Below are 72089 nucleotides of genomic sequence, written 5' to 3'. Positions count from 1 at the left end.
AGATTTTAGCCCCTGCTGTGGGTTGGGGCAGGGAGGGGATGAAATAAATTTAGTTATAATTTCAAGTATATTTATATTAATGAAACAAATTTTATTAAAAAAAAATGTAATAGTTTTGAAGCAAATTTAATATAAAATAGTATTTTATGGGACAGGGTGGGGATGGGGCAAAAAAGTTTTCCTCGTCATACGGGGCGGGGCTGGGATGAGGCAGGACAAAGTTATGCGAGGTGGGGGTGAAGATTCCAACTCGCCCCTCCCCATTACCATCCCTAGTTGCATGTACGCCTTTTCAGTCATCGCACTATTAAAAATGAATTTTTTACATCCATTTAATAAAAATAAAAAAATACAAGAGAGGCAACAAATACAACAAGAGGGCAAACAAATGAAAGGTGAGCAACTAGTGAAAATATGTCTTCATAATCAATGCCATACTTTTGAGTAAAGTCCTTTAACATAAATCGAGCTTTATAGTGTTTAATTGAACTATCAAATTGAGTCTTGATCTCATAAATCTGCTTGCACCCAACTGCAAACTTTCCTAAAGGAAAGTAAAAAAGTCCATATGTAAACACCCTATGTCGTAACCCCTACAACTTAAGTTCTCATTCTCCAATGGCAACAACATAAGAGACCTAATGTAAGAGTCTAGCAAAATGTGACATGTAACCCAAATGATGTCCAAAAATAACCTAACCATGTGTATGTAAGGATTAAATCATGCTTACACTGTCACATCCCAAATTCATAAAATATGAATTTAGATGCATGATTAAATTATCACTCTAGATATCAATTAAAGTAACTATTTCAAAATATAATAAAACTACAAATAATAAAGTTCTTAAATAAACCATTACAATGGCTAAACATCTACAATTGCAAATAAAACCCAAATATCATAAAATCTAAAAAAAAAAAAAAAAAAGATAACTAAAATCATATAAATAATGCCATTCACTATTGAAATTGCCTAGGTACTCTAGAGTTATATTCTTGCACTTTTTCTTTTTTTGGTTAAAAGGATAATTATATTAACAAAACATTAGCCTGTTGGAACACGGGCATCAGTTACAAAAGGGTTGCTACTAGCAGTTACATGAGCATTGTCAAATCTTAAAGCCTTCATAACGGATAGGGGAGGGGTTACAAAGGAAACAAAACACTTTGCCTGAGCACATCCAATAGTTGCTCTATTGGCTTCCCTGTAGTAGTGATTGAGCTAGACCTGATTGAAAACTTGGAGAGTGTCCCTGCAATCATTGACCAAAAGTTAGGTTTGCCTATTAGAGTTGGATGAGGAAGAGAGGAGCTTAATAGCTTCAACAGAATTGGTAATAAGATTGTGGAGATGAAGATTCTTTGCCATGTGGATGCCATCTCGGAGTGCCCAAAACTCAGCCATAAGGGCAAAGGCAGAGGCAATGTGCCTAGTGAAGCCTTGAACCCATTGCCCCTCGGAGTCACGTATGACGCCCCCACCGCCGACTTTGTGATCAATAACAGATGCATCAGTGTTAAGTTTGAACCAACCTGTAGGGGGTTTGCTCCAAAAACCTCTGACCCGAGCTCTAGGCATATGAGAAGATGGATTGGAAGTAAGGAAATGGTACTCAAGAGCTTTGGCAATACAATCCTTCAGCAGGTGGGGGTCAGACTAATTGAATTGTAGGGCCATCTTATTTCTTTTGAGCCAAATGGACCAAATACCAAAAAGGAAGAGAAGGTGCCAAGGGACATAATGGTGCCGAGAAGCAAGTTTGGAGGTGTAGTTGGCGTGAAGCCAATCTGTAATAGGCAGACCAAACGTATGGATGAGGCCAGAAGGAGGGCTGAGTCGATTCCAAAAACTAACTGAGTGAGGGCATTCATGGAGCAAGTGGTTGATGGATTCCGAGCCAGAATTGCAAATAGGACATCTTTGATCAAGGTTTAACACCCTTGAACGCAAAACTTCCCTGACAGGAATGCTGTAGTATGGACATAGCCATATAAAAATAAGGAATTTTGGAGGCGCTTTTACCTTCCAAATCCAAGATAAATGAGAAGTAGGGTAGTTCAAGGCATTTAAGCCTTTTGTAGCAATGTAGGCTGACCAAAGTGTGAAGTTTCCATCATTGGAGAAAGCCCATGCTGTTCAGTCCCTATCCGAGGCTCCCATATTGATAGGAACATCGTGTAAGATGTTAAGGGTGTGGGCAGGGAGGTCAAAGGAAGGTTGAAAGTGCTAGTTGCCATTGTTATCTATCATGTGGTTGACTAGCTAATGCTCTTCACCCAAATTCAGAGGCCCGTGGGGGTGGGATCTTAAGGTGCCAATTGAGGACCATTTATCAAACCAAAATGATGTGTTGGTGCCAGAGGTAATGACCTTTCTTAGTCTAGCATCAAGGAGAGGCTTAGCTGCTTTACAGGCAGCCCAAGTGCGATAGCAGGTACCTTTGGATGACCAAGGGTTGCTGTTTGGGTTGTTGGTGAGGTATTTTGCTTCAGATAGGAGCCTCCAATTGAGCTTTGTGAGAAGGGTGAGGTTTCTGGGCCTTGATTCATGTAGATCGAGCCTACCATGCTCCTTAGGGAAAGTGACTGCATTCCAATTAACCAGATGTAACCTCCTTTCCTTGGGGGTGGAGCCCCACAAAAAGTTCCTATTAGCTCTATTGATCTTAGAGCAAACCTTAGCAGGAAGGAGAGCTCCTTGCATTACATAATTTGGTATGGGGTTTGATGAAGATTGAATAGGTACTCGTCTTCCTACAAGGGAAATGAGGCTTGCTTGCCAACCAGAGAGCTTTTGTTGAACTTTATGAATAATAAAATTAAAGTCTCTGGTGCCCTGGCCAGCAACCTTGAGGGGGAATCCAAGGTATTGATCAAACTTATTAGTTTCTAGGATGCCAAGAGAGTGGCCGACCAGCTCGCGGTTCTCTACAGAAGTGTTCTTGGTAAAGAGAATGCGAGACTTATCCTTGCTTACTTTCTGCCCAGATAAAGTGCAAAAGGCGGGTAAAGCTTCCTTAATGGCCTGAGCATTCTTATGAGTGGCCTGACCAAAGAGAATCAAGTCGTTTGTTAAGAATAAGTGAGAAAAGGAAGGGCCGAACATCGAAGCTTTGACAGGTTTCCAAGTATTGTCAGCAATTTTGTCCAGAATGAGTAGGCCAAGATATTCAAGACAAAGGATAAAGATATAGGGCAACAATGGATCCCCTTGGCAGATACCCTAAATGGGGGTGACTTCAAGTTTCCCACCATTGAAAAGAATAGAGACCGAGGTAGACGATATGCAAGCCATGATGATGTCAATTATATTTTTGGAAAAGTTGAAATGAACAAGGATTTCATGAATAAAGCTCCACTTGAGTTTGTCAAAGGCTTTCTTGAGATCAATCTTAAGTGCCATGGTCCCAGTCCTCCCTTTCTTTTTTTCCATAGTGTGAAGAATCTCTTGGGCAATGATCATGTTATCAAGGCCTTTCCTACCCGAAATAAAAGCTACCTGCAGCGGAGAGATGAGATGATGCATGTGAGGCCGAATTCTATTGATAATAATTTTTTAGTTGACCTTATAGATAGTGGTGCATAGACTTATGAGTCGAAAGTGACTTAGAGTTTCCGGACCCTCCCTCTTTGGAATGAGCACCACCAAAGTTTGTTTAAGGTAATTGGGAATGCGTTTGGAGTGAAAAACTATTAGTATCTCTTTAATGACAGATTGCCCCAAGACATTCCAAAATTGTTGGAAGAACCCAGCATGCAACCCGTCCATACCAAGGGCTTTGTAGGGCTTAAGAGAGAACATGGCGTTATGAATTTCTTGCTCCGAGAGATTGGCTAATAGTCTTAAGGAGTCCTCGGCAATGAGAGATATAGCCCAGTTTAATTCAAAGTCTGAAGGAGTCACTGAGGAGGTATGGTCTGTGAGGTAGAGCTTTTTGAAGCCATTTAGGATGATATCTATAACTTGATCCTTAGAGTCAACCCAGTTACCAAGATTGTCCTTAAGGCATCTTATCTTGTTGTGCTTCCTGCGGGTGATTGTTTTAATGTGATAGAAAGCAGTGTTTCATCTCCAAGAATTTGCTAGTCAATTTTAGACTTGAGGGCCCAAAATTCTTCTTCTTGGTTAAGGATGGCAGTGTATTCTAGAGATAACTCTTTTTCTAGGGAAATCAAGAAAGCTGAAGGTCTGAATGCCAATTCTTTTTGAAGGCCACCAATTCTAGCAAGAATTTTTCTTTTCTTATCGAATAAGTTCCCAAAGACCTCTTTATTCCAACTGGAAGCTAAAGTTTTGAAGAATGAAGTGGCATGGTTTAGGTTTAGAAAGAAATCCCAAACATCCTCAACAACTAGACAGAACCTCAGATGGTTGTGCCAAGTTTTTTCAAAGTGAAAGGGCCTATCTAGTCGAGAATGAGAGCTGCCTGAAAGCTTAAGGAGCAGGGGGTAATGATCCAAGCTGATCCTAGGAGGGTGGGTGACACTAGCCTTAGGGAAAAGAAGATTCTAAGCTGGGTTGGCCCAACATCGGTCCAATCATTGTTGAATTAAGTCAGAAACATCTCTGTGGTTTGTCCAGGTAAAAATAGGGCTAGAGAATCCCAAGTCAATCATATTACAGAAGTTCATACAATTACCATATGTTGAGGTACGCCTTAAGCTAACACAGTTGCCCCTTTTTTTTTTTTGAACTATTCAAGATGTCATTAAAATCCCCAACAATGGACCAGGGAAGATTATGAAGAAGAGAGATTGAGCAAAGATTATCCCAAAGGACTTGCCTTTCCTCAAACTGAGGACTACCACAGATAGATGAGAGGAGCCAGGGGGTGGGAGAGTAAGTACCTTTACAATAGCGTGGATTTCTTGTTCAGTGGTTGCAAGAACATCTAGGTCCACCATATAAGTATGCCAAAGGAGCCAAATCTCCCTAGCATAGCCAATGGGGTTGGTTGTATGGATACCATCATAAGGTAGAGTACAGATTATATCACCAACTTTAGAGTCGCTTATGCGGGTCTCAGTAACCACCATAATGCCAAGAGAGTGGAAATTAGTTAGGTCACGAATTGTACTATGAAAGGAGGGCTTCATTGCACCTCGAAAATTCCAAACTAGTATATTCATTTTGGGAGATAAGGAGTTGCAGAATGACCCACATTCTTGGGTGAATGCCCTCTTAGATGTCATCCAATTCCATCTGACCTGCTTCAGGTCCATCCTGTATATCGTTGGATCTCGTGCTAGAGTAATGGCATGCTCTAGGAGATTCATTTGGGTGTGATACGTGACTGTCTCGAGGGTGAAGCTCTCGGTTTCCATAAGAGTTTGGATGAGCTTGAGTTGGGGAAAAATGCCTTGAATAAGGACGCCTATTGTTTCCCCTGTCAAGAACATCCTTTGAAAAATTTCCACTGGTGCCGGTTTATTTTCTATGAGGTCCAGCGATGTTTTGGAGAGGCTAGATTGCAAGCGACTCCTTAAGGTGTGAGATGTCCTTTGTTCTGGAGGAGGGAGTAGCGGAGGTCGATCTAATGTGAATCTCCACCACAGGTTTGGTGTGTTGTGCCAAGCCGGGTGGGTTAGAGGAAGGCAACCGTCCCTCTTGCTTACCTCCATCAATGGGAATATGAAGCTCCATGAATTCATTAGAGCCTTGTTTTTCCACTCGTAGATCATTAACGGATCCCATCTAATATTGTTGATTGCAGTGTCGCTTAGCTCCACTGCCTTGTTGTCGATCCATATTGCCCACGACATGGTGAGATAAGGTAGAAAGGTGGGGTGGTGTCGTGACTTTAGAGGTGTTGAGGAATGGCAACCCAGCTGAGAAACAAAATGGAGCAGAAGATTGTGGAGGCTTCAATGGCTTAGAAATATCTAGTTTACTTGCATGGCTATTTTTGGGCTTGCTACTGGGCTCATAACTAGTTGTTCCTTTGGTGGCCACACTTTTTAAGAGAGTGGGCTGGTTTTTCCTTTGAGAAGCTAAGTGATTGGGCTTGGTAGGATAAGAGGCCTTAGAGTGAGGTGGCATGGGAGTTTGAGTGTTATTAGAGGGGATAAGGAGTTTATGTTTCCCTTTGCCTAGAGTTGAGTTGGGGTCAGTACTCGTGACTACATCAGATGGGACGTGAGGTGTGCCCTTGTCGTGTTTAACAGAAGAAGCCCAGGGTTGAAAGGGCAGCTGATGGGACACGCTTGGTGAGTGAGGCTATTTTTTTCCGCTCTGCTTTTTCCAAGAAACCAACAGCCATAGGCCAAATGACTCAGAAGGGTCAGAGTTCTTGGAAGGTGTATCATCGAGAGGTTCCTATTTCGAAGAGCTACGATCAACAAAATCATTTAGGGGCGGAGTGGTTTGAGCTAGTGTCTGAGTGGTCGGGGCCGTCGACGGAGATTTGATGGTATAGTGGCACGACTCCTTTTTATGCCCCATTCTACCACAAACAAAACACAAGGACTGGATTCCTTCATACATGAATTTTTGCGTGAATTTACCGATGAGGACCGTTGTTATAAGGGGCTTATCAATTCGGACTTGAACGCACAGCCTAGCATAACGACCTCTGGCGTTGGCCATTATGTGACTATTAATGCGTAAAATTGGGCCTTTAGCTGATCCTATCTTTTTTAGGACCTCCAGTTCATAGAACTCTATTGGCAATCTCGGAAGGTGAACTCAGACTGCCACTTGAGAGAGGTCAGCTTCAGACGCTGAGAACTCCGGTTCCCATGGTTTAATGGCGAGAAAGTGCTGACCAATGAACCACGGTCCTCCTTTCAAAACGTTATCCAGGTCCGCTTTTATCCAGAATCGGGCCAGGAAATAGTCATGACCCAAGTCAACTAAATCCATGTTTCCAGAAGGCTTCCAAAGTTCTCGTACACATTGAGATAGATATTGGTAACCTACTGCTCGACCAAAAGTTTTTATGATGAGAGCATGGGACTATTGGGCACGAATGCGTACCTTCTCATCTTTAGAAAGAGAAACAGAAGCAACACCCTCACAGAGGTCCTCTTCTTCCACATCAGAGTCAGCATCTTCTTGCATGTGGTCGAGGAGGTTAAAGGCCGTTTCATATGCACCTGGGAGTTGCCCAATTAGCTTTCCTTTGTAACTAATGTTCAGGGGGGCTAAGGGGGTGGGGGAGGATGGGTTCGGGGTGTGCCCATCTTTGATCTTTTTGGTGCTTCATTGTAGGGTGTCTTCTTCTTCGCGAGAGTGACAGGCTTGAAAGCTCATGACCTTCCTAAACTCTAGTGGCAAATCCTCTACAGAGCATCAATATTGGTAGTGTAAAAAATTTAGCAATTTGATAACATAAAAAATTTAGCAATTTGGCACCAACACTAAGACGATAAAATAATATAACTGTTAATAAATTTTTTTTTTTTTTTTTACTATCTTTGACTATGCATTGTAGCTCAACAGCCAAATTTTTTGGCTTTTCCTCCACTATTGCATCATGCTTTTTAGTATTAGTGGTGCTAAAAATAGCAATATGACTTTTTAGCACCAACAATGCTAATGGGCAAAGAAGGAAAAGCAAAAGCCAAACAAACAATTACTCAAAATTGAAATTAAAAAAAAAAAAAAAACCAAAAACAAGTCCATTGCCCATTATGTGACTTTCCCAAATTCTTCAACACTTCATGTTCTCTCCCAAATAGCAAATAGAGACCCCAAATTTGAGCTTTGACAGTTCTTTGGTGCTTTAAATTCCATGCAGATTAAAAGTTCCTTGCCCTCGGTAGTGGCACTGTGGCAGTGGCATCAATGCTGAATCTAGATTTTGTCTTCAAATCAGACAATGGGTTCCTCAAGTGATGACATCTTTGGATTTGATTTTCTTGTTGATATTCCAAATATGTCATGGTCTTCCCATCTCGACTGAATTAGACTTTAAATTGAAGGTCATACACATGGTTTGTGAACTAGATACTAAAGCCCTAACAACACCATAAGACACTGTTGGCCTTGGGATTCATACCATCAAAAGGTGTACAAACCCTCGTGCTCGTGATATTGCTGGTATTGTACATTGCTACCTAGAGAAGCTAGTTGCAAAAGATGGTAGAAGTGGCGATGTTGCTTTGGGTAGTGGCAAAGGTTCGTGAGAGTGCTAGATCTGGCAAGCACAATGGAAAATATGATGAAGACAACATAGTTCAATGAAACCACCATTGTGTTACTATGGATCCAAAGATGGTGATATCGCAGAAGTCTGAAGAAAGCACACAAGATGCTTTCTTAGATAAAACGGAAACTAAATTATTAGTTTCTGGTAGTTAACCTTGAATCCATGAATAGGTTTCCTTGAATCCACAATGTGATATTATTCTAGAATTCACTAGAGAGAAGTAATAGACAAAAAATTGAATTTTATGAATATGAAAAACTGAATTGTCTTGGAGGTTATAATGAGTATAAATAGTAAAAGAAAACCTAGGATGACTAAGAAAATGCTCAGAAATCTTAATTCAAGCTAATCACAAGATTAGGTGGCAAAATACTGATTTTTGCCCCCAAAAAAATGGAAAAATTGAGTTAAATGGAAAATCATAAACTATGGATCTTAAGGGTTGTCTGAAAACAAGCGGGGAACTTATTCTAGCTTTTGAGCAAAAAATTATTAAGAAAAGAAAATTTACTAAAAAGGGCAAAATCACTGTTTCCAGGGGCCTTAACAGAGGATTTTGCCAAAATTAAGGTGCGCCTCTTGGCAAAGCAACGACTTTTGATCAAAATACTCCCTTCAAGCAACAAAATTTTATGCAATTTAGTCACCATCGCCCCGATGATTTCTATAAGTGCTTTTTGGTCTTGCGTCATGACTTTAGCCTCCCCCCACTATTCCAAGAAGGCCTATGCTGTCTGTTCTATATCAAATGATGATAGAAGGTGGTGGTTGCCAATGTTAGAGTTGGGAAAGGTAATGTTTGGTATTGCCTAGATTTGTTTTTTTTTTTTTTTTTGTTTTTGTTTTCCAAATTATTTGAATGGTTTGGTGATTAAGAATCTGACTCGAACACATGATGTTAAATTACAGTGTGGGAGGACCACTATACATTCCTAATGTGGTCCATTGGGGTTACTAAATATATATATATATATATATATATATATATTTTGAAGATAGTTTCAACATGTGGTTTTTTTTTTTTTTTTTTGGTAATTAAGGATTGAAACCTATAATAATTTGTCTTTGACTGCTCAACATTTTGCTTTCTTGCCAAGTTTCCAACCATATGATATGATGTTGTCCTCAACTTTATGTACCCGAATATAATCAAATGCTTTTAACTTAATAGAAAAGGAAAGGTTGCTATTATTATAGAAATCTCATAAGTAAATTTCATTATTTGTATCTATGGATCATGGATGATGCATGGCTTTCTTCCTACTTTTATCAAAAGAATTATTAAAAGGTCCTTTCCCTGAATCCTTAGTTGTCAAAGCTTTTATTGTTAATTGGCTTTGATAAAGCCAATAATGTGGGACACCTTTTGCGATCTAGATGTATGTGACCCATTCTACTGTCTAAAAATATTTGTTGAGAAAATCCACAAAATTGAAACGGAATGTTATGTTATAAATGTTGTACATTAGCAATTGGCAAAGTCGACGTATTCTGTTTGAAGAGCCGGTTTGATGGCCTAGGATACCATAAAAGTGTAACTTTTTTTTAGTTTACTTTGTTTTTGTTGGATTTGTGCCGAAAGAAGGGAGAAATTGGTGAACTGAGCATCCCACAACCACAAAATGTAGGGAATATATATGAAATTCCTAGATTTGTGAGCTGGGACGGATCCAAAACTTAGAGTTAGGGAAGGCGACTTTGTTGTTGGTTGTATGCAGTAACTTCGGCCTTCAACTTTGTTGCTACTTAGTTGCTTAGCTGCTAGTTGTTTAAAATTTTTTAAAGGGTCAAATTGTTTGTTTTAAGTAAAATTGGTTGACTAGACTTAAATTTTTTATTTTTTTTAGTTTAATGTTGATAATTTTTGTTGTTGTACTAATTTTTAAAGGGTTAAATTGTTCATTTTAAGTAAAATTGGTTGACTAGGCTTAATTTTTTTTTTTAGTTTACTGTTGATAATTTTTGTTGTTGTACTAATTTTTTTGGGCTTGTATATTTCTTTTTTAGATTTTAGACTTATAAACATTTTTTAATGGTATTTAAAATGTGGAAAATATTTGAACTACAAACTTTTTTACAAATTGCTAATAATGTAAGTGGTGAGCCCAAATGCAAACCAATAAGAATTTGCTACCTTAACCGTTTGTAAAAATGTTATAAAAAAATTTGTGACTATAACAATACTCTTAAAAGAATCAATAATATTTTTAAGGGATCAAAAGTGTAATTTTCTAAAACAAAATTGCTAAAATTAGTACCCATATATATAATAATATTTTTTTTTAAAAAAATTGGGTGGTGGGGGGCGCCATTGCCCCCCAAGTCCAACCATGGCTCCGTCCATGTTTGTGAGATATGTAAAATTAGAGAAAAATATGCTAGAAAGAAAACAATTACACAAGACAATATTTACGTGATTCGATAATTAACTTATATCCACAGAGTTGTAGTGATTTCACTATTTATAGAGAAAAGAAAAAAATATACAAGGCGTGGTAGTACAGTTTTTCTTTCTCAAAACTACGTACCAAATTCTAATTTGAAACAACGGTATTTCTATCATGCACAAAGAATTCACAATGGGATAAAAAAGAGAAACAAATATTCTCGGGGGCAAGCCTTTGCTTCATGGAATAAATTTAAGAAAATCTCCTGTTACAAACCATAACACTTTTATATTTGGTCTGATTATAATTTAGATTAAACATAATTAGGCTCCATGTAGCCCAACACAACAAGTGTAGTTGTAACTTGTATGTATTTGTAGCAATATTATATCAATGAATAGATATATGCAAATTATAGAATTGGATTTAGAAATATACTCATAAATAAAAAAGACAAAATAACAGATCCTAGATGACCAAGACAATGACACCAAAGATGAGAGGGAGTTGCTTTCGTCGCAAGAGATGAACGCATGCAAGCCGACTTGGATAACAGTATTACAAGAGTGAATGCCCACTGCTGTCACAAAAAGATAATTGCATTGCGTTACAAAATTGCTACAATCAAATACACAATGCCAGCATTAGAATATATAGAAGTGGGTTGTGTGCTTTTCCCCTATATCCTTAAGAACACCTCAATATTGTGAAGCAATAGAAATTTTGACCTAATTAAAATCCTAAACTGTTTAACAAAGAAAAAAAAAGTTGTGAATATGTCGAATCATCATTGATGATTGATTTCTCTTAACAATTTGAGACTTCAATATTTTTAAGTCAGTCTCCCACAGAATATATTGTCAACATTAACCACCAAATTTCTCATAAAGTCATATACTAAACATTCTCTTTACTCTTCTGCTCAACACCAAAATCAAAACTGCAAATTGAAATTTAAGTTTTCTTTCACTGTGAATTGTTTTATATATGGTAAAGTAAAATTTTTTTGCCAAAACATCCACCTCTTTTTGTTAAATTTTTTACGTCTTAATCATGATATTTAAGTGTCCATATGATATTAATCCAAGTTTGGTTAATTCAAAATCATCGAGTTTTGGGTGAAATCTGCCTTTAATTGGACATGTTAAAGTTATTGGGCTACTCTCTATTGTAAGTATTTTATTTATTTTTTATTTTTTTTTTTGAGGAAACTCTATTGTAAGTAAAGTACATTATAATTTTATACACTTTAAAATTTATTCTATACTTGTCGGTTGTCATATTATAATTATGTATAAAGTGTTTTTTTTTTTTTGTATATATTTTTTATTAGAATTTTTTACTATAAAATATCAATTTGAATATAATTAAAAAAAAAAGAGATAGAAATAGAGACAAATGTTAAAATCAATTGAACATCAAATAAGATTTCTTGGTGAATTTGTTACGGGAAATGTAAGAAAAAAAAAAAACATAACTAGAAATTTTGATGAAAAATTTATAAATGAGCAAAATATTCATCATTAAAATTGAGAAGATGATGAAGTAAGAAAATAGAAAAATAACAATGAAAATAATCATAATGATGTTCAAACATTTAATATATTAATTCTTGATTATAAAAAGATTAGATTTTGTTCTAAATACATGTATCATTTATAGAATTTTATTGATAATATTTGTTATAATTATTTTTATAAAAAATTATTTTTTGAAACAAGATCATTCGATAAGTATAACTCAAGATAATAGACACTAAGTGAGCGTTTGGATTCGGCGGATTTGTTTTCCTCTTTTGCGTTTTCCCTTTTTTTTTTTTTTTGCACGCGTAATGGGAGACAAAGGCTACTGTTCATGTACTGTGCATAAACAGTAGCCGAAAATTTTGACTTTTCAGCCATTTTCAGCACATCAGTGGGTCCCACGGGACCCACAAACTTGACTTTTCAGCAATTTTTTCATTAAAAATGGGTCCCATAACACTATTCACACATTTAAAAATTATTTCGCTACAGTGTTTTCAATTTCAACAAAAATAAGCTCATTCTAAATGGACCCTGAAAGGAAGAATGAGGAGTAAATCAGTAAAGGACGAAGCTGTTGAAGAGTACAATAAGATTCCTAAGGTCCACGTAAAATTCCGATATCATAAACATTGTGAAACTTACAATAGGATTTTAATTTATGATGCTTGATCTTAATTTGGTGATTCCTCTTAGTTAGTATAATTTTTTTTTCCCAGATAATTTGATAGTTATAATGGGAGGAGGAATTTGACCCTTGAATGTTTTTATAGGAAACATCAAAAAGTTATAGTTGAGTTACAAGACTTTTGACTTTACTTAATATCAAATAACCTTTAGTGTAGTTGAATTTGGAATCAAAATCTTTTATTCAAACACACACACACAAAAACCAGTCAAACTAACACATAATATGTGACTTTCAGGAAAAATAAAAAAGTTAACTGATGAGTGAGAATATAGTAGGTTGATAAGTACAAATGTACAATCCAAAAATTTAATGGTAAGAGATTGTACGTAGTAAGTTGAGTTGGGTTTAGGGAAATGACATGCAACATTTGGTAATAGTGGCTTATATAAGCTCATATTTAAGGGTGGTAATTTGTGTTAATAGGTCTTGTAAGGATATTCAAATATATAGTTAAATCCTCACTCGACCAATTTAATATAATCTTGTAAAAATCCCTTGACCCTAACAAAACTTATTTATTAAGCGTGTTCACGTAATACAACTCATTTTAACTTGTTTAATATACAATCTAAGAAAAATTAAGCAAAAATAGAATTTTTCTTCTTCTTCTTCTTCTTTATTTTGGGTAAAAGGATTATGACTTTTGGTTCTAGTTATTTTTAAAATTCAAATTTACGTTTAGATAAATATGTTTATATGAATTAGGCCATTTTGACTTATTTATTGTGTTAATGCATGTCGACTTACTTTTAACACGAATCTATTTACACTAGAGTACAAAACACTAATGACTAATCCGCAAACAAATGTGTGGTGTTGTATTCACATGATGCAGCAAACATGGCCACCCTTACTCATATCTTCACAGTAATTGCACTTATTAAAAATAGGACGGATTGATCAGACGTACGATACATGGAAGCAGAACCGACATCCATCACATGATGATGATGGCTCCATTTTTTTTTTGTTGTTGTTGATGTTGTTGTTGGCTAATCCATGGTGGGTTGGCTCCACTTGTAGACATTAGAATGTTTCACGATCAGATTTCGTCACCCACCTTCCATAGCCTACAAGCCCTACAGTACATGACACAATTGCCCTCGTTCCCCAACGAGTCACACTACACTTCTCCACTCCGTTGCAAAGTACACACATGCATATATCTTCTAGGTATATATGGCCTAGAGGACCCCAACCCTTATAACCGTTACCTTTTATTTTTAGATTTAAATAAGTCCATCCTAATCTCACATCAACGGCCCACATTCACTCCCTTCTTTTCATGCCATCCCACTTCACAAATTGCATATCTCAATATCCTTTAAGTACAAGCTTCTCACCTCACTCTTCACTCCTCACTCCTCAGTAGTCAGTCCCCACTTCCCTCGCCACGCTGTCTTTTTCCACCCAATGGATTCTGTTTTATCAAAATGGCTTCTCTTATTCTTCTTCTTCTTCTTCACCATTACGCTTACAACGACCACTAAGCTCGCACGTGCTCAACTCCCCGGCACGTGGGAACTTGTGGTCGAGAACGCTGGCATAGCTTCCATGCACACGGCTGTCACACGCTTCAACACCGTGATCCTTCTAGACCGAACCAACATCGGCCCCTCCCGCAAAATGCTCCCCAAGGGCCACTGCCGTTTCGACCGCAACGACGCCGTTTTGAAGCGAGACTGTTACGCCCACTCCGTCGTCCTCGACCTCCAAACCAAACTAATCCGACCGTTAATGATTTTGACCGACACGTGGTGCTCATCGGGCCAGTTTCTCCCAGATGGTACTCTGTTACAGACGGGTGGGGATTTAGACGGGTTGAGGAAGATCCGAAAGTTCGAACCGTGTGAACGCGATGGGCACTGCAACTGGGTTGAGCTTGATGACGTGGAACTAAAGGATGGTCGGTGGTACGCTACGAATCAAATATTACCAGACGGGTCGGTGATTATTGTCGGTGGGAGAGCAACGAATACAGTTGAGTACTATCCGCCGAGAAAAAACGGTGCCGTTGCGCTCCCATTCCTTGCTGACGTGGAAGATAGTCAGATGGACAATCTGTACCCTTACGTTCATCTCCTCCCCAACGGTCACCTTTTCATCTTCGCTAACAACAAAGCAGTGTTGTATGACCACGAGGCTAACAAGGTCGTGAAGAATTATCCACCGTTAGATGGGGGCCCACGTAACTATCCATCGGCTGGATCATCCGCCATGCTGGCACTTGATGGCGACTACTCAACGGCTGTGATTGTGGTCTGCGGTGGCGCACAATACGGTGCGTTTATTGAGAGGAGCACGGACACACCGGCGCACGGTAGCTGTGGGCGTATTGTAGCGACAGGACCCGACCCGGTTTGGGAAATGGAGGATATGGCATTCGGGCGGATTATGGGGGATATGGTTATGTTACCCACGGGGGAGGTGTTGATTATCAATGGAGCTCAAGCGGGTACTCAAGGGTTTGAGATGGGTTCTAACCCGTGTTTGTACCCGCTTCTTTATCGACCCGACCAACCAGTCGGGTTACGGTTTATGACTTTGACTCCAGGTACTGTTCCCAGAATGTACCACTCAACTGCCAACCTGTTACCGGATGGACGGGTTTTGATCGCCGGAAGCAATCCGCATGTTCTTTACAGATTCAATGCTGAGTTCCCGACCGAATTGCGAATTGAAGCGTTCTCGCCCGAGTACTTGTCGGCGGATCGGGCGAATATCCGACCCGTGATTGAGGGAATTCCTGAAACGGTGCGTTACGGTGATGTGTTTGAAGTGTCTCTATCTGTTACATTACCTGTTGTGGGGATTGTGGAAATGAATTTTGGAAGTGCGCCTTTTGCAACGCATTCATTTTCGCAAGGACAAAGGTTGGTTAAATTAGCCGTTAAAAGTGCCGTACCAGACGGTGATGGCCGTTATAAAGTGGGGTGTACGGCGCCGCCAAATGGGATGGTTGCTCCGCCGGGTTATTACATGGCATTTGCTGTCAATCAGGGCGTGCCAAGTGTTGCACGTTGGGTACAGCTGGTAGCAAAATGATATAGTTCCTTTAAAAAAACAAATTATTTTATATATATATATATATATATATATTTAGTTTCATTTTTTTGTTCAATTGAAAATATTTTCTTTTTATGAAAGTGCAATTGTAGTTTTCATTACAATTGTACACTGGGAAATTGCAAATTTGTAACTGGTGATAAAAGAAAATGTTGATGAAGAAAACATCTAATGGCTGATGGGTTTTAGACCACTTTTTTGTTTTGTTTTGTTTTATTTATTTATTTTTGTTTTATTTTTTTTTTTTTTTGTTGTAATAGCTTAAAGTGTGCGTTGCTTTTTTACTTGACTGATTGGTAATAAGGTTGTTAAAGTATGATTTTATGTTGAAAAAAACATGGTTTTTAAAAGCTGTAGCAACTGAGTTAAGGATGATATCGAAGTGATGGATTCAACTGACTTTGATTCAAGGTGATGATGGCATATAAGCTTGTTGCGTCGGTTTTACAATCCTGAGGACATGGATAATAATTTGAAAATCTTTATTGAGATATCCCTTGAAAAAAATCATTTGGATAGGAACAAAGCTTGGTGAATCTACTGTCTGTAGTGCGTACAATATGGATGTTCGACATTGACAAAGTGCAACACTGGTTGAATCAATCAGTTGCTTCTTCTAGAAGTCTAGGAGTTTTTAATTTGGAGAATTCATTGGTCCGTGAAAATCCCTCAGAAAATGAATATTTTCTTTGAAGAGTTCTCAAATATTCCATTCCCACTATGTCTAACATGTGAAATAAGAAAATCCCAGTAGACTGAATAAGCCGGATTTTGTAAACAAAGTGAGGAAACTGTTGTTCATGCTTAGACATGGCAAAATGGGTCAGAATTTTCTGACCTGACCCAATTGACCCGCAACCCAATTGACCTGACTCACCCATTTTGCCACATCTACTAATGTTGAGTAGATTGAGATTGAAGTGTAATTCTTATAAAATATTTACTTGCCATTCTTTACTTGTCACCTTCATTTTCTCTTCCTACTTTAAAAAGATCGAAGATTATACTAAGGTTAGATTCTAAAAAGCTGGAACAAGAGTTAAATTTGGGTATCAAGTGTTTAGTGGTAATTCGTAATAGTATCACTAGTGAGAATCTAATCACAGTTAAAGAACTCATAAACAATTGACAGATTGCATCTATTTCAAAAAAAAAAAAAAAACTTGTTTGAAAAATACGGGTCAACTCAACCCGACTTGCGACCCTACTCAACCCGCGACCCGATTGACCCGCAAACTCGATTGATCCGACCCGAATAGCCTGTTTTGCCACATCTCATGCTCTATGGTTTTGTGATGCGGCAAATTTGGGGCTTGTTTTGTTATGTTCTCTAAATTATAATTTTCGTTGTTTAAACAACATAACATGTATTTTCACAATATATTTTCTTCTACACATATTTTTACAGCACTTAAACGTTGCTAGAACAATATGAGCCCTAACCACATAAATGCTCAACAACTTTGACATGACTACTACCAGATTTGTGAGTTAGAGAGATAATTCATAATTGCCCATCCCTGATGTGTTGTAGTTTGTATGGAGGAGTTTAACCTCCTCTTTTTTTTTTTTTTTTTTTTTTTTTTTTTTTTTTTTTTGGTTAAAGGGAAAACAATTACAAGAGAGTTATCTCACACAAGCAGTGAGACCAGTTCCAGTACTTCTAATTACAAACATGCCAGCTATATCCATATTTACTAAATACAAAACATCAAGGCTTGGTGGAGAACTAAAAACAACAAAATCTTCCTCCATGGTATGCCCCCGCCTTGCAAGCGCATCCGCACATCGATTGCCTTCTCTATACACATGCACCACTTAACCTCCTCATTTTAGTGAAGCTGTTGCAGCTGATGTACCTTAACGAATTTTTTCAATACAATTTAGTAATCTTTTACTAAAAAAAAAAAAAAAAATGTAGCAAATTAGCAAAAGAAACTTTCAAAAAAGAAAAGAAAGAACATGATGGCAAAACATCCTCTAAATAATTCCTTATTACCTTCACTTGAGTGTTACTTGCTAAGTTGGTAGCCTATATGGCTATACATTCTAGAGCCTTTAGTTTATGTGGAAAGTTGCAATAGTTTTAGTAAGAAGAAAAGGTGGGGCATCTAATCCTAGTGGGGGCAGTAATGATATGAGAGAAGAAAACATAATGGTCCATCAGGTTAAGTAATAAAGGAAAAGAATACAGTTTTGGTAGTGGTTTAAGTTCACTTTTTCTCTTTTCTCCCAAAAAAAAAAAAAAAAGTTCACTTTTTCTGTGAAAGGCAAAATGCAAGTAGCGGTTTCGTTAAGCAAAGGAAGCTGGAAAGACACTAATCAAAGACTCAAGAAAAGGGGCATAAAATTTTGTCACTATTAAATACTAAAGAATCCTTTGGACCTTTTGGAGGTACCAAATTAATTTTGTCGAAAGCTTGTGAATGTAATGGGACAACCATAAAGTCATGATAGGGAATTTACAAATTAAAAGTTTGATGTCACTTTAGAGCCCCACTTTGTGGGCATTGAAAACAAGCCCTCCATGCCTTACCAAAAGCGTGTGCCCTATGCTGGGATGCTCTATGTCTAGGCCCTCGGGGATGTGCATGGTTGGATTGAGGGACACATGTTTTTTCAATCCAATTTACTGTGGTTAGGTTGAAAAAAATCAAACCCAATCCAACCTATCATAAGAGTTCAACTCAACCCACGTGAATTGAGTTGGGCAAAATTATTATTATTATTACTTTTTTAACCAAGCATTAGAACAACACATTTATAAGATTATCAACACAGATAACAATAGATATATATTCTTATTTGTAATATTTTAATACACTAATCAAACTTAAACATAACACCAAACTAGCACAAACTATTTCATTAGTGTATCAAACTGAAAGTTCAATACGTGTATAAAACACTTTGAACGTTTAGACCCCCAATTTACAAATTACTAATTCAAACTTATTATCAAACAATTAATATGCAGAATATGAACATAAACATATAACAGAATTGATAAACAATCTTAGACCAAATAAAATCACATTCACAGTAGAAATTAAATGGCAAAGATTAAGGGAAGAGAGATGCAAATATGAGGACAACACACGATGTGTTATCGAAAAGGAAACCGAAGCCCTCGGCGTAAAATCTCTCCGCCGCCCTCCAAACGGTAAATAATACACTAAAGAATGTAGTTGGGATACATGAACAGCAAAAGACCAAATAAGGGAAGAGAGATGCAAATACGAGGACAACACACGATGTGTTATCGAAAAGGAAACCGAAGCCCTCGGCGTAAAACCTCTCCGCCGCCCTCCAAACTTTAAATAATCCACTAAAGAATGTAGTTGGGATACATGAACAGCAAAAGATCCTCCAAGCCTAATCTACCCAGTGTACTTAAGCCCTCCAAGCTCCTACTCCAACGAGATTACGCCGAATCTATTTCTTCTTTAGCTTATCGGATTCCGTTATAAACCATAACATCAACCAATATGAAATTGGTCCCTTCTTAACTGCTTCCCAAAACACCAAATAGCCTTCTCACAGATATGTGTATGATGAGAAAAGGTTTTGGTAATGTACCTCTCAAGGATGTAATAATAGAGAGGAAGAGAGTAGAGGAATTTGAAGAGTCTCTATGAGAAGATTGGGGATGAGTTAATCTTGTTTTTCTCTAGGGTTTCTCTCCCAAAATTCTCTCTGGAAGCTCTTTACATTTCGTGGGTATAAGAGTTATATATACGAGGGTGAGAAAGGAATGCGAAGAGTCAGGTTTTTCAAAACAGAGCTGGCTGGCAGTTTGGCCTCGCGACTTGACTGAGTCGTGAGTTCCAGCCGCGAGGTAATTGAATGGCCAGTCTGTACTTTTTGTCATGTAGTGCTTCAGCTGGCATGACGCTTCAACTTCTGGCATGCTTGGCACCTATGCAATTTCTAGCGGTTTGCAAGCCGCGAGCCACCCGCAAGATCTAGTCGCGAGTCCCTGCTTCTTTGCACAATCTTGAGCATTTCTTCACACTCTCTCACACACTACCTTTACATGATTCTCACCTAAATACAAGGTTACTAATTGCTAAAATACAAGCAAATTTGGCACAGAATAAAGCCAACAAGATGGTTGATAAAATTTCAACCTTACAATCTCCCCCTTTGGCTATTCCATGACAAAACCCTAAAACAAACTCTAGACTTAACATGTGAGTTGGGAATAGTTAAACAAAACTCACTCACACCTAACTCTAGAATCTGTGTAGCTCTTGAATTATATGTACAAGAATCTCCTGAAACACAATAACACAATATGATCATTGTATGTAGAAAAACTTGTAATGCATATGAGGTAAGCACAATGCGATCAAGCAAAATGGAATTAAGTAATAAACTATGGTTTGACCATACAAGCAATCACTATAAAATAGTGACCATAATACTCATTCACACTTGGAATGAACATCTGAACATACAAACTAATAAGCTCAATGCAAATCACTTGCATGTCCAACACTCAACCAATGCACAATACAAAAAGTATATGCATCTAGGAACAAGATTCTACTAGGGCACAAGAGTGAGAGTACTAAAAGGAAATGCATAACATTTAGTTAGAAGTACTAGGCAACAAAACATAAAGACTACATTAGCATGGTACAAACCATAAAAGCCTACAAAACACATGGAAACAAACCCTAAAAGTTTACAAAAGCAACATGGGTACAAATGTACCATAAATAAGTTCCATAAAACACAGAAATAACATATGCTAATATGAAGCAAAATATTAAACATAAATATTGAATCATAGGCCAGCTTGCTTATATCTCCCCCTTTTATAATCTTCTCCCCCTTTGATCAAGCTATTTCTCCCCCTTTCATTGTATTCCCCCAATGAACGTCATCTCCCCCTTTTTGTCATGGAATAGCTAGTCTATATCTTCTTCTAGCTTCCTTTGAATCTGATCCAATCGAGTTTGGAGAGATGTGAACTTCAGATCCCACCGAATGTTGTGATGGTGTAAGATAGATGTGAGTCCGGACATCTTGGTGCTCAACTCGTTGACAGAGGTCACAATGTTGTCGAGTTTTTCGTCAAAGGAGAGTGAGCTAGAGCACGAACCACTGTGAGATGTGGAAGTTTCCGTTTTGATTTTCTTCCGACTATGACTAATGCAAGTGTTGAGTGTTCGCACGTTGATTGGACTCGGTTTTGTGTAGGGAGACTCATCTTTTGTTGGGTGAATCCCTTTGAGCTTCAAAATCCTAGAAATGAGACAGCAAAAAGGAACGTATATTCCTGACTCAGTTCTACAAACTGTTTTGCACAGAACATGAAAGATATGAGCACAGATGTCAATCTCGACATTAGAGATTAGATCATGTAGAAACAAGGCACGTCTGAGGTTCATATACCCAGTGCTGGATAAGGGGTACAGGTTGTGAAACATGACGATTGTGAGCACTCTTAGTTTTGGAGGAAGAGAGGAAACGCTGACTGAGTTTCCATTTGATGATAATTCCAAGTCTTTGCCAAGACCATCCTGAAGTAGTACCTCATCTGGAAATAGATCATTATAAACCGATGAGTTTTTAAGCATCGGCCGGTTGATGTGAAGGATCTCTGCCAAATATGCAGGAGAGACTGAGAAACCTTTTCTTCTAACCCAGCACTTGAGTTCTTCTCCTTCCACAATTGCATTGGCATAAAATTCTTTTACCAAATTCTCTTAAGCTTCATTAACGTCGGAGAGAAGGTAATTCAAATCCTTGTGCGCAAACCATTTTGGGATGTCAGTGTCAAGAAGTGACGATTGATCAACAACCCTTACAAGTAACGGTGTAGAATCTCTAAAGTAATTCTCATGAGTTTGAAAGGCAGCATAGGATCTGAATTTGTTGGGATCGAACACTCCTGATGGTGAATGTGTCCTTTTTGTTCTAGATGAGAGGTCATCAACTTTAATGACAGGCTCCTTCCCTTTGCTACTACCTCCTTTCATAGCTGCTCTCTTGAATGGAGACATTTTCACCCTGATCATGTTTCAAAAAAAAAAAAAACAAAAGAAACCCCACAATACCACAGACATTATTAGCAATGGGTTAGTTCCAAAACATGGATAATGAAGAAAACCCTAAAAACTTGAGATAAAGGTCCAAAACATGACAATGAGTGTGTGTGTGTTAGTAATGACCCAATATTGACTCAGTATATAAACACCACAAATCACACAATGATTTCACCAGAATATCACACAATGATTTCACCAGAATATCAGATACCCATATACAATCAAGAGAGATACATATATCATTAGAAACACACAATCCAAGAGGAATAGGCAGTACATGAGAAAAATAAAGAGTAAGAGGCAAAACCCAAACCTTTCCTTGAAGATTGAGAAAGTGGTGACAAAGAAGTTGAAGATTTTGTGTGTGAACACGGTGGTGTTGAAAGAGTGAAATTCAGACCAGAAGATGAACATTCACTGGATGTGAGGGAAAAATGAAGACCCTTTTTGAAATCAGTATTGAAAAAGAACTTCTTTGTGCAAAACACGCGATTTTCGCGACTGAGTCAAGTCGCCAGGGTAAGCCGCGAAACACTTCGAAAACAAGATGCTTGAAAATTTTTCTAAGTGTTTTTCGCGACTGGAAGGTCTACCCGCAGGGAAGTCGCGAGCTGAACCGCAAAAATCTCTGTATAACTCTCGCGACTGGACCTTCCACCCGCGAACAAGTCACCACCATGAGTCGCGAAACACATGAAAATCCAGATTTTTGAAAAATATTCTAAATATTTTTCGCGACTGGGTCATTTACCTGCTAGTGAGTCACCAGTGAGTCGCGAAAAATCTCTGTATGGGCTCATGACTGGAGCATGCGATTGGGCCAACCCGCGACTGAGTCGCAAAAAAAGGGCAACACTGGTTTTGAAAATTTTGAGAATTTTTGTAAAAACAAAGTACTTTCCTAAAAGAACTAAAACACTTAAAAATCTTTTTGTTTGAGCAACAAAGATTGAGCATGTGAAAACACATTTAATCTAGTACAATCACACGAATGAATATGACATTCATTGAACATAGACATGTGTGTTGTGTGTGAATATAAAAAATGAGATAGTCCTTAGTCTAATATGAAGTTTCAATGATCAATTCAATCAAGGCATACACAACTAGCACTAGATTATGTGATCCACCTCAATTATAGAAATATGCATATATGACCTCCCACATAAACTTGAGTACAATATCTTTGAAACTTTTCATTTGACTCCATATTCAACATATCATTTGGTCTTTTTGAATCAACACATCTCATTGTGAGATTGAAGCCTGAAATTTTTGATATTTCACTTCGATGAGGTAGCCTTTGGCTTTTTGGACATCATACAATTGTATTTTTAGTTGTTTTCCCTTTTTCCTAGTCAAATACTAGTATGTGCGACAGGCTTTTGTAGCTCATTATCTCTTTTCATTTGGAGATTTACATTTGAGAGCTCTTTTAAGCAAAAATAATAAAATAAATGAGTGGGAAGATATATAGGCACAAGTCTATGCATGTCTCTAAATCAACAAAACCATTCACTAATCATTCATGACAAGTTTGAAGATCTATTTACTACAGTCACATAGATGTCAAGAGTTCTCCCACATTGATATAAGTGCATAGGAAACAAGCTATGCTCGTAGATGCATAAAGCAATTTGCACAAAGGTACAAGGTAAAACATATTATGAGACAAAACTCAACAAAGTTGATCAAACCTTTTGATTTTCTACTTTTTATGTGTTTTTGGATTTTGACACAAAAAAAAATTGATAAAAAAAAAAATTAAGTAAAGACAACTAATGCAGATAAAGCAATTAACAACTAAAAAGATCATGCTATATAGATAGCCAACAAAGTAGTGTGTGCCCTACAAACAAATTAACTCAATATAAAGAGGTGAAGCACATAGCACACAAGAGATTCAAGGAATTGTACGAACACCAATGGTCTTACGGAGGGATTCAAACCGTGGACCATCTAGAGGCTTAGTGAAGATGTCCGCCTTTTGATTGTCTGTGTGTATGAATTCAAGACACATAACTTTTTCTTCCACCAAATCTCGTATGAAATGGTAACGTATCTCTATGTGTTTAGACTTTGAATGCTGAATAGGCTTCTTAGAGAGATTTATGGCACTGGTGTTATCACAGAAAACACACATTGTATCTTGAGGAATCCCATAGTCATGAAGTAGCTTCTTCATCCAAAGGAGTTATATGCAGCAACTTCCAGCTGCTATGTACTCTGCTTCAGTTGTAGAGAGAGACACGAAATTTTGTTTCTTGCTCATCCAAAGGATAAGATTGTTACCAAGTTAGAAGCAGCCTCCTGAAGTACTTTTTAGATCATTCACACTTCCAGCCCAGTTTGCATCTAAATAACCGACAAGGCAAGCATTCGAGTCCTTTGAGTAACACAATCCATAATCTGGAGTTCCATTGATATATTGTATAATTCGCTTCACCACAGTCAGGTGTGATTCCTTTGGAGCAGCTTGATATCTAGCACAAACACCAACGCTGAACGCAATATCTGGTCTGCTAGCTGTAAGATAGAGTAAACTCCTAATGATACTCTTATACAAGGTTGGACTCACTTCTACCTCGGAAGAATCAACATTCAGTTTTGTAGACGAACTCATAGGAGTAGAGGCATACTTTTTGAAGTCTAGTCCAAACTTCTTGACAATGTTTCTAGCATACTTTTCTTGTGAAACGAATATGCCTTCCTTCTTTTGTTTGACTTGAAAGTCTAAGAAAAATGTAAGCTCCCCCACCATACTCATCTAAAATTCTTTCTTTATCTCCTTAGAGAATTCTATAGCTCGATCATCAATGGTAGCTCCAAATACTATGTCATCGACATATACTTGAGCTACGAGAAAGTAATTTTCATCATTCTTGAAAATCATAGTCCGGTCGGCATATCCCCTTTTGAATCCTTTATCTAAGAGGTAATGGGTAAGCCGATCATACCAAGCTCTAGGAGCTTGTTTTAAGCTATAAATGGCTTTCTTCAATCTTAACACATGATCAGGGAAGTGAGGATCCTCAAAGCCTTTGGGTTGTTCAACAAACACTTCTTCGTTCAGATATCCATTCAGAAATGTACATTTTACATCCATTTGGTAGAGTTTGAAGTTCATAGTGCATGCAATGGACATAAGAATTCGAATAGACTCAAGTCTTGCCATAGGAGCGAAGGATTAATCAAAATCTACTCCTTCTACTTGAGTGTATCCTTAAGCTACTAACTGAGATTTATTTCGAATTATCTCTCCATCTTCATCGGTCTTGTTTTTGAATATCCATTTAGTGTCGATGACATGAACATTTTCAGGTCTTGGAGCAAGTTCTTACATATCATTTCTCACGAATTGATTCAGCTCTTCATGCATTGACTCAACCCAATTTTCATCTTGGAGAGCTTCTTCTACCATTTTTGGCTTAAATTGAGTAAGGTAGCAATGGTATGTTACATAATTGGCCAAAAGAATGTTTCATTTTCTAAGGCGAAGACCTTCATCTAAAGACCCTATAATGTTGCAATCCGGATGGTTCTTAATCACTCTTGATGATGGCTTTTTTGATGTGGAGACTTCATTATTTCGAGAGATAGGAGGATGAACTTCCGGAGGAGTGAGAGGACTTGATATTCTAGATATTGATCTTGTTTCCATTCTTGGGGTTCATAGGAGTTGATTCCTCTTCTGATGTAGGTCCTTCAACTTCTATATCAAGAGTTTTGACCTCAACAGTGTGTTCTTTGGTGCTCGGTTTTTCTCCATCATCAACCATCTCTATCCTTGTTATGACATCATCAATTTTTACATTGATGGAGTCCATTACTGTCTTAGTTCTCTTGTTGAAAATCCTATATGCCTGTTGACACCCTATTTTGCAACCCGTATTTAACCTCACATGGAGAGTAAAAGGGTAATTTCACCTTGAAAATATGCATCTTGATTCTGGTCATTATATCCTTAATCTTATTTCACCAAAATGATCTTGATGTTGTAACGATCTAATCGATCGGTCATGAGCCCTAATCGGACCATTAGATTGAAAGTTATCATCAAATTAAGTTTTAATGGCTGAGATGCACTATCATAAATTGAGTCCGACTATATGTGATTATGGTCAATTGATTTCAATTGGTATAAGTATAATCAATTTGAGATCGATGATGTGTCATAATTTGATTAATTAGGACTACATTTTATGGTAGGGTTGCACATACCTAATTAACTAGATAGTTAAATATTAATTATTCAATGAGTAATTTGTGCAATTATCTTTTAATTAGAGTAAATTTGGAACCAATTAGATCTGAAATAGGAGTGATTGGAGTCATTTAATGTTAATTGGGAGCTAATTTGGGACCTATTAATATTAATTGTGCTAAAACCATTTTCTAACAAATGACCTCTACTCACCATTTCATAGATATCTCCCAGAATATTTTGAATCTGTGAATGAGATTAATTTTCCCAGAAACTAGACATTCGGGGCTTCAATTTGAGCACAAGAATGAGACAATTCCGATCAGAATTGAGGCAGATATGATTTTTCGAAATTGGCTCTACAGGCTGTTACAGTAGCTACGGAAAAACCGAATTTTGCTTGCTCTTCACTCTCATCAATCTCCACATTTAATGCACCAGATTTCCCTATAGGTTGAAATGAGGTCTAAGTTCATGATTCTTTGTCAACCCTCATTAATTGGCATTCCATTCATATTTCCTCCACCACTACTATATAAATTTCCCCTTTCCTTCATTCCAAAGTACACAAAAAAAACCCCTCTCTCTTTTCTTCTCTTCTCTTGAGTTCTAGTGAAGTTGAGTAGTCTTGTCATATCTTGGTCTTCCTGAGACTTAAGGTATTGAGTGAGACTCACTCTCCCTCTCCTAGCTCTTCTTTTCCTCCACCTTTAGGACTTCTATCAAGAGTCCTCTCCTCCACCATATGGATTTTGCATGAAGGTATAATCCTCTTCCCTAACTGTTTGTTTATGTTACCGTGATGAAAATTTAAGATTAAAGCTTGATAATCCCCTTGAATATGTTTGAATGTTCTTATGTGTTCTTCACATGTTCTTGATTGTTCATCACATATTCATGCATATCACTAGATTTAATCTTAAATCCACATCAAAAATATGAAAAACATGTTTGTTTAATGATTCTTTCAAATCTTTGAATCTAGGATATCACGATCCACACACATTCACTAGAATTTATTTGTCAATTCAAATGAAATGCTTAATAAATTGAATTAGGGTTTATCACATGCACAAACTTTAAATTCAACATACAAATTAATTGATAACATATTGAATAATGTGATATAAATGTTGGCCAACATAGTCTAGAAGACCGGTTTCATAGGGCAAGGTGGGTGCCTAACACCTTCCTACCTTGTAACGTGGCCTCCGAACTTAGATCAAGGGTTAGTAGATCAAATGCTTATCCATGTAATTTTCAATTTTTAAATTGTAACTAGGAAACAAAGCCATATACTTTATCTTATATTGTATCTAGGGCCAAAGTTATGTAATTTTCCTATGATCAATGTAAATTTAATTATAGATTAATAAAATGAGGAATTTTTCAATTTTTGGTTTTCTTATTTATTCCAATAATTAAATAAGTGGCGACTCCATTATAAAACCCTTAATCTAAAGGGAAAAAATATAACTAGTCGAACCTCCATTTTGAGAGCAATAACATGATTCCACCCATTCACGTGGGTTTGGCCCAACATCCTATAAAAACGGGTTGGGGGCGCGGTTTCTCACAATGCCCGGCTAGTAGTAGAATACCCAAGAAAAATTCCTTCATCACTTTTTGCATCAAATTTCCCAAGGTTCTCTCGATCATTTAGAATGTAGCACTTGCTTCCAAACATTTGGAAGTACTTTAGTCTTGGCTTCTTTCCATTCCAAATCTCATAAGCGGTCTTCTTTGTTCCCGTTCGGAAGAATATTCTATTACCAATGTGACATGAAGTGTTCACGGCTTCTCCCCAAAACTTTTGAGGAATTTACTTATTTTGTAGCATAACTCTTGCCATTTCTTGAATCACCCGATTTTTTCTCTCTACCACTCCATTTTGCTGAGGAGTTTTGGGGGCTGAAAATTCCCTTTCGATTCCATTCTTTTTACAAAATGACTCAAATCTTGCATTCTTAAACTCCTTGCCATGATCACTCCTTATCTTGACAATAGGAGCCCCTTTCTCGTTTTGTAGTCTTTTGCAAAGAATTTCCAATTTCTCACATGCTCCTGATTTTTCTCTAAGAAATTCAATCCAAGTGTATCTTGAGAAATCATCAATAATGACCATAATGTACCTCTTTCCTCCTAGACTTTCAGTCTTGTAGGCCCTATTAGATCAACGTGAAGAAGCTCTAAACATCGTGAAGTAGCAATCACATTCACCTTGTGATGACTTGCCTTTGTTTGCTTTCCCATTTGGCATGCACCACAAATAGTCTCCTTCACCTTTCCAAACTTTGGAAGTCCCTCAACTGCTTCAAGTTTAGATATTTTAGCTACTTGTTTGAAATTTGTATGCCCAAATTTGTGATGCCAAAGTTCCAATATGTCAACACGAGCACTTCTACATGAAATGGATGCCGTAGGAACTACTCCATAGCAATTTTCAGTAGTCCTATTTCCTTCCAAGACTTGAATCCCTTCTTCATTAATGATTATGCATCCCTTCTTTGAGAATTGGACATGGAAATCCTCATCACATATTTGAGTGATGCTTAAGAGATTCGCCTTCAGCCCTTTGATGTATAAGACATCTTTCAATAGAGGTAATCCTGGTATCTCAATAGTCCCTTTGTCGAGAACTTGAGCATGACTCCCATCACCAAATGTTACATAATCACCAACCTTCTCTTTGAGTGTCTTAAACAGTGATTTATCTCCTGTCATATGACGAGAACAACCGCTATCAAGATACCATAAGCATGAATTAAGTACCTTCAATGAGGTATGCACAAATAGACAAGCATGAGACAAACATTCTTGACCTTCAAACAGAAATTTATTTTCAATTTCCATGCTTCTGTTAGATTGAATTTTCTTTTTTAGATTATCAACCTTCTCACACAATATTCTATTTTTTCTTTTGTACTTCTTAATCGAGGAGTTAGATTCACATAAGCTATTATGTAAGATGTGATTCTTATTTTCAAAATATTTCAGCATGTGAACAAATATCCTAGCATGTTTCTTTGTTTTTAATAACTCTAAGAGTTCATTGTTAGGACACCCTTCAAACACACTCATAGAGTCATTATCACAAACATTGAAACCACAATTCAGTATGGCCTTTTCCATAGCTGCATCCATAGCACAGGGGTCTAGGATCACACTTAGGTAATTAAACCACAGCAAGTGCACCTGCTTTGATACCAAATGAAAGTTCAATATGTGTATAAAACACCTTAAACGTTTAAATCCCCAATTTACAAATTACCAATTCAAGCTTATTATCAAACAATTAATGTGCGGAATATGAATATAAGCATATATCAGAATCGATAAACAATTTTAGACCAAATAAAACCACATTCACAGTAGAAATTAAATGCCAAAGATTAGGGGAAGAGAGATGCAAACACAAGGACAACACACGATGTGTTATCGAAGAGGAAACCAAAGCCCTCGGCGTAAAACCTCTTCGCCGCCCTCCAAGCGGTAAATAATCCATTAAAGAATGTAGTTGGGATACATGAACAGCAGAAGACCTTTCAAGCCTAATATACCCAGTGTACCTCAGCCTTCCAAGCTCCTACTCCAATGAGGTTACGCCGAACCTATTTCTTCTTTAGCTTACTGGATTCCGCTATAAATCATAGCATCAACTAATATGAAATTGGTCCCTTCTTAATTGCTTCCCAAAGCACAAAACAACCTTCTCACAGATATGGGTATAGTGAGAAAAGGTTTTGGTAATATACTTCTCAAGGATGTAACAATGGAGAGGAAGAGAGTAGAGGAATTAGAAGAGTCTCCTCTATGTGAATATTGGGGATGAGTCAATTTTGTTTTTCTCTAGGATTTCTCTCTCAAAATTCTCTCTGGAAGCACTTTACATTTCGTGGGTATAAGGAGTATATATACTAGGGTGAGAAAGGAATGCGAAGAGTTAGGTTTTTCAAAACAGAGTTGGCTAGCGGCTTAGCTTCGCAACTTGACTGAGCCATGAGTTCCAGCCGCGAGGTAATTGAATGGCCAGTCTGTACTTTTTGTCCTGTAGTGCTCCAACTGGTATGACGCTTCAACTTCTGGCATGCTTGGCACGTGTGCAACTTTTGGCAACTTGCAAGCCGCAAGCCACCAGCGAGATCTAGTCGCAAGTCCCTATTTCTTTGCATAATCTTGAGCATTTTTTCACACTCTCTCACACACTACCCTTACATGATTTCCACCTAAATACAGGGTTACTAATTGCTAAAATACAAGTAAATTTGGCACAGAATAAAGCCAACAAGATGGTTGATAAAATTTCAACCTTACACAAGCCAACAAAAATAAGTCAAATAACAACAATTATAAATTTGTTGGCAGTGCATCAAACCAATACAAATGTAATGAGAAAATAGGTTAGAATTTATTTTTAGTATCAGCGAGAGGGGAAAAAGACCACATAATATATTTTAAAAATATATATTAAATATAAGTGGGTTGGGTTGGATTGGGTTAGGCAGATTTGTGAATTATATGATCCACACCTGACCCAACTAGTTGGGTTGGGTTGGTTTTGGCAAATTGGTAGGTTGCCTACACACCTCTACCTATGTTTGTTACCTAGCATAGTAGTATCCTGTCCTTTTGTTAGCTTGTGACAATATTTTTTTTTTCTTCTACTTTTCCGTTCAAATCACTTTTTAAGCTAAGCTAAATTTACGAGAAAATTCAATTAACCAAAAATCTTTATTCACAAAGTGAGCCTACTAAGTTACGAATTAGAGCATTCTTGCCCGAATACTTGTCAATGGACTAGACGGATATCTGACCAATAATTGAGGGATTTTTTGAAACAGTATGTTATGGTAAGGTGTTTGAATTGTCTGTATTAGCTACGTTGCTTGTGGTTGGGATAAACCTGAAAAAATTGGACTGGACCTAGTAACTCGACTCGAACTTGAGAATTCTTGACCAAGAGTAAAAATTGGTTGACCCATACTAGACCTTTTTTTTGTGGTCAGGTCTGGTCAACTTATTTCACCCACGAGCCAACCCGTCTTTTAACATTAACATTTAAAAAAAAAAAAAAAAAAAAAAAAATCAAATAAGCTGGTAAATCACTTCAATATACTAAACCATGTAAATGTAAAATGATGTCAACCATCCAAAGGTAATGACTACATTGAATCAAATGGTAGCCAACATAAAATTTTCTTTCTAGTTTGATCATGTGACAATAAGCTTTAGAGAATTTGAGCTTACAGTATAAATTTTGAGAGTATCAACTAGCTTAGATTGAAGAATTTTTTTTTAAAAAAGGCAGTTTCATTACAGTGGTATGCTAGTTGCCTTCTTGGAACCAACCACGCTCTACCGACCAAATCCATAGTCTCACAGGGATTTTGAAGAAAGCCCCATGCCATTATATGTGGTGAATCATTGTGGTAGTCACCCTTATAGGAGGAGGGAAAAGGGGGGGGGGGGGGGGGGTGTCTTGTCTTCTTCTCCAAAATATTGAAACATCTCTACATCATTTGGTGTGATAAAATATTCAGATTATTGGTTTAAACCCGAAATTTATGCAATAAAACTCATAAGATCCTTGTCATTGTCTGTCTCATCTACTGCAAATGAACCATTATCCCTTTCATTGTCTCCAAGTGGAACAAAGTCGGTATCTAAGAGGATGAGAGTAGAATTAATGTGTTATTATTGCCCAAGGATGCCACCAGAGTTATGGGCATTTAATGTTCTTTTTTTTAAAAAAAAGAGTTTATTTATTTATTTAATTTTATGGATTTTTTAAGGTAAGAATTAAAAATAAATAAATAAATAAAACTATGTTGTTTTTGGGCACTTAATAGAAAATCACCTAACTTTTATGGTGATGATGTCATTAGAAAACTTGGAATTGTGTATACTAAAATTTATGTATTATTTTAACATTTTTTTTGGAGTTTTTTTTTTTTTTTTGACATTTAATGTGTCTATATATGTATATAATTTTTTTTTTTACATGTGAAAAAATTAAAATTAAGAGTTGAATGTAACTCGATTAACCCGATTCGTTTGTAACCCATTTTTGACATGAAGTCAATTAATTCAACCCGACCCATTTGTCAGGTCTGTACGGTTGGGATTGTGGAAGTGAATTTGGGAAGTGCGCCTTTTGCAATGCGTTCATTCTCGCAAGGCCAAAAGTTAGTGAAATTAGATGTTAAAAACATTGTCCCAAACGGTGACGACCATTATAAAGTTGGGCATATGGCACCGCCAAATGGGATGGTTGCTCCAGTGGGTTATTACATGGCATTTGCTGTCAATCAGGGCGTGCCAAGTTTTGCACATTGGGTACAGTTAATGGTGTAATGTTTACTTCTTCTTTTTTGGGTAAAATATTATTTTTGTCCCTAAATTATCACAAAAGTTTTTTTTCCCGGAACTTTCAGAAATTCTTTTTTTGACCCTAAACTTTGCAAAAGATTCTTATTTTCATCCTTTTGTCTATTTCCATTAGTTTATCTCTTATGTGGGCTGACAGAGTGCTTATGTGATATTTGACTTGAGCTACATTATTTTTATTTTTTTAAAATATTGACACGTGGAAATAATTATTGGGATACGTGGGAACCATTTTCAAAAGCCCAAAATTACCCCCTCATTCCCTTACTTGACCCACAGTCCCTCCATTCATAAAAACCTCACTCCCTCCATTTGTGAAACCCCACCCCACAACAATAGTCCAATCGGCGACCAAAATCAAGAGTACAAACCAGAGGTGCAAGCAGGGCTGGCCCTATGCCTTGGCCATGGCCAAAGGCCCCCGAAATTAAAATGGGGCCAATAAGTGTTTTTTTTTATTTTTTTTAATTAAAAAAAAAAGTGTAACTTGCACTTTTTTTTTTACCACATAAGTCTTATAAATTGATATATTTGATCACAATAAGTAATTCAATATTCATTTATTCTTTTTTTGAAATGTCTCATCAGTTTGTAAGTTTTTTATAGTAAAATTTCTTTAGTATCTTCTTCACACAAAAAAAAAAAAAAAAAAAAAAAAAAGAATTTATAGAAATACAACAAAATCACCAATTCACCATTAAGTGAATAAAAAATGCTAAAACTAATACAAATTTTATGACAAAACACATACAAATTGATCAAACAATATAATAAATGAATGTTTTGAATAACTTTTATTTATTGATCAGTTTGTAAAGCTTCCATAGTATCACTAGCTCACTTTGGATGAATTAGTCTTATTAATTAGTAAGGACTAATAATAGATTTGAAATAAATAAATTATGATATAAAAAATAAAATAAATATCAATTTAAGTGATATTTAGATATAAAAATATCCATTTAAAATTTTCATCTTAGGGCTTAAACTATCTTGGGCCGGCCCTGCGTGCAAGTCACTTCAACCTCATTCGCCAGCGTTGAGGAGATGAAAATAAGGTTCAGAACCCTGCCGTGAAGTTGAAGTCGCTATTGAAATCGAAGCCTACTGACTAACATAAAACCCAACAAAATAAGACTGCCATAATCCATGGCAGCAACAAGAAACTAAGATCCTAAATCGGTTTTTCTTTCGTCAAATATAGTTGGTAGATTCCTAGTGCTACATAGAATATAAGCTATTTACTAAAGCAACCACAAATGGTCCCAACTATTCAATTCCAAATACAAAGGAAACCCATAGTAAAGTATGAGCAAAAAATTAATAACAACCCAGAATAGTACCTTCCACGCTATTGATAACCCAGAATTGAGAACTGAATTTGAAAATACAGGACGAAGTTTTGATCGACCCTTTGTAAATAACAGAGAAACAAAGGATATATGAACCTATTAAATGAAAAGAACCAAAAAAAAAAAGAAAAGAAAAAAAAAAAGAATAGATCAGAGCTAATAAGAACCTAAGAACAGACTCGAGCTTCACGGTGGAGCAACCTTCAATTTCATATCTCAACGCAGTGGAGCTTTACGGCAGAGCAACCTCCAATTTCATATCTCAACGTAGTAGAACTTCACGGTAGAGACTAACGGCCAATTGGGGTTGCCGGTTTGATTTGAAAAGGAACTATTCCGCCGATTGGCTTTTCTCAGTTTAGGGGTTTAGGGATTTTGGCTTAATGCACGCACACTTGGATTTGAGAGATTTTGGTCTGAGGGGTAATTTTGGGCTTTTCCCTGTATCGTTCCAATTTTCCCTGTAATTTTGGGCTTTTAAAAATGGTTCTAAGTGTCCCTATAATTATTTTTCATGTGTCCATATTTTTAAAAAATAAAATAGTCAGTCTGGTACCACATCAGCAATCTCTCATGTAGACATAGCAAAACAGGTCAGAATTTTTTGACCCGACCCGACCTAAAAATACTTAATCCGAACCCCTTTTTTTTTTACCTGAAGTAAAAACAGGTTGACCCGTGACTCGACCCGTGGTTTTTTGCGGGTCAACCCGACTCGACCTGTGATCTGACCCGAACCTGAACCATTTTTTAAAACTTTTTTTATTTTTGTAAAAAAATAATAAAATTATGACAATATTGGTTTAATTGTTTGTTGTGAGTTTTAAGGAAATAATTGAGACATTTACATAATTGCATGCAAATTAATTGAAAGATGAATGGTTGAGCATTCTGTAATGAGTAAAGATTTTTAGATATCAAATAGCTAAGTACATGCTAAGATAATCTTTTTACAATAAAGTTAAAAATATAGATTTAAAATTGTAAACATGTGTGAAAAATATTCACAAGTGTGAAAACAGTGAAGTCAAAGTATCAAATTAACATAAATTATGAATGCTTAGTCCTATTTTTTTTAACAATTTATGTCCAAAATAAACGGCTTTCAAAATAAATTATGATATTTCCTAGAGTGTGTTACTTAATAATGATATGATTTTCATAAAAGAGACCATGTATAAGCAAGTAAACAATCAAACTTTAATGTATATCTCAAATTGAAATAGAGTGCTAACCACAATTGATAATAGATTATAAAATTAATTTTCAAGATTGTAAATTTCTTATATGTTTTTATTTTTTGTCAAATGAGTTATCCAATAAGTCATTTGTAATTTTGTTTTATAATTTGAGATGTTGATATTGTGTAGAAATAAAACTTGTGCATTTGTTTTACTTATCTTTGTGTTATTTTGTTTTAGATAGCAATGTTAGGATTTGTCTAATTTAAAAATTATTGAATAAGTATTAATAAGTTTAACTGAGTTCATTTTTGATATAAGTGGTGAATTCAAAATAATACATTTTACATCAAGTAATTTGTTGCATGACTTTTCAAATGGCATATACAAGTTGTTTTCTTTATAAAAAAAAAAAAAAAAAATCATGTGAAAATATGGGACAACCCGACCTGACCTGCAACCCGATTGACCCGAACTCATTTTTAACTCGCTTAAAATGACTTGTTTTTTACCTGCAACTCGTTTGATCCGCAACCCGATTGAGCCGACCCGACCCGACTATTTTGTCATGTTTACTCTCAGGTCATATAAGACATAAACTTACAAAAATAGATAGAGGGATGAAAATTAGAATGTTTTGCAAAGTTTAGGAACGAAAATAGAATTTTCAAAAGTTTAAGAACGAAAAACAAACTTTTGTGATAGTTTAATAAAAATGATATTTTTCCTTTTTTTTTTTTTAATAGAAAAAGCTAATGGCGTAATGTTTTTTTTTTTTTTTTTTTTTTTTTTTGAGAAACAATGGCGTAATGTTGGTTCCTCTTTTTAATTATTTTTAAATCTTGTTTTTCTTTTTTCGTTTTGTTTCTAAAACTTAAAAGTTTCTTTTTAGAAAAGTGCAATTGTAGTTTTCATTAATGGGCAGAATAGCCCTAGGAATTGCAAATTTGTAACTGTTGATAAAAGAAAATGTAATTATGGTGATGATGAAAAGTGAAACTTGTTATTCGTTTACAAGTTTGTAACAAATTTGTAAAGTGAAAATGAAAAGTGAAAGGTGAAAATGAATGATTGGGTCTTTTGAGTGCTTTCATTTATTAAAAAAATAAAATCATTCTCAATAGCTTTAAATGCATTCCTTATTCCTTATTCCCTTTAAATGCATTTTATATACATCTAATATATTATATCTTTTTTATTTTTATCACATCAAGTTATTTCATTGAGTTCCTTCTGAAAAAAAAAAAAAGTTATTTCATTGAGTTACAAAATTTTTAGCCCCTTTAAATAAGTTCTAATTGCATAAATGTGAAAATGGTGCGAGGATTTTATAAATAAAAGTCACTTTTATGTAAGAGAAATGCTTAATACAGACAGCGATAAATCGAATAATTTCACATGTTTTGAGAACCTTGAGCTGAGATATTGTGGAAAGTTATCATACCGGTAATAGTGAGAACAAAGGGCGGGGCATCAAATCCTAAATTTCTAATGGTGGTAGTAAACTAGTAATGATACCAAATAGAAGTCAGTGGGAAGAGAAGAAAACATACTGGTCCATTAGGTTAAGCAAAAAGAAAAAAAGTAAACAGTTTTGTTAGTGGTTGCTAGGTACTTGAAAGTTGGAAGAAGCCAATCAAGACTCAAAGATAGGGGCATAAAATTTTGTCACTATTAAATGCTAAAGAATCCTTTAGGACCCTTTGAGGTACCTGATTAATTTTATTATATAAGCTTTTGAATGTAATGAGACAACCATAAATGATAAAGGGTGAAAATAGCCAAATACCACGTTTTGGTAAAATTTGTGGCAAACTTGCACTGTTTCGAAAATATTTAGCAATTTATCACTTTTTTAGTACTCGAGTTCCACAAAATCGAGTTCTAACTAGTACTCGAGTTCTTAGTGAGTCACTAGCGTGCCATTGCTGACTTAGAATTTGTGTAATTAAAAAAAATAATGTGGTATTCGATATTACTGAAATCAAGTAATATCTTTATAGTACTTGAGCTTAGTGCAGTCGAATAACTTTTTTTTTTTTTTTTTCTATTGGAATGACTTGAATAGTCAAACTTAGTGGCTTGGCATTAGCCAACAAACCATTAAATGGCTTGCATGCCCATGTCAGGAAGATGCATGATATTCAAGAAGTTTCATGCGTGAAGAAATGCAAGAACTTGCATTAAATGTTTTTCATGAATTGTCCAAGAAGATGGCCAGGAACAACACTTGACATGCAAACCAAATTCATTCTTCTTTTCTTTGGCCATAAATGCTTGCCATTTTCTTTGACTTGACAAGTTTCTTTGACTTGAGTGAGTTCCTACGGGAGATAAAAAAAAAAAAAAAAAAAAAAAAAAAAAAAAAAAAAAAAAAAAAAAAAAAAAGAAGAAGAAAGAGTACCCCTACATCAGACAGAGAGATAGAAAATAACTTGATTGAAAATAAATAAATAAATAAATAAAGGTACTCGACTGTATGAAGCTCGAATACTATAAAGAAATACTAGATTTCAGTAATATCGAGTACCACATTATTTTTTTAATTACACAAATTCTAGGTCAGCAGTGTCACATTATTTTTTAATTGCTAAATATTTCCGAAACAGTGCTAGTTTGTCACAAATTTTGCCAAAACGTAATATTTGGCTATTTTCGCCAATGATAAAGTCTTGATCGCGAATTTTTAAATTACAAGTTTGAGCTCACTTTAGAGCCCCACTTTGTGGGCATTGAAAGTTTTTTTTTTTTTGGGTAATCGGAGAATATATATTAAGCAAAGGTAGGAACTACATAGCCCAAAGGCCAGCATTAGTACAAATCCTATTACATCCTAGACTGGAAAGGTCATAAAGTAAAAGCGAAGACACCTCCATGGGCGGAGTGTCTAAGAGAACAAAAGGCTGCTGGAGGTGAAGTGCCATTCTTGGAAGTTGGTCGGCAAATGTATTTGCTTCTTTAAAGCAGTGTTTCAGCTTCCACCTGGGGATCTGATTCGTTAAGTTCTTGCAGTCATCAACCAAAGGGGCATAGTCAGCAATGGAGACACTGCTACTGTTTAGGAGGTCCACTACTGATTTAGCATCAAGTTCTATCTCTACATCGGGCAATTGGAGTTGAATACATAGGGACAACCCATCCCTTATTGCCCACAGCTCAGCATGTAGACTGTTTAATGTGTGCCCTATGTCCCTATGTCAACTGTCTAGCATATTATCTTGTTCTTTTGATATGCATGTGGCTGTTAATAAACTTTCTTTTTTTTTAATAATTCGAACCTGATTTTGAGAAAAAAACTTATTTATGTTTATTTATTTTAATAAATAAGTCAAACTCAAACCCAAATTCAGGTTAAACTATTAAACGAATAGAATTTAAAAATAATAATGTGTTTATGAACAAGAGTGTAAACGTGAGACTTGGGGTCTGTTTGGATACCACTTATTGCTGAAAACACTGTAATAAAATAATTTTTAAATGTGTAAATAGTATCGTGTGACCTAGTTTTAAAGTTTCTTTTGGAAAAAAAATACTTGTGGGTATACTTTTTAAATGTGTAAATAGTACCGTGTGACCTAGTTTTAAAGTTTCTTTTGGAAAAAAAATACTTGTGGGTTCCGTGCACTGGACGTGCAAAACATTGACCATGCGCAAAACGCTATCCAAACGTACACTTGATTTAACTATATATAATATTATATATATTTTTATATATATACTTATCTTAAAATATAAATATATAGACTTGAAATTGAATTAAATAAATTTGTAAGTAAGTTTATTTGATATCAAATTATTATTTATATTTTATTGATATTATAAAAAAATCCATTTGTTGTGAAAATTCATAGATTTGTAAAGGGGTGATTTTACCATATATAGGAAAAGAAAGAGTTAATCAAATAGCTTACGAACAAGCTCGAGCTTGTTTGACAAAAAAATAAAAAACCAAGTTTAAACATGTAATCTTCTTTGGTGATAAGCTCAAATTCGGCTTATGCTCAAAATACAATTAAATAAATAAGCTTAATTTTTAATATTCCCTTCAACTTGGCTCGTTTATTGCCCTACTTATGCATGTCTTTGTTATTGTATCTTTCAATTTAAAAATGCAAAGAAAATTGACAAGATAATTTTTTACTAGTTCATTCAAATCACTTTTTAACCTAAGCTAAATTTATGAGAAAATTTAGTTAACAAAAAATCTTTATTTACAAATGTTAGGACATATGTGTTTCACATGTTAGAAACATATGTCACTATTTTATATAATTAGCTAATCCTTTGACAAAACGCATTTTACTTATATTTGGGTAGATCTACGATGTGTTTAATACTTCAAGAAACTTTGTTTCAAGATCAAGTGTTAAAGTCATGCAAGTCTGTCCAAGATTCAAGTTAAAGGGCCTGTCATTAAAGCTTGACAGCTAGCTTGACAGTTAGCATCTATCGAGCTTTAAGAGCTGTTCCAGCCCCGTGGCTCGATAGCAGCTCAACAAATAGCTATCTGTCGAGGTTTAAGAAAAATAGATTTTTCTGTTTTTTTTTCTTCCAATCCATGATTATGTGTTTAGACTTTCTTTTCTCACAACCCTAAACATATAAAAAGATTGTTTTAAGGGCCGTTAAAGGTGACACAAGTTGCATAAATGTTAAGCAAAGTTTGTTCATGCAAATTGTGACCGGAGACAGAATTTGTCCTAGTTAATCTCTTTTGTGAAGAAGCTGCTGTGTTTGTGCACCGTAGGGTTTTGTAACCAAGCATCTTTTTGATCTTCATTGTCTGGATGAACTGAAGAACTTTGTAGCCAACAACTTTCTCTAGTTGGTGATTGAAGTCGCATACTGGAATTTGGGTAATTGGTTAGTCACGTATTGGGAGCTGTGCATTACAAGGAGAGATTGTCACTATAGAATAAATCCAATTATGTATTGGGGTAAGGGTTCAACTATAGGTTGGTAGAAGGTATTGTGATTCCTTTATTTGTAACCACTTGTTTTGATAATAGTGGATTATTGGGAGTGGCGATCTTAAAATCGCCCGGTGGGGTTTTTGCCGTATAGATTTTCCCCAATCGTAAACAAATCACTGTGTTAATTTAATTTTCGCTGCATACTTAGTTTAATTGGTGATTTGTTTGTGCTACCACGCATCTTGCATGTTAATTTGATTAATCAATAAACTTGGCTAATTAATCAATTAATTAATTCATTACAAGGGGTCAATACATTTTTGGCCTATCAACAAAACATGGGTTTGGTTAGGTTTTGGCTTTCGCATTTGATATTGTGGTTCCATCCTTTTCAATATGCCCTAAATTTTTCAAGAGCTTTCACATTGATCTCCATAACTTTTTCTCCCAATTTTAGGATAAGAACATACTTTCTTATTTTAGCTTACCACTTTTAATAATCTATATCAGATTTCATATTCGAGCCTAATGCGAGGCTTTTTTTTGGACTTCTCTCCCTAAGTTGGGGGTCTTACCCTATTTTAAGAAATTCAATGTGATTGCCCGAGATTTACGGCTTGTTTGGATTTGGTATTTTCACTCACCCATGTCTCAAAATTAGTAGGTCCCACACATGAGACATTTGTTTGGATATGTTTTCATTTTCTGTTTCCATCACTCAAAACTCACCAATTTGAGTTATTAGTTAGTGAGAATGAAAAAAAGAAGAAGAAGAAGGTGTTTTTGAGTTATGGAAACAGAGTTATGATAGAAAATTCGTAAATTCCCTCACATACTGGGCCCTACGGACAGAGTCTTGTCACTTCACACATCAGCCTTTACTCCCCCCACCAACGACTCTATTCACTTTTCAAACCAAACCCATTTCCTACAATACTTTTTCCTTTACTTTTTTTTTCTTAAGCTCCCAAGCAAACCCTCTCCATACCATACCCATCGATTTGCTCTCTCCCATTCCGGTTTACCACTCTAGCTGACCGAGAAGCACAGTGTGGTTTGGTTCTCCATCTAAACATGGTGCTTCTACTTAAAGCTCAAAACCAAAGTCCTTGCCGTCAGTGGCGGATCCAGGAATTTTTCTTAGGGGGGGCTAAGTTAAATATAACCATATTCTTAAGTAAAACGAAATTTTTATTTTTTTTATTTTTATATAAGTAAACTTTAACTCACTAAGGTTTTGTCATAGGATCGTTCATGGTACTAAAACTATTTATGATTGATCTTGAAGTAATTTTTTAATCTTTATTTATTTTATTTTTGTATATACCGTTAAACAATCACTCAAAAACTCATTCCAATATCACATTCAAAAGAAAGCAATATTCCTTAAATTCATATCTTTGAGCTAGTATAGGGGTTTAACATTAGTATTCTTATTATAGATAGAGAATTGTGTAGTATTCTCCAAGTCTTACACATTTTTTCTCTTAAGGTTGGTTTGGATAGAATGTTCACGTCCACGTTTGTTCTCCTTGCGTGTTTTCAGTTTTTTTTTTTTTTAAGACTAGCGCTTGGTGCACTGTTCATGGGACATGAATAGTGCACCAAGGCATATGAACAGTAAAAAAAGAGTGAACAATAATTTTTCATATATTTAAAAATTATTTTACTACAGTGTTTTCAGTTTTTAGCAAAATAAGTTGTATTCAAACGCACACTTAAAATATGTATCAATTATAGATAAGTTTCTCATTAAAATACCTATATATATATATATATTAGAACCTGAATATTAAAATTTAAATACTAATTATAAAGTCACTTTTTTCACTTTTTTTTCACTTAAAAAATGTAAAATATTATTTATGCTAAAAAAATAAAAGAAACAACCTATGTATGTTTGTTTTTATATTAATGCTTCAATAGTCTATAATTACACATTCTACAAACAATATTATTTTTAGAGGATCAAACACAAATATATAAACAAACGTATAACAAATAGCAATAACACTAATCATGGTAAAATAAGCAAACAAATAAGTTAGTAACCTTTGTTGAAAAGTAAAAAATAATATAAGGTGCCAGCAACAAGCCACTAAACTGGTACTGTGTGGCGTCATATACAAGCTAAATAAACACTTTTTTTTTTTTTTTTTTTTAATATTAAAACAGAGATACTTTTTAGTCTTTTTCCTCCAAACAGATAGAAATCTCGGCAAAAGATAAAACTAAATATAGAGAAACAGAAATATACCGCATTTCCATTGGTCTACTGGCCACTAATTTGGAGGTCGCCAGTCGTTGATTCACTTGAACGGAGGCTGGAGCGTAGCATCGACAAGAACCAAAGAAAACTGTTGAGTTTGTTGCAGTGCTGAGATTGCAGTGGTACAAGGAATTTTTTGTTTTATTCATATTTATTTTAAGTAAATAACCTTTATATGTCAAAGATTTTTATTTTTGGTATTTGGAGGAGCTAATGGGCCAAGGAATGGACTAGATTTTTTAAAAATCTTTTTTTTTTTTTTTTGGGTTTTCCTTAATGAATCTTAAGATATGTGAGAGACAAGTGAATTTTAACTAAATATCGAATCCATAATATTTTTTTTCCTCAAATTCAGGGAGGGCCAATAATTTGATTTACAAACAATATATATATAATTTTTTTCAATTTATTAAGGCAGTAAATGAAAATTTAAAAAAATTAGGGGGGCATCAACATGGCTCCGCCAGTAAATGGTATGATATGTTTCTTATGGCAAATACGAACCAAATTTGTTTGTCCAATTAGTTTTCTTAATTGATATCTCCTCATGCCTGCATCAAGAAATTATTTGGATCATAATGGTCTGTCCAAGTTAATAAATGGATTGCACAAGATTTGCTTAATCGATTGGTTTGACCTTTCTATTATCCTTGGTTGCCCAAAAATTTGATGTGTTTTTTAAAATATCCTACAAAATCGATCAATTAGAATATAAGTTATGGTAAGATATCAAAGCACTACCTACTCTTACATTACGAGAATAAAAATTGTTGCAGTATCCCAAACCAGGGAAAGGTTGTTGTAAGATCATCAAACATAAGGGAGGATCCTGTAATTTTCTTTGGTCAGGCACTAGATGCTTAAAATACTTCTATGATAAAAATTAAAATTTACAAGTGATTGAAAGTTATATATATATACACACACTTCAAAATTGATTTTGGTAGAGTAATATTGGCTATGCTGGTATTTATTAGGTTAGGTCTCATTTTGAATCCGTTTAATGAGAAATATTAAATTATAGTATTTAGTTAGATTTATACGCAACAAAAAATCCTTAGTCTCAAAATTCTGGGGTCAATTATGGATTCTCAATAGGCTAATCGAGGTCAACAAAAAACCCTTAGTCTCATTTTTAAGCCTAATTTGCATCCAAACTTCAAAAATAAGCCACCCAAAAGCTAAACTAACACCAATCCTATGCATGCATCCAAGCCCGCTTACTTTTTTTCACACTTAGCTTATTTCTATACCATCCTCAAAAAAAAAAAAAAAAAAAAAAAAAAAAAAAAACTTATTTCTATACCACTTTCAATCAATAAACCAATCTAATCGCACTCTAAATTTTCTGTTTGTTGATTGTGATAATCTTACTGTAAATTTTCCTTAAAAATCGTTATAGCATGGGTAGCACAACTCTACTTTTTAGGACTTTAAATTTGTTTCTTAGGAAAAATTCTCAAATCTACATTTAAGAAATATTATTCGAGGCCCCAAAGTTTTTAAGTTCTGTGAATTCCAAGATTTCTAAGTGATGAATTTTTGGGCTTTCTTTGGTCTAGGCCCACAAGTGCTTTTTCACTTATTTTTTGCCCAAATGCTCCGCTTTCGTAAAAGTGGTTGAAACTCGAGCATACAGTAGTACAGAGAGAGACACACACACAACTAAGAACACAAGTGTGGAAGATTAGGATTTGGGTCTGAGTTCTTTTCTTCCTCCTTTGTCTTGATTGACACTTACTTAAGCATGTGTCTCAAAAGTGTTTGTTTGTTTGTTTGTTTTTTTTTTTTTTTTTTTTTTTTTTTTTTTTTTTTTTTAAATTGATTGGAATATTTCATTTAGGTGAAGTTGGGTTTTGTTACTTTTGTAAAGCTCTTTTGAGGTAACCTTTATTTCCCCAAATTTGTTGCGTAAGCTCAAATTGTGTAAAACTTTAGTACAGGACCATTGTAACTTTTTAATTATAGTGGGTTGTTTGGAGCTTGACCCATGAATGTAGACTTAGTGCCATGTAAATCTTGTGTGTATTGTATATGCTTATGTGTTTGATAATTTGTCTCTTAGATTCTATATTACATACCTTGCTAACTTAGCCTTGGAATATGTTGTGGCTAACTTCCATTACCTTACTTCCTCCCAAAAAAAAAAAAAAAAAAAAAAAAAAAAAACTTCCATTACCTTATAGTTAATAAATTAACACTTGATTAACAATAAATACATATTTATTTATTTATTGATGGAACTTGATTAACAATATTGATTGATTCTCACCAAGAAGTTGGTGATATTTTCCCACAAATTTAGGATTCGAAATTTTTGCATCCATTGATTAAGTACATAGAGAAATATGGACAACTGCAACACATGCTTAGACAAACTTCGATTAGAATTGCATGTCCTAGAATGCTTCAAATTTCTTAATTAGCTATTTAGACAAGATACTAAATTAGAACCACTATCCCTTCCGTAATGACATCAACCAACGAAATATATGCATCTATGAAGCCATTGAAGCTACACCTTAACATCCTCATCATCTCCTTCATTAAATTCAACCACAGCCACCCTCTGCACATTTTTGTAAGAATACCTTCGAGCCAAGAACACATAGAAGATCATGTTCACCGCAGTTATGCCCGCTAACAGCCAGTAAAATTTGTCTAAGCGGCTAGTATTCAAATCTTTACCAAACCAACCATGTCCGCCCTTCTTGGTTACGCGGGCAACAATTGTTATCAACCAGCTACTGACGAAATTTGCGGCTCCTATCACACTAAGGTAAAATGCAATACCTAAGCTTCTCATGGAATCAGGAACTTGGTCGTAAAAGTACTCCTGCAAGCCCACCAGAGTAAATCCATCTCCAAAACCAATGATGAGATATTGTGGAGCCAACCAGAAAATACTCATTGAAAGTGAACTCTTTTTTGGATCATTCTCTACTACATTTAGTCTTTTCTTTTCAACAAGTGCTGCAACCACCATTGTAACAATTGAGAATAGCATCCCAATACCAATCCTCTGGAGGATATTGATGCCTCGCTCATTTCCTGTTGCTTTTCGTAACTTAGGGACGAGGATTTTCTCATAGATGGTAACAGAGACTATCATTCCTATGGCAGCCAGGCCGTAAACTGAGGCTGGGGGAATCTCAAAACCATTTGCAATTTTTCGATCCAGAGTAACACCTTGTTTGATGAAGAAAGTAGTGCCTTGTGCTACACAAATTCCAAATGGTAGAGTAGCAATCCATATGGGAATCATATTCAGAATAAGCTTCAACTCCTCGACCTTGGTTATGGTTGCCAGTCTCCAAGGGCTTTGTTTCTCAGCCGGACTATCATTGTCTTCAAGAATAGCTGCTTTGTCGAGAAACCTGCAATGCATTAGCAATAAATTATTCATGTAGTACTTTTAACATACTGCTTGACAAGAAGTTGCATTTAATTAAAACTGAAAAATGAGGGATCCACATGCATACTTGAGCTTGCTTGTGTGGCACAGAAACCTCCCAATGTTTTTCTCTGACTTGGGAATTTCATACAATTGAGAAGGATCGGAAGGGTAAGGGAGATTTCTCTTTCTAATGGCTGCAACAAGAACTTTGAACAATGGTGTCAAGGGACTCCCTGTTGCTGCCCTATAACGGTAAAACGGCCTTCCCATGAAGAAAATGACAAGTGACACTGCCATGACTACTGCGAGAACAATATATGAAACACCCCAGTTGACATGGTCTTGCACATACACAATCACAGTGACCCCAAGAATGAGTCCAGAACAAAGGGCAAAGTTCCACCAGTTGAAGTAGGTCATCTTCTGTTTTCTTTCTTCAGTGTGATCATCATCAAACTGGTCAGCTCCAAAACTCTCCAATGCAGGTTTATGCCCTCCAGTTCCTATAGAAATTAGGTATATGGCAAGGAAAAAGAACACCTCGTGAATCTTCCTAGGTTCGGTGCACAATTTAGATTCACAAGCCCTCAAGCCTGGTAGGAACCAGGCCAAAGTTAGGAGAATCAAACCCTGTTTTCCAACATCAAGCACAAATTTTTGTTAATTTATTATCTTAAATTCAGAATATGCAGTTACTTAAATTTGTTTTAAAATGAAGGACATGATCTTAACCAGACAATTCTAATGAAATTACCATGAGGTAGATGATGGTTGAAACGAGAACTGTTCTGAATCGGCCCAGATAAGCATCAGCTACAAAACCTCCCAACAGTGGCATCAATGTGGTAACACCAGACCAGTGGTTCACGCTCTTCGCTGCTGTCTCAAGGTCTTCATGAATTACCTTTGTAAGGTAAATGATTAAGCTAGTTGCAATTCCAAAGTAACTCAACCTCTCACTGAACTCAATTGCTGCTCAATGAAACACAAGACAATCACAAAATTTAGTCAAGAGTACTTTCTTTGTCCTCTTCTTCACCTGGTTAGTTAAGATGTAAATTGACTATGAAATTGTACTGCCTCTAGTTCCAAATAAGTGAAGCATTGAAATGAAACAATTATTTATGAAAATATAAAGATAGATGTAGTCATTTAAAAAATATATTATTTGCTTTATATTAGAGGTCGTGCAATTTTAAATAAGGATCTTCAAAAGAAATTGAGTGGTGTACAAATTGAGCAGCTACTTTTGAAAAGTTCATTTATTTTGAGTCAACTCAAATGGCAAATCATATTATTTATTGTGGGACTAAGGGAATAGTAAATTGAGGAATATAACTATGGGAACACATTACCAATTTACGCATAGAAAATGGAAAATAAGTGCACACGTCTCGAAATTTATGCAAAACACAAAAAAATTTAAATAATGTTATAGACACAAATTATTTTATAATATTTTTACAAAATATTAATATGGTCAACTTTTTATTGGTTTTCATTTTAGTACATTATTAATATCACTTTTCATTTACTTATAATCACTCACTACATCAGCAGTTTGTAAATTTTTTTGCAAAATAATTTGTATCTTTTGTATTATTCAAAAGATTTAACATAGTATGATTTTTTTTATCAAATTTTTTTCCTAAATGAGAACTTTGATATTTATAATAATTATTAATAGGCATTTGTTATGAGTGTATTTGTATATAGAATTATATATTCTGGTATTATGTATTTATTATAATTGTGTTGGTATATATATTCTACTACTTAAAAAAATATAATGTGCCGAAATTTTAATGGAGGATTTAAATATGGAATATAATTTAAGAATAATTAATTATATATATAAAATTATATGTAAAATTATGAGATTTCAAAAGTTTATATGGCATAATATTATGAGGCTAACCAAAAGTTAAAGATATTTGGTTTTAATATATCATAGATAGTAGAATATATAATTTTATATACAAATATAATCATAATAAATGCCTAATCTTAGAATATATAGTTACCTAAACAAAACAATCATAATAAATGTCTATTAATAACTACCCCAACTACCAAATTTCAAATGCAGACTATATGTACTAAAAGAGAAGAAAAAAAAAAATGTTAAACCTTTACATGCATTGCACAAGTTATTGACTAGTATTAGTATGTGTGTGAGAGTGTATATATATACCTATGGATTGATATATAAAACTGAGTGACCTATGGATTGATATATAAAACTGAGTCCATCGACAAAAAGAAGAAGAATGGATTGATATATTTTATGTGGAAAGTTGATTTGAGTTGAGGCAAAGATTATGGAAAGGGGAAAATATAAAATAATATTAATAAAAATAGGAAAAAATTATGTTAATTGACAAGGTGAGAAAGAGTATGACTTTGAACAGATAGAATGTAAAATAAAATACTCAACCCACCATGCTTAGCATATTAATATTTATAATTAATTTCAAAATTTTTAGATTAAAGCTTCGTCGTTGTTGTAACATCTTTTATGATTTTCAAGCCAGAATAATTTTAATTGGCTATGTAAAGTTGTACAGTTGTAGGCCTTATTGACCACAAAAAGTGGTAGGGCCTGTTTATTCCATGGGCATATCCACTTTATTCCAACTCTGAGGAGATGAAGAAGATCATAAGCTAGAAAGAGTTTGTCATACATGTTTCTGCACTGGATGTACATGTGATGATGAAGGAATGATAAGGGTGTACTCAGATGTAGAATAACATCTAAATCTGAAGAAGTACGAAGTGAATTGTCTTAATGATTTACAAAAGCCATTTTTCCATTTTTTTTATTAAAACAAAAAACAGAATGGAAACAGAAAAGAAGAAGAAAAATCCAATAAGAAATTTTGGAAAAGGCCAAAAGTCCAGAATATTTTACTCTTTGATTTGAACTCAATATGATTACTTCTGTAGAAAAGCAGCACAGGCCAGCAAAAATTTCTTACGCCCACACTTGTGAGTCCTATAGCAACAATCTTTGACAAAAAATACAGCATGCATTGGCGTGGGATTCATATTCACATGAGAAGGATTTATGCATCCGATGCATGGTATACTTAGCACCTTCGACACATTTAAAGTGCCGAAAAGGTCCCACCATGTTGCAACACAGGCTTTCCAACCTTAAAAAAGACCTACCACTAACATGTGAAAATACTTTCCGTACCTAGAGACTAAATAATCTCCATTAATTTTATTGTATATATGGTCCATAAAGAAGTTCTATAGTCAAATCCATAAATTGTAGTATATCACTAAATTGTATCTCATCTTATGAGTTACTACTTCAAGGACTATTTGAAGTGGGGGGAAGTGGGGATTATCTTTTCTACAGTCAAATATACTTTAATAAGTATATTAACAACTTGTTTGTGGTCACTTTTCTGGTATGAAATTATTCTCAGCCCCACATAGCCGATCACTCCCTTTGACAATAGTAGGTGAAAAAAAGAATGGACTGACATTTGTAGTGAACCTAGCTAACAGACCTACAGCAAGAAAAATGGGAAAAAAAAAAACGCATCCTTTCATGTACAAATACACTACACAGAAGAAGGCTACATGGAATTATATATGGCAACAGATTGGGTCACTAACATGGTCTAGAAAAACAGTAAGAAACAATAATGGGGAGATAGGACATTTAGGGTATGTTTGGTAACTGTTTTTTCTCTTTATTTTTTGTTTCCAAAATTTTTTTTCCATTTTTTAGACTAAAAAATTTGTTTGGCAACTCAAAATAGACAGAAAACAAAAACTGTTCTCAAAACTCAATTTGTGAAAGAAACTGAAAACATGTAAAAAGCTATTTTCAGTTTCTAATTTTCAAAAATTAATGAAAATACACATTTAATTTAACGAATTTATCTCATTTAATAAGTTAATATTAGAGTTCAAATCCTAATAACAACATATTTTAGTATTTTCTATTTTTTTCTTCAAAAAATTATCTTTTTAATTTCAACTAACCAAACATGTTTTTGATTTTAAAAATACAAAAAAATTGTTTTTTCTTTATATACCCAAAAACAAGTTTTTGAAAATAAAAAATAAAAATTGTTACCAAACATAACCTTATATTGCTGAATAAGGAAAAAACAAATATAGGCTATGATGTTTTTGCAAGGAAAGAATAACAGAAATATCTCATATCATTCGGAAAAAAGAAAAAAAGAATAAGAATAACACTTATAGATGTCCATTAATTTGCTTTTTTTTTTGTTCGTTCCCGAATATGTCTATTTCATCAGCATAATTAGTTTTGTTGCCTGTAAGGTGAGGAAAAATGAGAGACAATTTAAGATGGTTTTTCCTCCACTTTCCAGGCAACCAAATGGAGCATAAAGAAACAAGTAATTCTGGGAATCATGCACTTAGCGTGGGCTTTACTACATGTCATGGTATAATGATTATGATTCCTTACCAATAATGAACCGTGAGGCTTTCCAAACACCAGTTGAAGCTCGAAGAGGAACTCTTCCTTTATGATCCACAGAAGAATCATGAACGCAATTCTCTTCAAAAATCTCCCTTGATTCTTCTCCTCTGTTTCGATCCATCACTTCACAGCACTTTGAAACTACTATATCACTTCCTTATGAGGAAGCAATAGCAAGAAAGAAAGGGTGTAAATATAATGAGGCTAAAGTAAAGAGGATGGTTATGAAAAAGAATAAGGTTGATGGTGATGAGGAGCTATGCCTAGAGGCCCTTATATATATAGAGGACCAGAGGAGGTTAGCTTTTTCTCACTCACTGAGTTTGGGTTATTGAAATTCTCCGAGGCACGATAGAAATGGACCAAATTTTGCTAAGCAATAATTGTAAGTATGGAAAAGTAAAAAGCTCTCATTCTTTCTGAGTTATGCCAGTGTCACATAAAGTGATATAATTTAGGCCACAACTTGTCCATGTGACGAGTTGTGAGTGATAGAGAAGTGATGGTGGGACACTTCTTTACTACTTACAACTCGTCACGTGAGCAAGTTGTAATATAAATTGTGCCACTTTATGTGATACTAGCATAACTCATTCTTTCCACTTAGGGCGTCATTGTTGGCTATTAAATGTGAATCGCATCCATCTAAGCCTACTTTGATTTTGAGTATCTTTTTCACTAAAAATGTGAAGTCAAAAGGTGACCTACAGTTACGGCTCAAATTCTACATCAATCAATTAATTCAAAAAATGATATATATCCTTAGATTAGCAATTAGGGGAAAAAAAGTACAATGATTAATTACCGTAGAAGCTGAATTTGTCTTAATTGGCAAGTTGACACTAATTATTGCTTACTCTCTAATTGGGAATTTTAGTATGATTGATCAAGTGGTTTTTTCCAGATTTCTTGTAAGTGTTTTATGCTGACATTTTTCAAAAAACAAAAAAAGGATTTATTCTGGCCAAGTTTGAAATTTCCCAATTGATGGAAATATAAGATAACTAAACTTATTCGTACATTTGGTTGTAATTCATAACATCTATAAAAAAAAATGACATGACAATATTCTAATGGAGGGTTTAAATATAGAATAAGATCTAAAATCATTTGTGAAATATATTATAATAATGATGTATAAAATTGTGTGATTTCAAAAACTTAGATGAAAAAAATATTATAAAGTCAATTAAGAGTCTAATGTTTTCAGTTTTATGTATACTATTATAGATTTCTTTCATAAAAGATGTATCGTACAGGTGTGAAATGAGAATATACTAGAATTTAAATATCAGTCTTCTAAAAAAAAAAGTTTAAATATTAGTCCATCACTAGTAATAGTACAGTAGTACTGAGAGGTCACGTCTACCATCTTGTATGGGGTCAAAGTCACTTTAACCCCCATCCCAACCCAAAAAAGGAAAAAGGAAAAACCTACATGCATGGCATGTCCTTTGATATTACAAGTTTACAACTGATGAGATATGATCTCAGTAGTTAGCCATTGATAAGATAGTTTTGGCTCTCGCTTGTTGCTAGCCATTGATGAGCAAGAGTTGTGGCTGCATGCATGTGTTGACATTTTAGCATCCATGCAAATCATACAAACCTATTACCTATGTGCATTTACGAGGCATGCTATAGGTTGGGTAATAAGGAAGCTTTCAAATGTTTTGGGAGTAAGAGGTTGTGCTGGTGCATAGCTTACCGAGTTATTGGTTGGCTGAAGAAGGGGTTTCATGGTCCCCGTGGAATTTTTTTAAAACTTGTTAGTATTTATAGTTGGAAGTTGGCCAATAGAATTTAAAAGGAAAATGATCAATTGACCCTTATGTGTTTGCTAATATAATTTACTTATTTGATGTCTGGCATATAAAGTTAAAACTTTGGTTCATCAAAAAAAAAAAAAAAAAAAAGTGTTAAAAGTTTGATCCTAGTGTTGAGTGATGTTGTGTTGTCCGGATCCTTGTTGTCCGGATCCACCTAAAAAATTGTTTGGCTGCCTTCTGTTTTTATTTTCATCTCTCTCTCTCTCTCTCTCTCTCTCTAGATATATATATATGGGTTGGGTTTAAGTTACACCTGGTATAACTCTGTGCAATATTACACCATCCAATAATTTGTTAATGGATTTATCTTTTGAAAATTTTACCGTTGGATTAGATGTTCTATATGTTCTAAACATACATGCCAATTTTCATACCAATCAGATGTTATTTATTATTCGATCCATAAACTCATTTTTTATGCATTATTTTAAACTATAAAAACTCGAATTTATACAATTGATAGATGACATGACTATTAATCTTTGATCACCTTGAAATTTTGCAAGCATAGAGAATATATAAAAATAATGCAATCTAATGATCGATTTGTCAAAATTCATATCCAATTAAAAACTATTGAATGGTGTAACATTACTTAGAGTTACACTAGGTGTAACTTGAACCCAATCCTCTCTCTCTCTCTCTCTCTCTCTCTCTCTCTATATATATATATATATATATTAATATATTATTGTTTGCCAAAAGCTTTGTACGCAATTAGCGGGTTTTGTTATGTCTAACTTGAGATATTTAATGTTCAAATTCTTTATTCCTCAACTATTGAATTATCCCAAAAAAAAAAAAAATGTTCTTAGTAAGAATAATATCAAACATAAAATGATAATTTATTTGACTTTCACCAGGAAATTTGAAAATTATGTCATGTGACTCTTATAAGAAGTTAAAAGGTTCAACTTATTGTCTTGAGGAATAGGTACATGGTAGGGAAAAAATTACCTCTTTACAATGTAGAATAATTACATGAAATTTATTTTATTTTATTTTTGGTCTATAAGAGGTGGAGGACCACTCATGGAGAAGTTTCCAACCACTAACATCAAATTATCCTTTCTTTATTTTAGGAATATCCTAACTTTTTATTTTATTTTATTTTTATTAAAGATATGATAAATTTAAACATATTGGGTCTACTTCGATTTAATTGTTCCTTATTATTGAGCTAAGAAACTAATTGATTTTAGGTGTAAGTAGGATTTGAACTTAGATCCTTATTTGACAACAAAGAATTTTAGCAACATAAACTAACTTAAACACACAAGTTGTCTAATTTAATTTCTTATAAGTTGTGTAATTTAGATTTTCACTCATATGCATTAGATTTTGATTTTGATGAAGACTTACCTTCCTCATTATTGAGTTATTAAATTTATCTTCTTCAACTAATGCTAGAAGCGGTTGTCATTTAATTATAGTTATTGAATTAAAGTGCTCTATTTGACTATTTGTACCATGTTCTTTATGTTGCCAATTAAAATCCTTTTAATTGAGGTAATTGTAATCAAACCCACTCAAAATCACCAATTTAACTTTAGACCCCTCCGGGGCGGTTTTTTAAGTAGAGTAATGTACTCTATAAATCTCAAAAAAAAGAAAAAAGAAAAAGAAAAAAGAAATCTCTTTCCATGCTTTTCTAATAATTCCAATGTTCAAGGAACTTAAAAAAAAAAAAAAAAATGCAAAACAAAACAAATTATCCATATTGCCATTTAGGACAACTTTTTCTTTTACCTTTTGTTTGTAATTTTAATATTCTGACCCTTGGATCTGCCTGAAAAAGATAAACCTAGATATCATTTAGAATATATTAACTTTAGCCGACTCCAAAGAAAATGGGAAGACAAACTATGGCGAAAGCCAAAAGCTGATATCATTATAATTGTTAATGGGCCATTTTCACCCAAAATATATTATTAAACTAGTTGCCAACTAAATAAAAAGGTCACGTGATAATTTGTTTTAATAATATATACGAGAAGATATATTGCTTGATCCCTAATCCTACTACGCCCATTTTCACCCAAAATATATTATTAAACTAGTTGCCAACTAAATAAAAAGGTCACGTGATAATTTGTTTTAATAATATATCCGAGAAGATATATTGCTTGATCCCTAATCCTACTACGTTTAGCTTTGACTAATCACAGTCATATCTATCCACGTAGGGATTATGATGTTATGCAGAATATTTTAATGGTTAGTTTGGATAGAAGTATTTGAAGAGAAAGGTTTGGATTTTAAATTTTTAGTTTAAAAAAATTGAATAGAGTATGAAAATACCATTTTTATTTATTTATGAATAGATTTGAAATTTATGGATTTTTAAATAATTGGGTGTAAGATGTCATTTCAAATTCATATTATCACAATCTCTTTTTTGTTAGAGTGAAATCTATGCTTAAATCATCATGTTTTGATAAATTTATATTTAACTAGTAATTGCTCTTCACATTATTAATTTTAAATCCTTAAATCTAAACACACAATCAAAAAGTTTCTAAACCATAGAATATGAATGAGTTTTCTTCAAATAAGCTTAAAATCAAGCTTAAAAAAAAGAAAAAGAAAAATACCCGTACTAGTATTTGAATCTCTCTCCCCACCTATGATATAATGCATATAAAAAGAAAAAGAAAAACTGTATTATTAAATTAATATAAACCAATGAAAATTGTTATAGTTTTTGAGTGATTGAGCAATTGAAAAAAAGAAAAGAGAAAATTGAAAACAAGAATTTTACGTTGTTCCGTTTGAATCATTTGATATTTAGAATTGTATAGTCTACGTACATTCATCGGAAGAAGTCCTTAATGACTACTCTTTGCTATTTAGAATTGTATTACAATGAATTTATTGTAAGGTTTATATAAATTATATAATCCTAAACCATTTCTATACTTAATTTGCTTGTTCTACTAGTATGTGAGGTTACATCAGGTTTACCCAGTTGGCCATAATATCACTAACAAAAATAAGATATCCCAACCCCAATCACACTAGAAATGAAGTCTTTTTTTGCTGGGAAGCAGGTTGTACATCCATCAAATTGAAGAATGACTTCTTCAATACAGCCTGCAATATTTAATAAATGGTAGGAAGCAGCATGATTCAAGATAGGCTTAGGGTGTATCCTTTTCATTTATTTCTTATTGACATCATGATTAAGAACTTGAAAATAGGAATAATTTTAGTAATTATTTAACTTGTGGCTGAGCTTAAAAATCCAAACAGGCAATTCAACTCTATCATCAAACTCGACCCCATTGGAAGCAACTGAAACTATGGGTTTGGTCAACTGCAGACTCATAATTTACCTGAGATCTTAGTGGTTAACCTGTGGTTGCTTACGTGCGTTACTTTTTCATGGTGGGCTGAGCACTCTGTTACATCATAATTAACACACCGAGGTCAGTCTACAGCACTTTATTCACACATGTCGGTACGTACCACACAATGGCTTAGTAATGTAGATGAATGATTATTGGCCTCTATTATACAATTGAAGCAAATAATTGTGTACCATGATCGATGTTACTTGTGTTCGTCTACTCTTATGCAATGCACCACGTGTTTTTTGATTTCTTTCTATTCCTTTTCTCTTGCTGTTGTTGTTAACATGGCCGCTGTGAAACGAATAAATTATACTTTGAAAATTGATAGCAATGTTCAACAATAATAATTTCTTGATAGACATGCAACCAATTAGGCCCACCGTCAAGTTGTCAATGAGATTCATGCAAGTCACGATCCATCACTCTCATTCAGATTGGTTCTCAAACAAGATTGGTAGCATTAATCTTACTATCTTAGAATGTCATGATTAATTCAAGATCAAATTCATTTTTGTCTAGCATTTTTTGGAGAATCTTCAAATATTTCAGCTTAATTTACATGGAAAAAAAAGGGTATGGTTTTCTTTTTTGGAGCAAAGAATGATAAAAAAAAAAAGGCTATGTTTAGATGGACGGAGATGGGGAGAGATGGGATGGGGTGACCAAATGCCCTTTGTCTCTATCCATATCTACGTATACCAAAAGAAATTCGGGAAATTGGTTAGTCATATATCAAAGAATACATTCGACAATCTTTTAAAAAAAGAAACTAAAGAACGAATGTAACACATGAACCATATGCTTTGTGACGTGCCTCTGTTCTAAAGATTTAGAGAATATTAATGGTTGGGTTTGGTGAGATTCTTGATTTTGATATTTTTAACTGATATGTACAGAGGCTAATGTTCACAGCAACAGGCACAAGTGGGACGGCAATTAGAGAAACAGTCCTACTACAAACACATCTAGACACTAAACCTACATCTAATTTTACAATATGCTAGGGTTTTGCGAGTTGGATCTCGGACTCTATAAGTTCATGTTTTGATTGAAAAGTAGGCTTGTTTGTTTTATGTCTTAAAATATAGAAACTTTTTTTTTTTTTTTTTTTTAACTTTCACACAAAAATAAAACAGAGTAAGAATATGGTGCGAAAAATGTGTTTAGAAAATTTTAATTTGAAAAGTAGTAGGCTTGTTTGTTTTATTTCTATGTCTTAAAATATAGAAACCTTTTTTTTTTTTAAGAAAAAATTTGGTTTTGTTTTTTGACATTCACAAAAACATAAAACAGAGTAAGAGTACGCTTCAAAACGTGTTTTTAGAAAATTTTATTTCAAAAGTAATTCGGCTTGTTTGTTTTATGTCTTAAAAATTCAATTATAAAAACTTTTTTTTTTTAATCGACATTCACAAAAGCATAAAAAAGAGTAAGAAAAAGCTGCGAACCGCTTTTTTAAAACAATATTATTTACAAGAACATTGAAGGTGTTGTTTTCTACAACTATTTTTTATTTTGAATTTAAGAGCAAATATCTTGTATACATCATTTTTTCCCCTTATAATGTATTCTATTGAAAACACAACCAAACATATTATTATCAATTTGTTCAAATTAATTAGGAATCAGTTGTAATTTGTTTTTGGTGTCCTAGGTGAGCTCATGTCAGGTGTGCTGAGATGTGGATAGCTAGGATGTTTTGTAGCGAACACTGAACAATATAACTGCTAAGTGACATTCAAACCAAAACAGAAAATTGGTCCTAAATACCATTTTCTTTATTTTCAGTTTTGAGATCTTGTTTTCCAAAAGTGCTAAACCGAAAAAAAATGATAACATTGTTTTTTGAAAACTGGTTTCAAATACAATTTTAAGAATATGAGAATCATGTAATGGAATACACGCGTAATTTTCTTGTTTCACTTGTACTTTTAGATCGGATGCAGAAAATGTGATTTAAATATTTTTAACGTGACTGAAAGAAAGTCTTTTTAGGCTATCTTTCTATCAAGTTGTTGTGATGGGAATCGAAGTGGAGGTCTTTCCAGCCGGCTGGGATTTCTTTTGGTTGTGTGATTTTGTTTGTGTCCCTTTCAGGCTTCAGTTCAGATAATGCGTCATTTGTTCTCTCTCTCTCTCTTTTCTTCAATATTGTGTAGGAACTTTTTTACTTAGACTCATGATCCATCATCCATCGCCATCTTCTATACGATTTTCTTTTTTGAAAAAATCTTCCATACGATTTTCTGTAACCCTAAACGTGCCATTACTTTATTATTGAGTACTACATGGTCTACATTCAATAAATTTACTGACGTCTATCAAATCTTTATCTCTATCCTTTCATCTTTATCATTCTCTTTTAGTGTTTTTTATCCTTTCATCTTTATCATTCTCTTTTTGTTGTTTATAATCCCACTTGATCATGGAGGGACTCAAGCAAATAGCAAATAAGCCAATCCATTAGTGTGACTTTTAACAACTTTTTCTTTTCGTTTTTTAAGCTTATTTGTTTACGCATAGTGTTTAAAAATCACATTTTTTTTCTTTTCTTTTTAATAGACAACTACACTAATGCTCCATTTATTTTGAAGAAAAACATAAAATATTTTACATGTAAAAATATTTTTACATGTTTAGTATGATTAAAAAAAAAAAAAAAAAAAAATTCAAGCAAACCACCAAAACTGGTAGCTCAGCCACTAGAGACGTTGGTGTTGGGGTTCGGTAACCGGACTACTGGAATAGTAGCTTCAACGACTGCCACCAGAGTGGTGTCTCTAGTGGCCGAACTACTAGCGGCTAGCGACAGCTTTAGCGGCTTCCAACCCATTAGACCGTTGACTTAGCCACTAGATGTGGTGAGGGGAAGCCACTGTGTGTTTTCGTAAAATGTTCTACCAAAATTTTAAAGGTAAAACATTTTACAATGTTTTATATAGGATTTTTTGGGTTAATGAAAAATATTTTACAAGTTTGACCATATTTACATGCAAACAAACACCTAAAAATGGGAAAACATTTTTTGGAAAACATTTTACTTTAAAACAAACGGAGTGTAGATTCAAAAAAAAAAAAAAAAACTAAATTCAAATAGATATTACCTTTGCTAAGAGCATTTGTATCAGTTTGTCTAAAATTTTTCATCTATTTTGGTATAAGAATTTAATTTTTTCTAATTTGTACAAACACTTTTGAAAAAAACCCGCATTAGATTTTTTATTATACATTCTATTTTCTTTAAATAATCATTTTTTATATATTTATTTTTATTATTTCATCTACCAACACACATTCACTCTCTTCATTTTCTAGAGAGAGAGAGAGAGAGAGAAGATGAAAATAACAAAATAGAAAAATACAGTATTTGTGTATATTTACACGGTTATTGTAGCTATAATATATATACACAATGTTATGGATGGACTGATGCAAATAATTTTTGAGTAAAAATGTGTAAAACTACTAATTTTTTCTATTTTGCAATGTCTAGTATGAGTGCTCTAACAACTTTTTAACGTGTTTGCTTTCCTTTTCTTTTTTTGATAAGTAAATAATGGAGGAGAGAGGAGGTAAAGTTTGAATCATAGATATGAACTACTCTTGAACCTCTTTTAGTTTATTTATTTAGGTACAATTTTTTTAAAACCTCGTTTTTTCCTAGATATAACTTACTATTTTTTGGAGATTGATATAACTTACTTTAATCAACTTTCAACAAATAAATAAATAAGTTCCAACTGTATTCAAGTCAATCATATTGGCTCTGGAGAACAAAGCAAGCCTATAGTGTGATGGTTACCTTAATTAAAAATTAAAAAAAAAAAAAAAATCAAAGTCATTTGTTTCGATCGAAAAAAAAAAGTTTGAAAACTTTTTTTTTTTTCCCTAGAAAGTTTCTTTACCTTTTAACCTGTTAACTCAAAATCAGTGTCGAAAGATTCCAAAAATACTGTCTTTTCGTATAGAAAATTGATTTTTAAATACCTCAGAGATTTTTTTCGTCAATCAAAATCAAAACTGAATTTTATTACTATCCTCACCATTTTTAATCGGAAACCTGAACAAAATCGATTAAACAGCAATGACTGACTTCTCCACAGGGTCTTTCTTCGAAGTTTTGCCTCTGAAGTTACACCAGTGGCCAGCTACAGAAGTGCCCCAAATATCATGCAACTTAAAATGAACTATACAAATGTTGTGGCTCAACTATGGACCATAATCACCAAAAAGTTCCAATAACCTGAAAATGCAGCAATTGGTCACTGAGTCATAAATCACCTTTTAATCAAGATTAGATATGTTAACACTTTACAGAGACCAGCTTAGTTATCAATTAATTACTTTAATAAGTCCTTAAGGCTGTCTCCTACTCTCCTCTCCTTGCTTGGCCATCATAATTGCTAATGGACTTGGAAACATTGGCATTTGGAATGGCTACATGGAGATATCGTTTCCTTTTAAGTGTAAAACACGGAAGATGAACCTTTTTTCTTCCGGAAAATTATTGTTTTACACTCTCGAATGTATAATATTTTACACTATATTTGTACTTTCACATTAAATGTCCACATTTTACATACCTGATGAATGAAACAATTAAAGCTATTTTTGTTTTTCTTTTTTGCTAAGATCATAATAAATAAATATTAAGTAAATTTCATTTTAAATAATTTATTCCAAAGGTTATTATAAATTAAATCTCATAATTTCAAAGTTTTCAAAATTAAAGCATAAAGTGCTTCTTCTTCTTCTTTATTTATTTATTTGTGTGGATAATTTGATAGTTACAAATTACAATGGAGAAAAGAGAGATTTGAAATAACAAGAAGAGTCAATTTTGTCATGGCCCTTAGCAAATAATTAAACCATGACGTTTAATATTGTCATAAATTACAGTATATATTAAACCTTATCAATTTGTAAGTTTTAAATCAAACTTTGGGCTTTTAAAATCATATTGAATTTATTGCGCACTCTTAGTGTGGTGGTCACTCCACAAATATAAGTGTTTTGTGGGGTGTGGGGGTAAGAGTCGGAGTTGAAGTTTCCAAGAAGAAAGTTTATACACATATATATTTAAATTAGGTTAGAGTAGAATTTCTATCTTGTATATAAAAAAAAAAAAAAAAAAAAAAATCATATCGAATTTGCTAAGAGCCTTATAGTTCAACTAGTTGCTACCTCTTGGTGTTTCTAATAGGGATATCCAGGGTTTAAATCCTCCCTCCTCTAATTATAGATTTAAAAAAAAAAAAATCATATCAATTTAAACTTTGGACTTTTTAGATTCGAATTTGGTGGATTAATTTTCAGGTTTGGTTGATATGTTTAAGTCAATGCGATTTTGAAACTACAAGGTTTGATTTGAAACCAGATAAACTATAACCTGTAGGGTTTAATTTGTAACAATCTTAAACTTCAATGTTTAATTTGAAACTTTTGAATCCATCCTTAATATAACATATAAACCATTTAATCCAAAATCTTAAACCTAAGAATCTGTTTGGCAGAAAGTAAAGGAATGAAATAAATATATTAAAAAAGAATCTTTTAGAGGTATTCTGTTTAGTAAGAAGAAATCAAACTGTTACGAGGTAATTACATTTCATTCAATTTCTTTCTAAGCATTCATCTTGTTGGAAAAGTATATAATACTCAGGGAATACAATAATGTCATACTCATTCCTCTCACGTAAATGGTGACTCTCATTTGTGAGACCTATTATTATGTGGGATGAGAAAATGTGACATTTTTGTACTTCTAGAATATTGTATAATTTACCCATCCCATATTAGAGGAATACGTATTCCTTTAATGAAATAGTAATATAATACTAATTGGACAAAATTTAGATACAAAATTGTTTGTAACCTAAGGCTATAACCTTATTCAATATTTTTTTTATTGGAGATGAATTTTGACAAATCCATCATTGGATTACATTTTCTTCTTATATCCTCCATACTTGCAAAATTTCTAGAAAATTAAAGATCAATAGCTATGTTGTCAATAAATTGTTTAAATTGCAAGTTTTTGTAGTTTAAAATGTATAAAATATAAGCTTATAAATCATATAGTATGTAGTATCCGATTGGCACAAAATTTGACATATGTATTAAGAGTATAGAGAACATGCAATTTAACGGTTAGATTTTCAAAATATGTAGTAATGTTTATTTTATTAAGTAAAGTTGTTTGTAGCCTTATGCTACAACCAATTTTGTAGCTAAACTTATTCCTATTTAAAAAAAAAAAAATACAAATAGAAGATGAATAGTAATTAAAATGGTAAAATCATATATTTCTTTATTTTTTTATTTTTTATTTTATGAACTTCCAAATACACTAGGAAAAATTACACCATATTTCATTCCATTCCATTTCTTTACTATCCACTCATTCTATTTTTATATTGTTTTTATTAACTTGAATTTCCTCACATTATATTATATCATATTAATTTCTTAAGATTTTTATTGCATGTGTAGACAACATTTATCTTAAGTTCTTCATTTTTCTTACACATGAGACTTCCATCCACACATCAATACGTAAGATAATGGTGGCGGCTCTAGGATATTTTTTTTAGGGGTCAGTAATAAACATAAATTACACAAAATTTAAAATAAAAGAGAACTTGAATATATTGACATTACAAAAAAAAAAACACAAATTCTTGAGGTTTTACAATTGCCTTTTACAAGTACGAGATTTCATATTAATTTTGAAGTTGTTGCATGACAGTTTCATTATCAATCCTGTATTCTATATCTTTTTCATTTTTTTTTTTTTTTTGAGGGAATATCTCTTTCAAATTTGGTAAGACCATAATGGTGGTTTTTATTTTTTATTTTTTATTTTATTTTTCAAATTTTAGATCAAATTAGTTTGTTCGTTGATAGACTTTTTTATGTTTAAAAAAGCTAAGATATTGTTAAGATGATCAAATTCAAGCTTATTTCAGCTAGGCTTAAAAAAATTCATAATTAGAGTATTCAAAATTTTATTTTAGGGATAAAAAAAAATCAAATTGAATTAAAACATTGATATATATATATATATATATAATTGCCAACTCAGTGGTTTGAACCCTTGTAATTAACATGGCGCTGCCCATTAGACAAACAATTCTTAAATTTAATTCAGCATTCTTGACTACAAGCACAAATTATTTTACAACATTTTTACAAACCGTTAACGTGGTCAGCTTCTTATTAGTTTTCATCTTAATCCATCATTAACATCACATTTTTATTTACTAATAATTACCCACCACATCAGCATTTTGTAAATTTTTTTGTAAAAAAGTTTGTATCTCTAGTATTATTCCTTTATTAGCCAATTAAAATTTTAAGTTCTCTCTCATAATTTAGTAATTCCCAATGTAAACGTGATTAATCAGAATTGAACTACTAGAATTATTTCAATCAATTTCAATCTTCTTTTTCTTTGCACGTTGGAACTCCTCAAACCAAGGTTATCAATTCCGTACCGTACCGGCCGGAATATACCGTACCGGCCAGCAATTCGGTACGCTTGACCCCCCTGTATCGTACCGGAAAAAATACTGGCTGTACCGGCCTCGTACCAGCCGTACCAGCCAATTTCGGGCAATACCGGCCGGTACCGGGCGTACCGGCCGGTACAGAAAAAGGTTTTTTTTTTTTTTTTTTTTTTTTTAAAGTTTTGTAATTTTTGAATTTTTGTTAGGACAGAATAGTAACTTATTTGTATTAACTTATTAGTATTATTTGTTTTCTTAGTATGCAATGGTAACTTTTAAGCTTTCTATTTTATTTTTTTATTTCTTTTTCCCTTTTAATTGATACTAAAGTCTAAAACCATGAATAATTAGTTCTGAATTGAGGAAATGTTTTATGGTAAACTTTTATATTTATTATAATATATATATATATATATATATACATAGACACATACATACATAAATATATATATATATAAATATTTATTTATTTATTTATAAATATAAAAAATAGCGGTAAACTCAAAACGGTACACCGATATTGATCGGTATCCGAAATATATCGTACCGGTACCGGTACGCCCTCCGGTACAGTATTGACATTCTTGCCTCAAACATGTTTTGAACATTTGATTTTCCAATAGACTCAAAATAATGTCTTTCTATGAAGAGTTTCCCCACATATGCATTACACAACCCAATTGCTATCCTCTAAGGTGATCGTGAAAATAGAAATGTTGGCAAATCCCAAGTCCCGACTCTCCCTGGTAGCAGCAGCAGTGATAGCATCAGTGACTATTACATCCCCTTGCACTACCATAGCTATAGCTCAACTACCGACAGGTTTTGAATAATTTTTTTGGACCAAAACTTTTTTTGGTTTAAAATTAAGACTTGGGTTACTTCAGTCCACTGTATTGGAGTTGACATGATACGGATACACATTCAATTTTTACCACATGTCGGCTTCGCACTGAAGTCAAGCTTTACACTCAAAATAATTATAGATGTTTCGAGAATGTCTCATCCCTGCAATCAATGCCAAAATGAATGGCCAGCCATAGGATCAAAGCCCAGCCGCCTCTTTTGAATTGACATGATCCAATAGATTATTTGTGATTTTTTAGACTACGTTAATAAATAAATAAATAAATATATATATATAAAGATGCGATAGAATTTCAAACTTATAACGTGTGTTTCATGATGTTTGTTTTTTATCATAGTTTTTTTATGTAAGTGAGAGAGATTAAATTACAAATCTCTTATTTGATTACGAAATACTTTATTTGTTGAGCAAACTAAAGCTACATATCTCTTTAAGACATTTTGCCTCTAGATAAATAGAAGTTACAGATCTGCTCATAATATCATGCAATTGAGCATGGTTGTCAAAATCGCGATCCGGATCGTAAAATCGCACGATTTTACGATCCCACCTCACTAAAAAGTTTAAAATCGTAACAGGATCGCAAAAATGGTAGGATCGTATGTAGGATCGTATAGGATCGCATAGGATCGTAGGATCGTATGGGATCCTACCGATCTTACCGATCCTACCATTTGGATTGAATTTTTTTTTTTTTTTTGAAGTGGGATTCATTTGGGTAAGATAATCCACCTAAACCCAAAGCCCAATGGGTTATCAAAAGCCCAATAATGAATTGAAGTCCCAAATTTACCCCTATGTCATCATAAAATCTCAAAAAAACCTATAGTACTTCAGTTTAACGTTTTCAAAAACAAAACCTAAAATATTTAGATGATGAAATGGGATATGACAATGACAGTGATTAGATTAGAAGAACCTTAGAATGAGAATTCTCTTTTGGATTTCATATTTGTAATTAGCTAGTTTACCTTAGATTGAGAATTTTCATTTGGATTACATATTGTAAATTTGTAGTTAGCTAGTTTTTATATGCTAACTAGCCTAACTTATTTTGGATTTGGAACTTAGAATTTGGAAAACATTGTCCATATGTGTAGATAATATTTTGGTACTTAGTTGCTACTTAAACATGTATTGAATTTTTTAGATACATTATGTCAAAAGTTAAATATATTTTGTTTCGTTAGAATGACATAAGAACAATGTAGTGTGTGTAAATTACATTTTATGATGCAATTTTTTTAATAGATGGATTCATATTTTAAGTGATTATATAACATACAAAGTCACTATCAATAGGTTTTTTGCTTAAAATCTGAAAATAGGTAGGATCTTACGATCCACGATCCGATTCTACGATCCACGATCCTACCTACCTCCCACGATCCTACGTAGAATCCCGATTTTGACAACCTTGCAATTGAGGAAGAAATATAAAAATATCATTTACCCCAAGGAAATATACAAATATTGTGGCTCAACTATGACCATGAAGCATGATCACCAAAAAGTTACAACAACTAGGAAGTGCAGCGTTGGTCGCTGAGTCATTAATCACCTTTTAATCAACAATGGAGATGTAAACACTTAACAGGGACATCGTAATTGCTAATGGACTTGCAAGTTGCAACCGTTGCCATTTCGAATGGCAACTTGAAGACAAATGGCAACTTGAAGACATTGTTTCATTTCTTGTAGAACCCAGAACCTTTTTCATTTATCTTTTTTTGACAGGATAACAAATAGGGGTGTCAATGTTCAACCCAACTCGCGAACACGATACGAACTCAATACGGATTTTTTCGGGTTAGAGTTGGGCCTTAATGGGTTTGGGTCATAAATGAGTTGACCCGAAAGCGACATGATAAGAAACGTGTCATAAGCGGGTCAACCCGCGTAATCCACAATAGACACGTTTGACACGCCAATTTATTTGTGTCAATCCGAAATGACCCACTTAACACAACCCGTTTAACTTGTATAACAAATAAATATTTATTTTATTTTAGATTTGTCAAAAACCTTTTATATCCAACATATATTTTAAATTTAGAAAGAAAAGTGAGTAATTATAAAAATGTACAAGAGATATAGTTGGAAATTGAAACTTTCAAACCCTAGAACTATTAATACTTTTTATTTTTTGCATAAAACTTGCAAAAATAAAATTGGATGAGCTTGTGGAAGATGTTATGAATTTGGATATCAACAAAGAATCTATGAATTATAATCGTGGTCATAGTCAGGATTAATCTACTGTTTGCTCAAATTCTTTCAATATTGATACTTAGCATTTGACGAGTTCCAAGGATATTATATTTTTGTTAAACTATGTTATTTTATTTTTGTTAAACTTTGTTATTTTGAATTTGGGTTGAAGTTTATGCACTTCTTTTGAAGTGTAAAGAACTTATTTCTAGATGAATGTTATATTTTTGTTGAACTATATTATTTTAAATGTGGGTTGAAGACTTGAAGTGTATGCATTGCTTTTTAGGATGTAAAAAAAATTATTTCTAGATAGATGTTATATTTAATATTATGCAGGTTGAAATGAGTTGTGTTACATTCGTGTCAACCCAACATGACTCGTTTATTAAGTATGTCAAATGGGTTGGGTCAGATCAACCCGCCTTATTAACAGGTCGGATTAGGGTTGAAAGATCATGACACGATTATTAAATGGGTCGGGTTAGGATTGAGTTATTTAGTTGAATACCCCTATCTCGACACGACACAAACCCGACACGCTAACCCAAATTGACACCCCCTAATAACAAATAAATATTAGGATAAATTAAATGGAATGGTTTCAAAAGTTTCAAATTACCTCTGAGTGTTGGACTAATACAAATTAAATCTTATAATTAGTAGGCAAATCAAACTCTGAACGATTAAAATCATATCTATCAATTTAAATCTTGGAATTTTCAGGTTACATTTGGTTGTGTTTGATTATCGAGTTCAATTGAGAGGTTTAATCCAATACAATTTTAAAAGTATAAGGTTCCATTTGAAATTAATGAAACTATAGCCTACAAAGTTTAATTTAATTGTCTTAAACTTTAAAGTTTTAATTTGAAACGTTTGAAACTATAGGGATTAATTTGAAACAACCATTTTATAAGGTTCAAATATATTTAAACTCAATTTCAAAATCTATACAAAGTAACAAATATTTCAAGTTGTGGGGGGAGATAATATTGTGGGGAAACAACAATTGATCTTAATATAACATGTAGAGATATCACTTAATCTACAACCTTAAATCTAACATTTTATCTGTAAGAAGTGAAATGAATGAATAGGAAATAGGACAAAAACGATTTTTTTTTTCGGGAATTCAGTAAGAAAAATTGAAATGGTTATGAGGTAATGCAAATTTCATTCCATCCCCTTCTAATTTTATTTTTTGAAAAATGAGATGAACACTCATTCCCTTATAAAATATAAGTCAAAACCAATTTTATCCCATTTTGAAACAAGACAATTAAAAGATGAAGGGTATAATGGTGACATCATATATTTCTTTTATTTTGTTCATTCTTTTATGAACTTCCAAACATGCTAAAAACAATTACACCATATTTCATTCTATTTTTTTTTTTTGGATGAATATATATTTCATTCTATTTGATTCCTTTATGATCTACCTATTTTATTCTATTATTTTATATACTTACAAACATAAAAGGTAAAAGTTTGGCCGAATTATATTAATTTTTTTATAACATATAAGGACATCAATCACATCACTAATGGATAAGTTATTTATTTTTCTTCCATGTTACTTCCATCCATATATGAATACCCAACACAAACAATTCTTAAGTTTATTTCAGCATCCTTGACTTATTAAACAATTAAAATCTGTAGTTCTTCCTCATAATTCAGCAATTCCCAAAGTAAACATGATTTCAAATCAAAGTGAACTAGAATTCTTTAAATCAATTCATCAGTTATCACACCAGATCTTTTTTTTTTTTTCTTGGAACTCCTCAAGCTTTTTTTGGACATTTATTTATTTATTTTGCAATAGACTCAAAATTTAAATCATTCTATGAAGAAGATTTTCCACAAATACCATATGCATAACACAATCCCACCTCCCTCTAGTAGCGGCAGCAGTGCCTTGCACTACCTGAGCTTTACTTATATATTGTCAAAACCATAAAGAGCAAAGACCAGCCAACTCACTTGTATTACCTTTATGGCTTTATCCAATATACCATTTGAGATCTTAATCCTAATCTGGTTTAGCATTTAGACACAAATTCTGTCATCTACTTTGGTTGGATCAGATGTTTTTTAATGGGATGTGGCAACACATCAATGATACTGGAACTCATGGTAATTTATCGGAAGCATTATATAACTCTAAACCATCTATAAATTTAATTTATATACCAATCTTACCACACAAATATATTAAATCCTACAAGCACAATAGCAGTGGCTACCCCCCCACCACACCAAAAAAAAAGAAAAAAAGAAAAAAAAGGAAGTTCAAACAAATGGATAAACACTTTTTTGTGAGTATACTCAACCTGAAGATAAGTCAAAGAAATGATATCCATAACATTTCTTCATCTTCTAATGGATTAAGAAAATGCCAAGATATCAATCAAAGGTCAAAGTACAAAAAGAACATAAGCAATCACGATCAAACCAAAGGTAGGTGTGGTAAGCCCAACCCTCAAACCTTTGTAAGCGCTGAGTGGAATTTTAAAGTGACAGCAATTTTGTAAATAGAAAATAGAATCCACTAAGATGGATTCAGTGGACTGCAGAATTCAGAAGATGAGTGCAACACTCCACTAAACCACTTATGCCTGAAGAGTCAAAAGGTGTGGAGGTCAGAGGCTTAGAGACGTTGACAAATAAGTGTAATAAAGTCATTATAGTGCTTTTCACAGTTGCTATGGCCTAAATGACATGAGATAATTGCTTGTAAGATGGGTCAAGGGCATTCTACGATATACGTTGTCTTCCAATTTAGGAGTTGATTTCTGCATCTTTCTTTGACCTTAATATACTACAAAAGATAACATCGACTATGACTTGGGTAGAACGCATCTATCGGGTTGATATGCATTATGTTAATGGTATAATGAACCTGATCCGCATTATATCAATGTTCAAGATTGGCACTATCTATAGTTGGACTTTGCTGAATGTAGTGTACAATAACAGACATGGTGGCCCTTAAATAGACAATTCCCTATATCTTTAAGAATTATATCTTCAGTTTTATGGCTGCGTGTGAATAAGCACGTATATCAATTGGAAATATGTAATGGTAGAAAATGCATATCTGATGAAGAATACTTTGTCAATCCTATCTCTTCCTACCTCTACTTCTGCTAATGAAAGCTCGAACTGGGATAAAAATAAAAATAACCAATTTAATACAATATGTAACATGACAGCAATTATGTCCATTAAGTGTTAGTATGTAAAACCTGTTTAAAGCTTTAAGAAACTGCCGAATAGAACTTCACTCTTTTTTGTAGAAGTCATTTTAAAGATAGTTATTTCCCCTCCTAAATTTCTGAGTTTAAATGTAGAATATGGAAACAACTGCACTCTTTTTGCAGCTACAATGTTTGACAGAATCTGATGGTCTAGGAATCAAACTATATTTGAAGCAACCATAGCTGCTCAATTGTGTGAAGTTTGAAGTTGATGCTATGTCTTCCTCATCCTCCAATCCAGATTTAGCTTATATCCTTGATGAATTCAAATCTGTTCTCAATTCATTTTTGTGTTGGGACTCTGTTTTTGTCCCTAGGCATGTATTTAAGTGGGGTGGCCCCCTTACCATCTCTTCTCCCCTCTTGGGTCCATCTCTTGGAGGATCAAGATGGGCCACTACCTCTTCCACACCCCCCCCCCCCCCCCCCTTCCTCTTTCTCCTTTATGTATTTTAATTCAAAAAAATGCGGAATAGAACTTAGTGGGCTTCCATTATGTTTTTATTTGTAAGAATTTGAAGAAAATATGGGCTATATTTATCACATCACAACTTGTATCCTTTCTCAAGTTCCCAAGTTTTTGTTTTTATCTTTTTTCTCTTGAAAATCACACACAGAGTAAAACCTAATCATCATTGTTGTTGAGCCCCAACATTACAGAACTCCATCACTTACAAGTAACAGCAATGTTTCTTCAACATGTTATTTTATCGACCTTTCTGATTTATTCAATGTAGCAAGTAAAAACCAGACAAAGAGGAATATCACATATGCATGATGTATGTACCAGCATGTGTTTTAGTTTTGCTAATGAACCATCATTGAAGATTGCTAATGAGCTCTAGCTCAACTGACACTTCTCTCCTTGCAAGTGTGAAAAATATGAGATTGTGGGTTCAAGACCCACTGAGTGCGTTTGTAACTAATCTATTAAGAAGACGTGTTAATTTACTCGAGCTATAATTATAAACTGACTCACTCATGTGAAACCTCAATCAGAGCAATGCAAGGTTTAGATTTAAAATTTTTGTTTTTTCTTGTTCAATGAACATATATAAATACTATTAACAGTGAACGATTAAGTGAGATCAAGTCTGAGCAACACATACTCCCAAGAGCTAAATTTTCATTCAACAATGCGAACATATAAAGACTAAACTCTCAATTTACAATTTAGTCACAACATAATCTAGATATACACACGTACATTGTGGGAAAGATTAATGTAACCCTTTGCCTGATCATCTTCTAATTACTAATATCAATAACCTCAGATGCAAAGTGGGACAACATTACCATCACTCAGCTTGCACAAAATGGACGAAAACATCACCAATCTCATTGCTGCTAAATTCATCTGGTAGAGACCCTTTTCCTTAAGAAGCTGCTAAATTCAAAATGATTCACCTTCCACTCCATTATCCTTACAATTCAAGTCATTCCGGCCATTCTTGATTTAGAATTCGTAACTGCCATCTTCTTGCAAATTCATATCATAAACATCATCAGACCGTGAATCTCTCAAACCCAACAAACCATTACCCTGAACATTCCGTCTAATGGGGCCCTTTTCTCTCTGTTTTCTATCAAAACCAATACCATAAACATCATCAAACTGTGAATCTCTTAATCCCAACAAACCATTACCCCGAACATTCCGTCTAATGAGGCCCTTTCCTCTCTGTTTTCTATCAAAACCAATATCATAAACATCATCAGACTGTGAATCTCTCATCCCCAACGAGCCATTATCCCGAACATTCCGTCTAATAGGGCCCTTTCCTCTCTGTTTTCTGTCAAAACCAGCTTCCCCTGACTCCAACCCACCGGAACCAATGGGGGCCCTTCCTCTCTGTTCTCTATCAAAAACAGCTTCCCTTGACTCCAACCCACCGGAACCATTCGAACCCACATCGTGAAACCTATTCCTATTCACATTCTTTCTCAATTTCCCATTACTTCTCTTCCCATTTCGTCTATCCACACCCGATAATTCCAAACTATCTTTCTGATACGAACTCTCCGAATCCAACAAATTTTGACCCTTCTCCTCCTTCAATTCATCCAACCCACCATTTCTTTGATAAGGTTTGATACTATGAACAACCCCTTTAGGGAAAAATCTAGCTGAGGGTAACTCATCCACAGTCTCAAACAACTGAGGCCCATCTCTCTGAGTCCACAAATCGAACCCACCAGGCCTTTGAAACCTATCAGCCAAGACTTTCACTTGCTCGTCAGCGCCAACGGAGAGCAAGTTAGGGGCTCTCTCGACAACTTCCCAAGGCCTCTCGAGCTCTGACACAGCAGCCTTGAGCTCTGCTCGCTTTCGCATCTCGTAAATATTGCGCTCGCGAGCGAGGCGAGCCTTGAGGAGCTGCCTGGCTTTCTTTGCCTGCATTCGCTTCCATTGCCACTTTGATACGCCACCTGGGTAGGTTCTGGGACCCCCTCCCATACGAATAATCGTCGTTTTGGGTGTGATGGGTTGGGAGTAGAGTGAAGGGTTATAGGGTTTTGGGTGGAGGAACAACTTCGTTGTAGCTGGACCTGTCAAACAATTTGAGAATGAGAGTGTTTGGATTTGAAGGATTGACATTTTTCTTAAACCAAAAAAGAAAAAAATTGTTGTTGCTGTGATTTCTATGTCAGGGTTTACACTTTACAGTGATTCTATTCTATGACTATGAATGGTTTAGGAGATGGGAATGAAAGCAAAGAAGAGAGATAGTGGAGTTTGTGGTTTGTGTCGAAACGTTATCTGCACTTCTGCGGACTAATGCTGTCTTGGGTCATTTCTAGCTAATGGGTTGGGCCTACTTGTAACAAAGGCATTTGGGCTTGTATCAATAAGGCAGGCTTTTAAGTTTTTAACGTTTTAGAAGACTTATAGAAAATCCAAATTAGGTTTCAATCAGGTTCTCAATTTGCGCCACAAGGCCCACAACGAGTTTCATCTAATTTGTAATTTTTTACCGAGGAAATTATTAAGGGTAAAAAT

The 72089-nt window shown here is 34.1% G+C and overlaps 3 protein-coding genes across 3 annotated transcripts; 1 reads left to right on the top strand and 2 right to left on the bottom strand.

The window, feature by feature from the left end:
- The first annotated feature begins 14092 nt into the window (after window positions 1-14092).
- Window positions 14093-16023, top strand: LOC115951234 (aldehyde oxidase GLOX). Its single transcript, XM_031068421.1, has one exon. It carries the CDS (start codon window positions 14168-14170, stop codon window positions 15797-15799), a length of 1632 nt encoding a protein of 543 aa, XP_030924281.1. The 5' UTR covers window positions 14093-14167; the 3' UTR covers window positions 15800-16023.
- Window positions 16024-44485: 28462 nt separating this feature from the next.
- Window positions 44486-50342, bottom strand: LOC115951390 (protein NRT1/ PTR FAMILY 5.6). The gene is made up of 4 exons (XM_031068608.1): window positions 50039-50342; window positions 46337-46554; window positions 45668-46212; window positions 44486-45562 (listed from the first exon to the last, which is right to left on the bottom strand). Exons 1-4 carry the CDS (start codon window positions 50172-50174, stop codon window positions 44701-44703), a joined length of 1761 nt encoding a protein of 586 aa, XP_030924468.1. The 5' UTR covers window positions 50175-50342; the 3' UTR covers window positions 44486-44700.
- Window positions 50343-70183: 19841 nt separating this feature from the next.
- On the bottom strand, window positions 70184-71841 carry LOC115954209. Its single transcript, XM_031072120.1, has one exon. The coding sequence runs from the start codon at window positions 71685-71687 to the stop codon at window positions 70545-70547; it is 1143 nt and encodes a 380-aa protein (XP_030927980.1). The 5' UTR covers window positions 71688-71841; the 3' UTR covers window positions 70184-70544.
- Between the last annotated feature and the right edge of the window lie 248 nt (window positions 71842-72089).

This window comes from Quercus lobata, chromosome 7, assembly GCF_001633185.2.
Source record: "Quercus lobata isolate SW786 chromosome 7, ValleyOak3.0 Primary Assembly, whole genome shotgun sequence".
Lineage (NCBI taxonomy): Eukaryota > Viridiplantae > Streptophyta > Magnoliopsida > Fagales > Fagaceae > Quercus > Quercus lobata.
The sequence above is the reverse complement of the archived record's forward strand: the minus strand, read 5'-3'. Positions and strand labels throughout refer to the sequence as shown.

What these genes read in the sequence shown, in the direction of transcription:
- LOC115951234 (XM_031068421.1), top strand. Translation starts at nt 14,168, where the DNA reads ATGGATTCTGTTTTATCAAAATGGCTTCTCTTATTCTTCTTCTTCTTC.
- LOC115951390 (XM_031068608.1), bottom strand. Translation starts at nt 50,174, where the DNA reads ATGGATCGAAACAGAGGAGAAGAATCAAGGGAGATTTTTGAAGAGAAT. An exon ending in CAACCATCATCTACCTCATG is followed by an intron (nt 46,213 to 46,336) that starts GTAATTTCATTA and finishes GTTGGAAAACAG; the next exon opens with GGTTTGATTCTCCTAACTTT. An exon ending in TGCCACACAAGCAAGCTCAA is followed by an intron (nt 45,563 to 45,667) that starts GTATGCATGTGG and finishes AATGCATTGCAG; the next exon opens with GTTTCTCGACAAAGCAGCTA.
- LOC115954209 (XM_031072120.1), bottom strand. Translation starts at nt 71,687, where the DNA reads ATGTCAATCCTTCAAATCCAAACACTCTCATTCTCAAATTGTTTGACA.